The following is a 72,089-nucleotide window of genomic DNA, read 5'->3' on the forward strand; positions in this document are numbered from 1 at the left end:
ATTGGACAAAAATAGAAAAAGTATAATAAAAAGAAAAAAAGAAGAAACATATTCTATTCCCTCTGCTATCTGGTTATTTTAACTTATCAAACAATGGCGATGTGGATGTGTTTGTTTTACACACCAACATGATGTCCAGTGGTGCTTATCACCATGAATTAATCCAGTAAATTTGACAGTCCCATAGGTTTAGCAGCTTCACACTCACGGTAATCCCGTGTTATACCAGCAAAGAACTCGTTCTCTTAAACCTCCACAGGCACAACCCAAGCAAGGATTAAAGAACGAGGGGGAGTTAAACACTGTTAATACACGGCTTAGAGTTTGTAAAGTTGTGTATGCGTTGCTAGCCCCCCCACCGAGGTGCCGAGTGTAATACGGGGTAGCTAACGGCACAGTCCATTTCAAACCAGCTTTATGACATTGTAACGCCCCGCATCCCAGACGGCATTCGTCGTTTAGTTTGCCATTTTCTCACTCAGGACCGTCTCCCGAGGGTCCTCTTCATTCCCTTTCACAAAACACACTTCGACACTGAATTCCCTTTCCGGAGAATCGTTGAGCATATGGCCCTGTGGAGATTATGTCAGCCAGATCGGAATCTACTTTTAAATCTTTTTCTAATACACTCTTCTTTTGGACTTGCTTACATCCAACCCTTTTCTGCTTTTGCCTGCACACACACACACACACACACACAGACACACAAACATACACATTTTAGACGATGATACAGGAGCTGGAGGGCGGGGGGAGGGGCAACTGTGCAACTGTGAGTGGTTTTGGATGAACACTATAGTGAGAGCAGCACTTGTGGGACGATCTCTGGGAAAACCTTACACAACCCTTTGTCCACCACCTCAAGCCCCTTGGAGACCCCGTACAGACCTCCTGGCACTGGGCAGGTAGAGAGGGCAGCGTGGGGGACATGAGCAGTCGCCACATGTTCTCATCATGAGGACCGCAGTGCTTTGAGTTATTTACTGCCGTTCATTCACACTCACTTCTTACGGGTTGTTACTGAATTAAAACCTCGTTGCTCTTCTGTTTCCAGAGCTGGCTAGTCCAGCGTCAGTGGTGGATTGTTATTTATGAGGCCATTCTGGGAGAACGTCAGTCCTATCTTTTAAAAGCTCATTTGACAGAGTTAATTTTGCAGTCATTGCTTCAATGTCACAAGGCGTGTACTCGCTTGTCTGTCCCCAATGCTCAGACAGTCAGCGGGAATAACACCTTCATATTTTCTGCTCCAGCCACTTGGAATTCTTCACAGAAAGAGAGTTTATGAGGAAACCCGGTACCACTTGGGCCAAATTGGAGACTATTATACATTTTATGGTAAATGACTCCATCTGTAAATTGGGTCTGTTATTAGTTCTTGTCCTTTTTAGTACTGCTTTGGCCTGTTTACCTCATTTTGCTTTGGTTTAAACTTTTAATATTGCCGTAATGGACACCTACGTGGTTAAAGATGCAAGATCAGAGTTTTTTTTTACTGTCCCTCAACGACCCTTAATATGTTGGGCGGCCAAATGGAGCTAACAATGCTAACTACAGCGAAAGTGCTGACAGAGCTAACAGTGTTCCCCCTGGGGGAGGGGGGAGGGGGGGTGGGGGAGACACTGTCTGTTAGCCACAGCTGCTAACAGCAGCCTCAATAATACATTCTTTGCATTTATTTGATCCCATTTTCAGAAGTGTCAGGCTCAAAGTGCCATCCAGTAGACCGGCGAGTTCCTCAAAGGCAGCACACTCAAAGAAATGACTCATTGGATGAACTCAATGAAATTGTTGGCAGGTTTTCCATCCAATAATTATATGCCACTCCAACTTAAATTTAGCACATCAGTGCAATAAAATGTAATTAAGTTAGTCCAACTCATTTGTATCAAATACATCTAAAATAAAATGACGATATTCATTAAATTAAATTAATTTGTGTTTGTCCAACTCAAAATATAAACTAACTAACGAACAAAATATGCAAACTCCACACAGAAGGAACGCCCCGACTGGGAATTGAACCCACGGATCTCTGGCTGTGAGGCGACAGTGCTAGCCACTACACCACCGTACAGCCCTGAAAGTGTCTTCACCTTGTAAACAACTGATTTTCAGCTGGCGCATGCGCAAAGGGTAGTCCTCAATGAAACACATTTATTTTGAGTTGATATGCACACCATCTAACCTAAATAAATCTAATAAATGAAAGTATTCATACATTTTGTGTTACACCCATTAAATATAAATATCTATTTTTGTAATTGATTTATTTTAATGTATCAAACAATATTTAAATGTGTCACCTCGAAGAAGGGCTTGAATCGCTTTTGTGAGTGTAACCTAAATAAATCTAATAAATGAAAGTATTCCTACATTTTGTGTTACACCCATTCAATATAAATATCTTCGTTTTATAATTGATTTATTTAAATGTATCAAACAATATTTAAATGTGTCACCTCTAAGAAGGGCTTGAATCGTTTTTTTGAGTGCAGGAAAGGGATGTGTGTGGATAAAATAAAGCTCAAAACAATACTTACAAGAGAAACGGTTGTTATCACAATCCGCACCAGTGATGCAACCTTCAGAAATCTTCAGTGCAAACTAGAAGCCCCCCCCCCCCCCCCCCTCCACTGCAAAAAAAGATCTTTGTATGTGCTCGCACAGCTGCAATGGAGTTTAATCACAGAGTGTATAACGTCTCGAAGAAGTCGAGCCTTCATCGCTAATGGGGACACACACAGGTGTGATTCCTCTCCACCAAAAGTTTACTGTGGAAATATTCCGGAGGCCACAGCTGAGAAAACACATCCGACGTGAGACATTGGGTGACTTACGGCCGTTTGACAGCAATGGATTCACAAAGCATACAGAATATCCTTTGACCAAGTTTTCAAAAGTGTAGATTTTCTTTTTTTTGTTTGACGGCCCCTTTGATGGACATCCATCATTTAACAAAAAAAAGAAAAAAAAGTGACCTTATTATGACTCCACATTCATATCGGTCTCCTTCAGCCACAGAGACAAAGCAGCACATTGTTGAGATACCTGTGCAATCACGAGAGTCTTTGGTGCCTCTTGCCTTTTGACCCCGCATGTATTATCCACTCCACTCCCTCTCTTTCTCATCCACAGTGTGGCCTGAGGAGCACTGTCAGCCCGGGCTCATGGCAAAGACACTGCTGCAGAAGCATGACATAATGGCCGCGTAAAACTGACCTTGGCAGGGGACTCATTTCTCAACACGCGAGCGAGACACATCATTTAGCATTTGAGGTCATTTACAGCAGGACTACAAAAAGCATGATGCATGACAGACCATATGTGCTCATTCGATTTCTCGCTAATTGCCCATTTCTAATTCCTCCCCGCCGCCGCCGCCGTTCGGCCCCCCAACAAAACAAAGCGACGCCACAGATACGGCGCACGAACTCCGTCCGTGGACTTTCCGAGGCCGCGTCCTGTACAGCGCCGCGGCAGCTGTTTGGCAAAGGGAGTGGGAGTCGGAGTGTGATTAGTCTCATACTTCTTCCTGTAACGCCTCCAACTTTACAGCAGGAGTTGCGCAGAGTTAATAAAGGAGCTGGGAGCCTTCATGTCGAGCGGCTCTGTGGATGAACGACGTCTCGCCGCTGCATAATGGTGCCTTTGTGAGGCAGCGGCGGTAATATGCAACTCCATCGGTCTGACGTGTATGCTGGGGCCAAATTAACTTTGTCATCCAGTCCTTGCAAGGTGCCTGCTACATTTATCACTTAGCGGCACCGAGCGGGCGAGCCAGAAAAATACTGTTTGCACGTGGGCGTTTGGCTGTGAGTGTCTTAACATGGCTTTGATTGTGTTTTCCTTCCCCAGAAAGAGCGCTATACCAAAGTAATGAGCAGAATCACATTTGTTTATTCAGCTAATCTAAAAACCACACAGAGAATCCCCCTGATGCTTCCCCCTGTCTGCTGAGCTTTCCAATCAGACCTCGCTGCAAACAGTTTACGAATGTGTTTAGCAAGTGTCTCACTTTGCCAGAAGATGTTTAACAACGAGCCGGAGGACGACTTCATCGGAGCGGGAGACTGAATCCTGGCTACGACACAGCATCTGGCTTCCTCGCACATATATTTTAGTGAAAGGCTAAATAAGCCTTAGATTTTTCATTTCTTTTTTATGTTTGCGCTCACATCATAAATCATTCCGATCACGGCGCGCCACAGCGACCGCAGCCAGTTATTGATAAGTCATTAACACACATTTTCTACAGTAAAGTCGACAGGCCGTCGTAACCTGTTGTCTTTGTAATGAAAAACGACAATCCGGCACATCCCTTTGATTGATTAGCGTATGCAATTACTGTCTGGGCCATAGAGCTGCATGAAAAACAGCTCTGCAGCCGCTGCCGTCAGCTGCTGTGACATTTTAATCTACTGGCAGATTAATGGGTCTCCGGTAGAGTGGAGAATATTCCACTATTGACTTTTTTCTGATGAATCAAATGCCTTCGTTTTAGTGACAGGTTTCCCCGTTTATCTAGTCCGCTCTGCTGGGTTGTGTGTGTGTTTGTGTTTGTGTGTGAGAGAGAGCGATGTTTATAATAGGAAGAGGAAGAGAGACGGTAGCTACAGTGGGAATGAATGATTGTATGACTGAGTTTGTGAGTGTGTGTGTGTGTGTGTTTCCACACAAGCGTATGTGTGTGTTGGCATTCCTCACACTGATAGGACTCCCACAGCGGCGTCTCTGCTCTGTAAACAGGCTCATCCGATGCCTCCTGCCTTATTTCTATTAAATTGGACCTGTTCACAGAGTCTTTAATGTTGTCAGACGTGCCCATGGAGAAAAAGGTCAAAAATAGAAACAACAACAAAAGAATAAAGAAGTGTTCCTCGGGCTCGCTGATTTACTACTCGTCTTTAATTGGGTTGTGAAATCAAATCCAGGATTGTTTCAGGAATGCCAAAATACTATTTCTCGGCTTGTTTACAGGAGGAGCCGGCAGTCAAGGACACGGAGCGATAGTGAGTGAGAGAAAGTGAGATAGGGAGGGAGGGAGGGAGGAGGCAAAGTGATAGTAGGAAAGCAGGGGACGATAAAGGACTTGTTAAAAGAGAGTAAGAATGGAAACAGACGGAGAAGGAGGGAGAACAGGAAGTTGAACTAAGTTTGGCCCGTCGTTTATAGGCCCGGCCCGGGCTGCTTCGCTCTGATTAAATCCGCCTGTGATTTATTTCAAGCGATCTGCTTCACCATGAAACATCAGAGGAGGAGTGAGACAGAGAAAGGGATGGGGTTGGGAGGGGAGGTGGGAGGGCCCACACACACACACACACACACACACAAAACCCTGTACCAACTGGACAAACCCAGCTGCGGGAAAACGTACACATGTAGCAAAACAGTCCGCAAAAGCCGATGTTGAACTGGGAGTTAACCGGCTTAAACAGAAGAGGGTTGACAACCCCAAAAGCTCGCCGGCCCTTTAATACATCCACAAACACAAACAGTGCATATTTTCCTCTCGCGCAGCGAAAATAAACGCTGGCGGCGAGGCCGAGGCTTTCCAGGAGGCGCTCGCTCCGGCTCGCGGCTGGACGGCTGGCGATGGAAGCCGAAAGGGATTTGAGGAATTCGGCGGCGACGAGGGGCTAATTTGCACGTGATTAAGAAAACACACAGTGTCGAGTCTACGAGCGACACGAGATATTCAGAGGGGAGAGGGAAATTAATGGGAGGATGGGGGCGGGGAGGGGGGGGAGCAGACATGGAGGCAACAATCCTTCACCATAAAGGACTCGAAGCGAAGGACCTTCGAGCCGCCACTGCTCGCGTTCATTGTGGCTGATTAGCGCGCGACGGAGACACTCACGAGTCTCAGGAATTTATGTCTGGTTTCTGTTGCCATCAAGACATAGATTGAGGTAAATATTTGTCTCCATCTAATCCTCCGATCATAAAAATGTCATTAGAAAAGAACCCATTATTGAGAATCAATAGAGAAGCCGCTGCATTCATGTGGAACGTCGTATCGCTGCAGTGCGAGCACACAGACGCTTTTTATTTCTCTAATGCTGCGGCTGAACTCCTGAACCCTCATTATCCACGACCACTCCATCCAAAATATCACCCTTCTCTCTGATCATTTACATATGCATCAGACTGTTATTATTTCTCTCAAGATTATGAGACCCCTGCCTCACATCCGTCCCAAAGAGCACTTAGGAGGAATTAGGTATAAAGCGTTGCAGGAATAAAATGCCTTCTATGAAGTGATAGCCATTTGATTTTTGGGTATCACGGTTGCATATTACTATGTTTCTTCTCTCTTCTCCATTGCTTTTTTTGTGTCCGTCCCCATTTCTCTGTCGCGTCTTACCCGTTTCCCCTCGTTATCAATCAAGTCATTGCCTCCAGTGACTTGTCGGGTTTTAATGCCCCCTCTCCGACGTATGCAGGCCCTGAGAGATGAGAGGAGGAGGAGACAGGATGACTGATTGAGATGGAGACAAAGAAAGAGACAGAGGCAAATCGCAAGAAAAATGACCACAACAAGGGAGACAAAGAAAGCACATCTCTCTGTGGAGGAGAGACTCCGCTGAGTTGGATTCTACTGAAAGTCTAAGTTACGATATCTCCTCATCGCCCTTTGTTATCAGATGGACGGTAAAAGAAATACTGTTATCTACTGTACACCCCAAATCCTTCCACGATTCAACATGCGAGCAGAATAGCAGGACACACGCTAAATAAAGCAGGAAAGGAGAACAACATCCCTTTGCTTGAAAAGTAAAAGTAGGCCAGCCATGAGTTCTAATGTCTTCACACTTATAGTGTGTGTAGGAGGGGGGGGGGGCATCCACCAGAGGCAGCCTGAGCTGACACTGAGGCTCACTGATGTGCTACAAAATAGTTTACATCAGAAACATGGTGTTTCATTTAGCAAGATAAGCTCGGTTCAGAGGTCTTTGCGTGGGGCTCAGCCTCCCTTGGCTGTCAGTACAAAGCCAAGCTCAGAGGAGGAGGAGGGGAAGGGAAAAAAAGGGTAAGACAGCCCAGCCCCTAATTAGCATTGCAAATCCCGTATGCACTGGCGGATTGAGTTTTGAAATGAAATTGGTCCTTTAGATCTTCTTTTTTTAAATGTATTATCTCTACTCGTGTGACCGGTTAAGCAGGGGTGGCTTGAAATGGTGAACAGAGAGGATGGAGTGGTTTTATATTAGAATCCGTGTCCTTCCCAGTCCGACCATGAGACCCCGGAGTGAGCAGTTCACCCATGCACTTGCTGCGCAGACACATATGCGCACCCGCCCCCGAGCTTTAGCCAACATACGCCGAAACACTGGGCTGTCAGGAGATGGAGGTTTCATCAGTTTCCTGTCCATCACAGCTCGGCGTTCCCATGGGGCTCCGAACCAAAGGTCTGAAACTGTCGCCGCTTGAAGGACACAAAGACGAGGCGGTGTGTAGGGAACAGTCCGTTGAAACAATCAAAGCAAAATATAGAATAAATACATGTTTCCAAAAACATATTTTTAAATGCTCTACTGCTCATATCGCCAAAAAGGCCAAACCTCAAAAATGATTTTCAAGCTGACCGAAGCATAATCTCAATTACGCTACGACACAAATGATAATTCCATTATGCAGACTGTCAAACAATTTAATTTCACAGTCAAAACTGTTCTCTTTTTGCCAAGAAGACACTAACCTCAAACACCATGGCTGAAATCCTAGCAGTGGCTGTGGTGAGTTTTTAGGTTCCTCAAGGGCCGAGGGGTTAGGATGAAACCATGTAACAAGCCAGAATGTGGCTGTACATTAATAAAGAAACTGGCCAACTCAATGTTCTCCCCCTTACTTCTAATCCTTAATAGTGTAGGGTTCCGTCTGAGGAACAAGTCTCACTTTGTAATAAAATAAAAGCCTAAATCCCGGTGGTTTTGAAAGATCACGTTGTTGCCCTCTCATAAAAGCTTGAATGTAATTAGACTAGTGCGTGTCCTCACCTCGACAGATCAAAGGTTAGCAAAGCGGGTACTCATTTAGCATGACAGGGATTAGGTGACTCACTACACTGGTTTGGCACAGAATACGTGTTTGGATCAAAGTTATGTCCTAATATGTGACTTGTAATTAGGTTCTTGAGAGACGAGAGGAGAGAAAAATGAAAGTAAAAGAAGAAGAAAGGTGAGATTGAAGAAAAGGAAAATATATTAGGGTAGGAGAGGAGAAAAAAGGAAAGGAAAGGAGAGAAAAGAAGAGATGATAAGATAAGAGGGTTGGGGAGGAAAGGAGAGGAGAGGAGAGGAGAAGCGTTGGGGTTGACATTGATAAGTTCGAGCTGTGTGTGACACAAGGCAGCCTGAGTGGAAAGCCTTCAGGTTTGTTTAGGGAGAACTGACATCTCTAGAAGTTGCCATTTTGCAGCATTTGGAGATGTTCCATCTGTCTGCAACACGGCACACTCATGCAAGTAATAAAGATTGATTTAAGTGTAATATAAACTGTTATATCCTGAGGGCACAATGTAAACATAAGCTAAAAAGAAAATATATCCATAGTGTACATAGTAAAGCTCAACCATAACAAATGAATGTGCACTAAAACCCATGCATTGCCTTCCATCCCCCAACATGCTAGGTTTACCATGGAGTGCTGGTAGAGGTTATATATAACTAATAAACCAATTAAATGTTGGAAGTGTGTGTTTTATATACTTGTAATGGGTTTGTGTGATTTATTTAACCAAACACTGTGTATGAGAATGACGAGCATGTGAATTATATTATGTTTTACAATTCATCACAACCTTGCTCTTAGTTTCATTATTTATATTGGTAACAACATCACAAAGATCATTGCTGTGATCTGAGAACACGGCAACATGGCCGAAAAGAAGTCTGTCAAATATGTCTAAACTGTGTTTCTTGAGCAAGGAGATGTGTTGACTGGGTGGTGAAGTTATGACTAATAGAGAATAAGACCCAAGTTGAAATGAACTGGAAATATCTTTTAAATTGGAAAATGTATACGTTCCACAACATAATTAAGTGATTTGTACCACTCCTTAAAGGGACAGTGGGTCAGATTTAGTGACATCTAGAGTTGCGGATTTGCAGCCATCTAATTCCCCCGCCGCTCACTCTTCTCGTTCCAAGACTGTGGTAGAGCCGTGCGCCTCACTCGGAGGCCATCCATACCACAATAACACTACTTTGGGTGCAAGTCAGACAGCGGCTGGCGCTACCACGTTGTTGCACTCTGCGGCTCACATTTTACAACTATGTTGGCCTTCAAGTATTGTAAATATGCAAAGAAGGCTCTAGCTAGAACCAGTGTTTCGTTTGTCTGTCCTCGGTTACCGTAGCAACATGGCTGAACCACGATAGGCCAACACATATTTTAAAAAAACACTTCTGAATATCATTTGACCATTTCTGCTGATAGATTCACCAAAGTGCTCCCAACTAGCCCTTTAAACAAGACCACGTCTGGCAGCTCTGAGACGGTGGACCTGAATGTTAACATCAGAATGCTAACATCAGAATGCTAACATCAGAATGTTAACAGGCTCACTGTGAAAACTTTAGCAGGTTGATGGTTAGCAGGTGAAATGTTTCCATGTTCATCCTAGTTTAGCATGTTAGCATTTATACAGCACGAAACACAAGGTATTGGCTCAAAGTCAGGGAGTAACCAAAAAATATTCAAATTCAAACTCTGGCATTTGTTCGAGAAATCAAATGTGAACGCCAAAGAGGAGGTACTCATCGGTAACTTGACATCTATGAAGACACGCCGCTATAGCACAGCGAAAAAAAAGACTAATTCAACCAAAATAAATATCCCACTTTGGACCTCGAAGTCCATTAAACATCACAAAACGATCTCACACTTATTATACGTGAGGCAGCAGAGTGCGTGCGGCTGTCTCTGTCGCTACTTGAGTGGATGTTTTGTCAGGACAAGTTATAATCAAAGCTAAAAGCATCTCCTAAGTGGCACGATTTCAAACGGCAGAATTGAATCAGGGTGGCTTCACATGTCAAAATGATGTGCGCGACAAAACAACGTCTTCATCAGCAGCGCAGCTAACAATACAAACGGTCCCCTCTCGCTGGAGAATATAGCACGAAGCAGTGAGATGTTGGAGCGCTTCGCCTGCGCGGTTCAAAGTTATTTTTACAACCAGAGGTGATACACGACCGTCCTATAAAAAAAGCAGGGCTTATCCTTCCTCTGCCCTGCTCACTAAGTATATGTGAGCGCACATTTTCAAAGGCAAGATGGTAAATCAGCTTTGAAGACTGTGACAGCTGAGGATGTTGTGTGTGTGTGTGTGTGTGTGTGTGTGTCCCTGTACATGTGTGTGAACATCGTACGTTCATATTCGCTGGTGTGTGTTGGAGTGTGTGGAGCTGGGCGTGGTGTCTGAGGCCCGCAGACGAGACAGGGATTCGTCCTGTCTGACTGCGGCTTATCACCGTACTGGCTGCCCCCTAATGAGATATCGGCAAGCGTGCATTTTTTTAAACGTGGTGGAAAGAAAAAAACACGTGCATGAAAAAAAGAATGAAAAACCAATTATTTTGTGAGTCCAAAGTCTCTCTGAAACTATGTTTACGGAATGGTTATCTGTTTTCTTTGTTGATTTGTAGCCTTTAAAGACGAGTACAAAAACACCCCGACGGTCATATCCGCGTTGTTATTTTGCGCTTCGCCGCTTTAATTGCTTCATATTTAGCACTTTTATTGCCGCTGCTTGCATCGAGAAACAGCTGAGATGCATCACGTCGATGATGCTTGCGAGCTCATTCATGCAAAGCGAAGAAGCGGGACTACAGAGTCCGATGAGCCATGTCCTCGCACTGATCGCCCTAATGCCAACCACGCCTGAAGCACAGTGACAATGAGCGACAGTCCACGTTCAGAGGACCATTCTGCCAGGATCCATCTCCACATTCCTCCGTAGGCCGGGTGTCAAGGGGTGATAGGCGCTGCTAAATGTGATGCATTAGTTGCCGGCGGGTGAACAGGGGCTCGCAAATATGTTATTAGCGCCCTCCACTACAGGATCTAATGGGAGGATCCAAATAAAGACTAAAGGCCGCAACATGTGTGTTGCAGGTTTTGGATGACCGACGTTAAAGGCCATTCTTTCCAAAGCAGACGGGACTAAAAAAGAGGGGCACCGCCAACTGCGGTGAGATCCCAGTTGATAGAAAACGCCCTAAAGGGGGAAGAGCCCTAATCGCCGTTGCTTAAAGAGCGGAAAAGTGTGTGTGTGTGAGTGTGTGTGTGTTTGTTTGTGGAGCTGATGGGCTGTTTTTCCAGCCCATCTGGAGCCGCCGTAGTCCTGTCTGGTGACCTTCCGTCGTGAAACGGCTGGCTGTCTGCAACTGTGACGCAACGACAGCGGACATTACTTTTGAGTGACAACGGGGAGTGGAAGCCGTGGCATGAAATAACAAAGTCCTCTGACTTCGGATCCCTCCGTGTGGGTCTGTATGGGATGGATTCATAAATAGTTGGTTGGATATTTCAAAGGAGAAATTGCTTCTGCACAAGACGTGTTTCAGGGGTAGTTTGTGGATGGTTTTACCGTGACATAAGTCAGTTTATGGAAATGTAAAATACATATTAGCTCAACCTTTGGTGTTATTAATAAACACAGCTGTCAGCCTTGTCTCGCTGTGAAATCTACATGCACAGCCATTAATCACGGCTAACAAGCGCTGAGCTGTGCCGAATGCAGCCTGTGAAAAGGCCTCCTCCAAACAGACTCTGACACAAACTCCAGGGTTTCCCAGGTGTTTGGGAGGCATGACATCACGCGGGGACACAATGAGGACTTTGAGAGGCGGCGGTGAGAACAGTCCGCAAAACAAGCTCGGCTGACCGTACATCAACAAAAAGGCCCCTTCTAAATAATATGGAAAGTGGAGATGAGAGCCAAAGCAGTTCACAGGCAGCTGAATCCAGTTAACGCCTGGAAAAAATTATAGAAACATTTGAAGGGAGGGGGGGGTTACACACACCGATGTCTGACAATTTGAAGGTGTAGGTGTAGGTGTGTGTGATGACAGCTGAGGGGGGTATACATATTCAAAGAAACGACATTCTTTCTCACAGTGCGTGTACACATGGGTTCCTAGCTCGTCTATTTTTTAAATTTATTTTTCATTCTGGCCCTCGAGAAAACAACTGGGTGTTTGTGTGCGAGCCGTAAGCTGTCAGCTTTGCCTTATTAAAATGTCATTGACTCTTAAACTGCATATTTATGCGGCGTTAACCGGCGCCTGATGGCAGGGCTCGCGGAGAGTTTTTCTCTCTGCCTGGCAGGCTGAGTCAGACGGACTGTGTCACCCAGAGATAAGCTTTATTACACAATGTATGCACAGGGCCCGCTTGATTGATGCTTCTCCATTATTATTATGTTCTGGCGAAGGTAATATATTCCAGGCTGCCATAAAAAGACCAGTTCTAAATTAGTTGTGTCAAATTGTGGCGGCAGAAGTGTTGGCCCTATCTCTCTTATCTGCACATCGAAAATGAGGTTGCGCTGACATTGTGGTGGTGGGTGGGTTGGGGGAGGGGAGAGCAGAGGCGATGTTTTTACCGATTAAATGATAGCTTTTTCATTCTCCGTGCCACACAGTCAGACGGTATCAATCAAAAAAAGCCGGGGAAAAAAGGGCAAACGGTTTTGCATGAATGAATGATGAAACATAAATACCTAAAAAATCCGTCACTCCTTGTTTCTGTCTGCTACGTCTCTAAATCATCCTCATACTAAACATTCTCAAAGCAGTGGGACGGATTCCTGTAAAGCATCTCCGTTCCTCGTCCTCATTACGTACGATTGGGGAGTTGACGCAACCTTGGCCAGACTTCCATTTTATCACTTTGTCATCCTAGGAGTGGTAAAAGGGATACGAAAGGTCGACGCCATGTTTTATTCCTTTGGCAGCTCATCGAAGCGATAAGGGATCCCTTGTTTTTTTTTGTGTTTAAAAAAAAAAAATTCGGTCAAACTTTGTAGTAAGCTGTGTGTGTGTGTGGAACGAAATACTTTGAGTGAGAATCGGAGCACACGCAAACATACCGACACAGCAAAACATAGGCGCTCCATCTTTATCCTGTGTGGGTGGAGCGATACGTTTGGGGTGAAGAGGGGAGCACTCCTGGAAAACATATATATATACGTAACCGTTAGCCCAGATGTGGTTCCATTTCGACTGTCAGAACAGTCACATCTGTCTGGGCTCTGCGGTGTGTGTGTGTGTGTGTGTGTGGGTGTCTCCGTGCGTGCAACTGTGTATAAATATGTTTGACCCCAGTATATGTGGCTGTGTATATGTGTTCGCCCGTGTGTACACTATCTGTCTGCATCCTCGCTGGTGCTGATGGATCTCAGTTAATGTTCTGCGGCGCAGTGACTCTCATCCGTTAAAAGCTTGAGCAGTTCCACCCAGCGAAGGGCCCACCTGACTCCAGCGAGTTGAGCAACGTTTATGGCTTCGATCGCTCGACCGACTCTGCAGTGATTAACTTTAAGTGACTTTGTTGTAAAGATAGACATTTAAGACCCAGTTCCACAGATGAAGGCTGTGCTGGAAAAGAGGTTTAAACACACGCTGGATATTAAACTCTTTGAAGTTGGAATTAAGAGCAATAAGGACATACTGGCATCTTTTACCTGTTTCAGACCGGTTGCTGTCGGCATTCTTCCTTCCCTAAAATGGGACAAATTGTTAAACTCTTCCAAAACAAAGTCTGGAGGATTTGCTTTTTTCATTTCCTGCATTCTGGTGAGCTTTTTTTTTAAGCACCAGGTGGAAATGTCTTTATGTATGGGAATAAAGAAAACACTAAATTCAGGATGACATTTTAAAATTAAAATAAATGCACCAATGTCCACTTGTTGAACTGATTAAATATGGTGAGGTCAAAGGTCAAAGTTACTCTGGCCTCAGGCCAGTCCCTTTTTTCTGAATAAAATGGTGCAAGAACAGGAGCTCAAAATTCATATGCTCATTATGATAATCTCACGCAAATGCCCAACAGGATAAAGAGATGACATTTAAGGCCGACATAGATGTAAACTCCAATATGACAAGTAGTACGTCTCCTTAAAAGGGAGCAATTATAGGGTTTTCATATCCACCATAACTGAAGCTCTGATAAGTTGGGAGCTATTTTAAACTGCGATACTTAAATAATGATCCGACCGACAATTGCTCTGTTTTTCCAGGCCAAAACAATCATTTTGATGAAGAGGTTAGAAAAAGACACTCGGTGGCAGCCGCTTGCAAACACAACACTTGTCACTGCTTTTAGGATTACGTGCCGCAGCTAACAAGGGAACATCCACGCTTCATTTCTTATTCACGAGTCAGTGAAGACAGAACTTTAATTAGACTTCTGACGTGTCTCAGAAAGAAGTCGGTAAATGGCCGAGGGCTCAGACTATTTAAAGAGGCACCTCCGGGCCAGACGCTGACATAAACAAATAGTCTTCATTACATATTTTCCACGCAGGTGAGATCCTCTCCGATGTAAATATCACCGCGGGGGGGGACGGGGACGGAGAGGTTAGTGCGTCACCTACGCACGGAGGATGAAGAAAGTCGCCTTATCGGCAGCGAGAGACGATGGTTTATTGTCCACATGACAAAGAGGAATCACCTCAGAGCGTTGCTTCCTCTTCCTCGCCGCTGTTCAGGGGGATGTCATTTAAAATGAGTTATATGAAGTCTTTACTTACCTCCCTCAAGGTGTGTAATCACATGTACTGTGGCATAACGGTCAAACAGTTGCCTTGGAGTTATTGTTTTAATCATTCAGAAAACCCCCTGTTGCTCGCGGTTATCAGCGCCGCTAACGAGTCGCTCAGGTGTGTGAGTCGTCCTCGTGCCTCTCAGGACGTCGGGCGACGAAATCAGACTTTAAGCATCGCCCCTAAAACGTATCCTCACAGGCACCCTCTTGTTTACAGTCATCCCGGTTCTCACGACCTTCTTTGACGGGGAGGATCAATCTCAGGTGTTTCCAGCCGGTTTGTACCTGAACTAAACAAACAACACGTCTTAAATCGGACAACCATACGAGGATCGACTTCATATCGCGGCCCACCAGGAAAAGAGGGAACGTCTGTGGGGTGAAACATCCCTTCAACCATCCATTTGTCATCAGCTATATGGAGGTACGGCAATATCCGCGCATCCGGCACCGCGATCTTGTCTGTCGCTGCATCTCCGCTCGTATACCCTTTAGACTCCAGAGAGATCATGCATGGGGAAAGAAGGGTGGGCTACGATCTCCCCAAAAGAACAGCCTTCCTCCAAACATCGTGCTGCAGAACGTCACGTTACCCGACTCCGACAGCAGCCCCCCACCCCCACCCCGCCGCACACCTCCTCCCTCCTCCCCGTCACCCTCCGCTTCGCTTTCACCGAGAATCATTCTAACTGTGCACAACAATCACACAACGCGAGGGTCTTGTTTGTCTTGGACGACGCTCCGACTCTCGCATGACCGTCGATGCGTGAAAGCCGGGGGCTGACTCCGCGCCCCGGCGTGGCCTGAAGACCACACAGAGCTCATTGACGGACGGAGGTTTTTGAGGTGTCATTGCCTGGCCTTGATATCACTTCCAAAGAAAACAGGAGAGGGGCACAACACGATATTGCTGGTCTCTCTGAAAAGATGCTTTAAACGGGTCCGATTGCTAAGATATCGTCAAAGATGTTATTGGAGTCCCAGTTGTGGTTGCGCAACTGGCCTTAAAACCACAATATTCAGAGCTGATATAATTTCCATATGGCCTGTGATACTGAATGTTGTCAGTTTTGTGACATGAAACATGGTCATTCGCCAAAATAAAGAGTGCTGCTGCTCCGCATGCCCTGCACTGCATCAGACTCCCAAGCGCCACGGAGACGTCATACGGTTGTTGCAGTCAGGCAGAAAAACATCTGATTCAACAAATGAGTGCTTTAATCGATTCTGCTCGGGCTCCATCATTGCATTACATCAGCAAACAGCGTGAAGATGTCCCGGCCAGATTGCAGGCCCCTAACCCCTTAATCCCACACAATTTCAGGCTCTGTTTGCAACATGGTTAATTTGAACTCACAGTTGGAGGATCTGCGTTTTGCGATTACGCTGCTCCGCGGCGGCTAAAGCAACCCGCCGCCTCGCTCGTCTTCCTTGGATGTACGAGCAGATACGCATCTGCAGGAAATGGCAGGTCAGACTTCCACATATTGTTTTTTTAATGAACACGCGCACCAGCGGGGGCTCTAATGGGCTCACATGTGACGCGTCATCTGCACTGGACATTTCAGATGCCAATATCAATCCCCCCCAAAACCATCCACGGGTCAAGAGGTCAACATGGTGTGCATGTGACCCTGGACTTTGTGTCTCCTTGCGTATCGATGCGATTATCTCATCCTGCAGCCTGGTTACAGTTGGATGTACTGGGGGTCGGGTCTCTGAGAAAAGGACAGTGTGATCGTGTTGAATTCAAAAGCATGTGTGCCGAAGCGACACGGAGGCTCCGTAGTCCGAAACGAGTCGGCTTACTTTATTAACCCCATAGCGTTCCCAGATCTTATTCTCAGTCTCCAGCCCAATCCCAATTTATCCCTCCTGTTACCTTAGGGTCAATTTGACCCCATTCAATGTTTAATGTCGGTGTTCTTTCGGGTCAATTTGACCCCAGGCTGTTTTTCACTGTGTCAAACATATAAGAAATATCAACTTTTTTATATATTTAAAGGGCTATTTAGGTAGTCAACAAACAAACATAAAGTACCTCACACTTAAACTTGGAAAACAATATTAATTCTAATAATTTTCTGGAGGTTTTAATTGCTGGGGTCAAATTGACCCCAAGGGTAAAATATGTCAGTAAATATAAAGGTAACAGGAGGGTTAAACATTGAATGGGGTCAAATTGACCCTAAGGTAACAGGAGGATTAAAACCAGTCCAATTCAAGAAAAACAGCCAAAATCATAACCTTGCCACAAACCATAACATGCCCAATATTAAACACATCATCAGCACACAAAGCTTCATATATGCGTCAAATAACCAAACGATAAGTAGGGTATTGCAACCAAATGGCCGTGTCAATGTCAATGAGCATGACGTCAAAGTCAATGGTCGCCCCGTATCCCGAACGATGATGAAACACAGCTCATGTCTATCAAATATCCGTAAAATGAAATGAAGAAAAAACGACGCCAAATGTTGACGAAAGCAGACCATATTTTTTCTGCCAGCCCAGCGTTATTCTTTACCCACAAAAACAGCATTAAAAGTGGCCCAACTGGGCGGAAACCAGCCCAACTTGGCGACACTGACTCCTCTCAACCTTGACGAAGGCAGCACGTACCACTCCTTCCATTCTTCCATTCCCCCAAAAAGGCCCACAAGTCATATTCTCTAAGCACCCTGAGTGAGAGGGTCCTTCATGAACACCATTTTCTGCCAAAGTTAGACCATTTTGGTTATTTTTTAAAAGAGATATTTACATATTCTGTCTACTTCTGTGCACCAATCAGGATTTTTGCAATATTTGAATCAGAATCTGCTGACAGCTGTTGGGATTGTTTGCTTTGTTGCGAGGCCACACCCACACAGTGGACTACGATGGCATTGAGAAATGAAAACAACTTTTCAGGGGGATTAACTCCACCATGACATTATTTTCCTTGTGCCAAGTGCGTTTAGAGATTAAATTGGACAATTGCCCTGTGGTTTTTGCGATGCAACGCAGCCAGCCGTGGGAGCCATTAACCTTCTTTTTTTTCTACCCACACCAGCTCTCGTCTTTAAACCTGATCCCCCGGCCCACGGAGGAGATGGACACACATGCACACAACCTTCCAACTGGAACAGCGCCTCCCTCTCTCGCAATCAGCTGCATCCTGCTGCCTCTTGGAGGAAGGAATGTGACACGAACGTGAACTCGCCTCACACAAGCTGCACGCTTTGGCATCACACATGAAGAAGGTGGTTTAGTCTGGCGTTTATTCACCTCGATGTAGGTATGAATTAGTCATCCCGTTGCTTTGAAGCGTAGCCTACTGAATCAGGTTTTTAAACATATTGAGAAAAAAATGATCTTTCAAGGCAATTACGTCGCTTTGAAAATATTATAACATGTATCAGCTTTATAAATCATAACGCCCTACCAATTAAAAAAAGACACAAAGCTTATTATTTCGTGCCAGCTCCTCCTCCCCTAATTCCGGCAAAGATCAGCAAACACAAATCTTAAGACAAAGCGTTGATGAATGGAGTGTAATTGCATGTGTGCTTAATACAAATTGGTTGTATGTTGACATTTTTGAGACTATTTAGAGAAAGAGCCCACTTCAGATGAGCATTAATCTGAGCACCATTTATTTGGGTTTCCGTGCTCAATAGAGACCCTTCCTGTTCGGCGTACGGCCTGCCAGTGAAGCAGAAGAACCCAACGAATGGTCAACAGCTGTGTATATAGCACAAGTACATTTCCCCCTTGCAGTGAAAAAAAGAACAACACCCCGTTTCAGTAAAACATTGAGTCATTGCTCAGGCACCACAAGTACAGTGTTTCACATTTGCATGTATTCTCTAATGTCATTAACAGGTTGTGTGCCAAGAGCTTTTTTGTGTTTCTTTTCTATTTAATAGCATCCAAATGTATTTTTTAAGATCTTATGTTGCCATCTGGGTGGTGTTGTACCGTATATGTTTTAGTTTTCTTAAGTTCTTACGAACATACCTAATTGAGCTCTGAAGTGGGCAACGCCATTTAAATTTGACTCAAAATGAGATGGTTTTAGGGGCCGAACGTCTGGAGCCAAGGAGCTGCCCGGCTTGTGTGGAAATGTGTGACGCTGATCTTCGTTCAGGCACGGAACATGTCGTAAATTACATCCAAACAATTTCCATGTGTAAATCTTGTTTTTACTAGCTGCATCTGTTTCTAACCATGTTTGCCACATGGAGCATTGTGCCTTTTTTTGTGTTTTTTTGTGTGGACAATATTTCAATATCCACCATAAATTTTAACGCGGCCGGTCGTCCAGAGCTGAAGATGAATATTGCGCCGAAAATAAAAAAATATTTTTTATCGCCACACATTTCGGGTCGATAAACGTAAAGCCATTATATTGGCAGTAAAGATGTCTCCTCCAAACTGACAGCTCCCAAACCTCAGTTCATAAACCTGTCTAGAAATGTCGTGCATGGCGGAGACACGCAGCCTCACTGCTTGGCCGGCTCAGCAATGGAAACCGTTCCTGCACGACTTTATTCTCACTGGTGATGTTGCATTTGAGAAAATGAACGTTACAAGTCTAGGTATGGTTTTTACATTTCCACGAAAACAACAATCAGCCTCGGACAATTCGGCCGCGCCCTATTTGGTTTTTGCCTTGGCAACATGTTTGCTTTCCCATGGCATGCCCTGAGAATATATTCAAAATGCAAAGCAAACTCAAGATTATATTCAAAAGGATAATAAACAGTTTGTGTTTGTGCTCCCTTTAAACTTAAAAAACCCCAACTCCGCATCCAAGATTCCCAAAAGGCTGCGTCAGTGGAACCATAGTGCTGCAATTTGGATAAATGGCGAAGATGAAAGCAGAATTACGTTTTTACATGCCTTCGAGACTGCTTGCACATTTTTCGAAAGGCACAAATGTCTGGGTGTGTAATTACACACTAAATGCAGTTTTTTCGCTGGGGAAGTACGTGTCGCTGCTCAAACACTAAACCCGGCTGAAAACGGGTAAGTTGCTCAACGATTTGTTGTTGACAATGATCAATGATCTTTATCGGCCGGCCCCTCGTCACGAAGGTAACATGTCTGCAGTCAGGCTGCTTCATCAGAATCATGTTGAGAGGCCTCAAGGGGAGCAATCAGTGGTCCAAATAATCAAATACATTTACAACACTTTCGAGGTTCTCAAATATACTTTTTATTTCGCGATATTTCATTTATAACTATACTTACTTAGTGAACAATCAGGTGCTAATTTAATGAGATATAACACATTGCTTGAAGTTTCTTTATACTACCAAACAATATTTAAATTAGTTTAAAAAACAGCCCCGCCTCAACCATATGCAACATTACATTTCTGCTCACACATTAATTCAATTCAATTCAGTTTATTTGTATAGCCCAATTTCACAAATTACAAATTTGTCTCGGAGTGCTTTACAATCTGTACACATAGACATCCCTGCCCCAAAACCTCACATCGGACCAGGAAAAACTCCCAAATAACCCTTCAGGGGGAAAAAAAGGGAATTAATGCATCAGTAATAATAATATACTGGTCACACGGGTGCCATTTAGTTTAGAAAGTACATTTCTTTAATAATGCATGTGTGACATTTTTAATGCAGGAATAGTTTTATATTGCAGTGTTTTTACTTTTACTTTAGAAAAGGATCTGAATACTTTATGTACCATAAGGCATGAAGCAAACAATCAAATAATATAAATATAATAAAACAACACTCGGAAAGTGTCCATTCATCATTATAAGAACTTTGAAGGATTTTGAATGCAGTACTTTTACTTGTAAATTTATATTTATATAATGCAGTTTTACAATTTTTACTTATTAAGGATGCAAGTATGTCTTCCACCATTTAGTAAAACTATCCACTGTGAAATTTTTTTTTTTTAAGTACCAGAGAAGTCTAAAAAAAAAACACTATTATGTGTGGAAGACATTCATTTTGGATTCCGCCCTTTCACATTAATCATGTCTGAGCCATCAGATACATCTTGTGACCTTTAGGGGGTCCGGACCTGGAGGTCAGGACACTCTATTATCGTAGCTTTCATAACTGTTTAAATACATAAATAAATGTATAAAGTGTGCGAGCGTTCCGTGGAACTTTCCGCATTTAATTTGTCACAGAAATGAAAAGAGAACGCGACATCTTTAAACGTCAGTATTTTACCGGCATTTGTCTCCGACAAGAAGGCGCGTGAGGCCATTTTGACCTCTGCGAGGGAATGCTGGTTGTGTGTCCCCACAGTTGGTTTGAGAGGGTCGAGCATCTCTCCAGTGTCAGCGAGACAGAGAAAAGACACGGGGTGTGATTTGTTAAATGCGGGACACCCCCTTGTATTGTTTCGACAACATGGGGGGACATCTGGCACCGGCTATGCAGCCCAGTGTTGAGGTCTCCATCCTCTTTCTCGAGCAGTGAGCTGTGCAGCATTGAAGCACTGCCTGCACATTCTCATGCTAATACCCAAAAGGCAGGAGCAGATGTGTATCATTTGGTTCTGTTCTTGTTCACTTGTAAAGAAATAATGTGCCCCGTTATCATTATTTCACTTTTTTTGTTCCGCTGCGTGTCGTAAAAACAAGAGTTCGTGGTGGAGGGCATCTCCCTTGGTGGCCTGACTTCAGCTGCATTTTGGAGAAGTTACCCCCCCCCCCCCCCCACACACACACACTCAAAATAATTTTGGTATCTTAAAACAAGCTGTTGCATCTGAGAAGTATGTATGTTCGTATTGTGCTGTGTGTAAGTTCAGTGCATGTAAATACTTATCCTGTATATGGTAAATTCTGTGAAAATGTCTCGATTAAAAAAAGAGACGTTTATGTAAATAAATGATATAAACGTATTGAACATGTATACTTGTCTGCATTTTGAATGTCTGCAAACGTGTCTCTGACATGTATTTTTGTTAATTATTGTAGTGTGTGTTTTAGTTTGTGTCTATGTAGCACCCCCCCCCCCCCACAACTTTATTTATTGTGTGCATGAAGAGTCCCTCTTAATTTGCCTGAGGTGTTCTGTGCTTCAGTGAGCCCGCCCAACTGGAATATCATTGGCTCCTGTCCGCTTCTGTCTTCATCCCATTGGCCAGAGAGTTGCATCCTGACGCGCGAGACAAGTTTACAACTCTATCCACGTGCGGGTGGCACATCAGGGCTGGTGGTGGGATCCTGCACACAGCGAGGGAGGAAGAGAAGAGAGTGTAATACCTGAGTGCATACAGCGGTGTACGCGCGGCCGTTATTTTCTTTCCGGACGATTTTGGGGCGTTTTCTTTCTCACCTGTGTGCAGCAGGTATTTTTTCTTTCTTTTTTGGAGGGGGGGGGGGGGGAGGGAGTGTGGAGGAATCCGTGGTTATCCGCAGCACACTGGATGAAGAATCACTCCCCGGTTTCCTCATGGCAAAAAGACTCAATAATGTGTGCCTAGCATGGCTGTGGCTCCTGCACCGACCACCCAGGGACGGGTATGTCTTTTAGCCGCATCAGTAACCCGGACCCCCCGTCCCGAGGCATCTTCAGGAAAGCGGCGGTCATGCTGTGCTCCCTCCTCACCTCTCTCTTCCTCCTGCACTGCCTCGCCGACCGCTGCAGCACCTCGCCGGTTCAGGCGTCCTCCCGCCGGGCCGCGGGGCTCTTCCAGGACTCGAGGTCGCCGAGGACTAAAAGACCGGCGGCGTACGAATGGACCGCCGGGTCGGAGCTGACGGGCCACGGGGCCGCCCGGCGCCCCTCGCGGGTCCTCGCGGATGAGCGCGCGCGGCAGGTTTCCGAGCCGCTGGAGGAGTCTTTCATCTTGCCGCCTCCGGATTTAGTTTCCTCCAGGAGAGCGTCGCCCAGGTTCGCAGGTAAACTCAGTCCGCTCGGGGAGGGGAGCAAGAAGCTGCCCCAGGCTCTCATCATCGGGGTGAAGAAAGGAGGGACCCGGGCTCTGCTGGAGTTCCTCCGGGTGCACCCGGACATCAGAGCCGTGGGAGCGGAGCCGCACTTCTTCGACCGCAACTACGAGAACGGGCTGGAGTGGTACAGGTGAATATGGAATTAATTTAATTATTAAGGGGGGGAGGGCAAAAACTGACTTTTTTAAAGTTATCCACATTTAGCGTTAATTAATAATACGCATACAACTAAACTGATGTAACTGTAGAGATTACATAAATTAATGTCCCTCTCAACCTCGTTATATGTGTATTCGTCATTAAATTGCCATCATGATAAATGATGTTTATCCAACTTTTTTATTTATTTTTCCTACTTCATCACTGAAATAGATTAGTATCCACTCCCCAGGAATCTTTATCTCAACTTGTGTAGAATTATTGCTGCCTGTTGATTTATTACACTGCTGCTTTCATTAGATTTTATCAGGCTGCTCATTTTGTTGCACATTTTCGGGTCGACTGCCTTCAAGTAGCTGTGGTCAGGACCGTAGAGTCGCCGTTTACAGCTCGATTAGGCTGGGAAATAAGACGAGGGCAAATATTAACTATTTCCAATTAAATTAAAGTGGCAATTACATTTTTTGTAATCTGTTGAAACATAAATGTCTTACATAACTGCATCTGCTTGTGGAACTTGAAACAAGCTTCTGCATAATTTGTTGAAACCCATTTTTTAAATGTAACTAAATTAAATATTGACACTGTAATGTCTGTGATCAATATTTGTTCTATAGAAAGACACCGTTACCTTTGTTTTCGTCAGACCGCAATCATACTTGTTGTTGCAATTTAATATTAAAATGTTTTAATATTGCTTTTGTACATTTGCAAGTAAGTTAAACTCTTCCTGGAGCTTCCAATCTATATGGTAACAATATATATTTTTCTTAAAATCCATACTTAATGCTGTGATGTGCCAACCATTAAAAAAAAGAGCAAAATAAATTGAGTTGGAATGAGAATATTTGACTGGAGATAAATTACAACAGGACAACATGTTGACTGCTTTATTGTATCATGAGTAGATCTATCAAACTTTCTTAAATTGTGTGCTTTATAAAACAAACTTTGAAGGTCAAAAGCAAAGTGCAGTCTCTCCGATGCTATTAATCCAATGAACCAATTTGAGTCTTAATTTGCAAAAGTGCACATTTTAGTGTAACTGCCCCTACATAAACACACATTTACTCCCCTCCGACATAGAGGAAGGAGTATGCCGCGTTTACCTCGCTCAAGTCACATTTGTGATTGATTTCATCTGCCACTGCGAGTGTGTGTGAGTGAGCGTTGTGTGTTCACATTTCCACAGGCCTGTGGGGAATAATGGCTCTCCCCCTCAGCGGTTTCCCGTCTAATGGGGCATTGCCGACATTGCAGCTCTGTTATTAAGAGGGATTAGGGCCATAATGAAAGGTTACCTGAGTGTCTCAGGAGGTATAATTCACCTTTTGATTGAGTTAACACCAAACAGAGCACCCTCTAAAAGCCTGGAAACAAAACTTTTACTCTCCCTCACTGACAACTCTCCCCCTCCACCAAGAGCCTCCTCGCTCGCCCCCTCTTCTCCCCCAAACGCTCTGGCTCTCTCCCATCTCCCACTCACACACCTCCCTCTTTGTGCCTCTCTGAGAGTGAACATTCTCTTTTCGCCATCACTCTTTCACACCCTTCTGTTTACCTATTCATCCATTGTGGGGGTTTATATCCATGAGGGTCCCATCTATCCCGAGGAGTTGCCAAGGTTCTCTGGAATTTGGTACCGTGCCTCCAAGGGAAGACCTTAGTGCCGGTTCCCCTTAAAGCTGTCCCATTTCAAACAGGAGGACCCTTGAGTTGAAAAGAGGAATACATGGCCGTTACAACAGCGTGGCCCTCTGCAGGAGTCCGTCTTGTCGTCTCTCCTCCACAACGTCTGAGAGTCTTCCTGTCGATGGACGCTTTTGATTGAGTCTCTTTCATTTGAAGTCAAGGTGGTTTTGTGCGCCCCCCAAAAAGTCCTTGACGAACCCGGGATATCAGTCCGATGGCAGACGCGGCACAATCTCGGTGGGGGGGGGGGGGGGGGCCTTGTAGCCACAGATACTGTACCGATGCTTTTAAGATTGGCGAGGGCCGCACACATTTTGTTATTTTTAACTCATCTGACAGGTGGCTATTTGTAAGCCAATGAGAAAAGTTGAAGAAAAAACCATCTCAAACTCAGCTCAATGATTCCAGTACATGCTGAATACTTAATAACACTGTCTTTAAAGAACTAAATAAAAACCTGTTGATAGTTGTGCGAAACAAGCCAGATTTTCCGCGACTAACCACCGTGTCCAATTTGCTTTAATTATGCGATTCCTTTCATTAGCGTCAGTGAATACTTTAGACGGAGCAGCTTCCGTCTCAGGAGCCTCTTTGTTTTATTGTCAAGGCCGATATGTGTCCTCGGCACCGAATCCCTCGTCTCCGTGTCCGGATGGGAATGTGCATTGCACTGTAACAACCTCTAAGCTCTCAAGGTGACGCGGAAACATCTACAACCTCCTTTTCCCCCCCTTTTCTCCAGCTTTTCCTCAGAATTATACTCGTCTGACTCGAGACGGGACTTTCCATCAAACTGCCCCAAGAAGTTCGTCGCGCACCCAAAAAGCATGATGCGAAAATCTGTGATTTATTGAGGAGGATAACATTTCCCGTTTTGACAGCACGGTTGTCAGAGCATGAAACATTGATAGCTTTAAACTTTTATTTCCACTTTTATGTGTCCTAAGACTCCGAATAGTTGGGTGAATTTCATTTATTCAAATCTCGATCACAACTTTATATCATAATTCAATTCCTCTTTTTCTTTTTGAACTATAAACAGAACATTAGCTCCCTGAATAAAATTCCGCTCTTCCGCCGGAGACTTTCAGTGAATTCGGGCCTTTTGTCGAGCAGGAAACCAACACCCGGCCGTCAGTGTTACATTTCACTGCACATTTCTCAGCGGTGTATCCGTATAATCACATACAACCTGTTAGGCTTTTGTTGTGGAAATGGACACTCGGAGCGAACAAGGAGGTCAAGCACAAACACTGTGAACTAAAGCAGAGGTCCCTGCAACAGAGTCGTCAGTATTGTGTTTTTGGTCCACTCGGGTTACCGAACGCCCGGCTTTCACCTGTCTAGACCCGGCCGCAGCTTGTGTTTGATGTCTGAAGACCGGTTGGATTAGCCTTCACCAGATCCCTTAATGGGTTCATTATCCTTCATAAAAACACGAGTGACCCGTTAAACGCGAGGGCAATGTGCCACCGACTCCGCCACACACGTATTTATCTGGATGCAAACAAACACGGCGGTCTTCAGCGCGGGAAGATGCACTCGACACAACCGGGCGGTTGGTGTTGCTCCGCTTTGGAAATGAAAAACGGAGCACGGTGACTTGTGTGTCAGAAGGTTGTATTGTGTAAAGTTGATCGGAGTTTGTGGATCTATTTCCGCTCCTCTTAAATTGTTAAAGCCGCCATAAAGCAAACAAAAAGAATATTCTTAGCTTTAAAAAAAAGGGGGGGGGGGGGGAGCACATTAAATGAGGGATTTCCCCACTTTGAATAGCTGGCTTTATCTGAAAAGACGTTCTGTAATGGAAATAAAAAAACGACTCTCGGTCATAAAAGCAGTGACTCAGCGGGGATTTGTGTTAGAAAGCGGCGGTGACGACTTGATTTGTGTTTCTGTGCCGTCCGTCCGTCTGTGTGGCAGGACGGCTCCACAGAACAAAATCAAAGACGGTTTTACACAACTCTTACACAAATATAAACCCAGATGTAAATATTTGGAATAATACGTGCCCCAATCTGTGTTTGAATTCCATGAATGCCTTTTTTTTCCTTTTCCGTCATTAGTGTTTTGCATTTTCCCCTAGATTAAGCTAACTAGTCGGGTATGAAGAAGAAAAACTAACAAACAATAAAATTAAAATAATGACGCATTTGTCCAGCACTGACGGTAAAAAGCTGCCGAATTTCCCAGCGTTTGAAATGAGACCGGCATCCAAGTTTCTCATACATTTGGGCTGTGTTTAGAGTGTGTGTCAATTAATTGGGTGTCACAGTTTAAACTCTGGCCTTGTTCGCTGCTGCCTGACATTTCGCTTGTCATTCTGAGCGTGGAGCGGTTTGGCGGACCGGTGGAAAGCATGACACAACTCAAAAAAAATGGGAGCGGCTCGATGTCAATAGTGAAGAAATGACTTCACTTTTCTGGGACGCTATAGTTGTCGACGCAGTCGCCCGAAAGCGACTGAACCCTCGGCTCCTACTGTATAATTGTGACCGTTAGGCTTCAGCACACAAACAAGTAGGAACACGCGTCTGCACATTGTTTATTGCACCGGGTTGTCATGACAAAACCGCACACCAGCTGGAAGGAGAGGCCGGATTTAACCGTGCGTGTACTACGTGTCCGCATTTATGCGAGCATGCAAACTCCAGCGGGGCTTCTGGCGCTCGCCGCCGCCGCTGCCTTTGGATGTAACCCGGCCTGGAGTCCAGGAATGACATGTTCCACGGAGTTTCAAATGCAGCGATATAGAGTTCAAAATAGTTTCCACCACCCGCTCCCCTCGCACCACACTGTATGCCGACTCAAAAGAATAAGTCACCCGCCTGTCTGTATTTATAAAACCATATCAGCCAAAAATATGAATGTGATTAATTTTTTTCTTGCTGGTGTTATGTGTCTGAGTGTGCAAGCCTTTAAATATGTGTCTCCGAGGACTTTGCAGGGAGCCATTTGTTTGAGTTTTTCTCCAACACAGTTGAGATTTTAAAAACAGATTCAACCCGTTTTTCCCCCCGATTGGTTCAGCCTGTTTTGATATTATATTTGAAAAATACCAAGCAGCCTATGACACACTCCTAATGGTCCTGAGAAATGACTTTTGGAAGGTAATTTTCTAATGCAGTGATACCGGCTTCGTCGTGAAACGGGATGTGGGAACGGGGCTTATTTCGGAAGGGAGAGGTTTCATGTACTACCCAGTACATCAAAATCTACCTTCAAGTTTTAAATATATTCACTTCCAAAATAAACTATATTTGGCTGTGTAGCAAAAAAAAATCCTGCATGTTCTCATTAAACGTTTTATATGGCTTTAAAAAAAAAACGGCAATGCTTCAATGTAAAAGTGAACAAAAATGCACTTTTTTTGCAGAGTGAGATAATAAACCTTGTGATATGAAGGAAAAAAGTGTATTTTAAAAAGAGCGTTAGGTGGCTCGGTTTTCCCCTACATCTGCTAACATGGGGTCAGGTTTGCGGACGGCAGGTGGAGCAGAGAGGACCGGCAGCGGCGGGTGGAGGGGTCACGCTCGGGGGTTGTGCAGGGAACTCACGCAGCGGACGTAACGTGATCGCCAGAGACCTCCTGAGCGTGATCCCCGAGCTGCCTTTGGATTGTGAAAGTGATTATCGGGGAGTATAATTGTAAAACCGGGACGCTCACCTCCTGCTGAAGGCATGCAACCCACCCTGCCAACTCCTTGACCTCCGCCACCCCCACCGACGTCTTTGCATGCCCTTAGCAGCTGACCCTTGGAGGCCCCCGTGCAGGGGAGGCTGATAGCAGCGAAGGGGACTGTCCAAAGTAGTGCCTGTCAGCAGCTGCCCTCTGGCATCCTGGGAATCTGCCCCCCGATGGGTGAGTGAGGACAGGCAGCAGGTGCAGGGTGCTCTGCAGACACCACCTGGATCCCCACCAGACGCTCACACCTGATGTCTTCACCTGACACACCTCGAATAAGAGCCGCTTGCCCCCGACGTCTGGTCACAGCGAGGTGATGGAAGCTCGCCGGTTTGTTTGTTTGTGTATTTCATTCAGTCAATCAAATCAAATACAATACAATATTATCCTATATCATATACAAAAGAGAAAGACTGAAAAGGTATAGGTAGAAGCAAAAAATGCTTATAAATTCCTATCCTAAATTGAAATCAAAATAAATCAGAAAATTAATATAAAATAAAGAAAAAAACAACAAACAAAATAAAAAACAAAATGTATTTATATATACTACCACATACATCTTCCATATAAATACGTTTTTAATCACATTTATAACTCAAGAATAGTTTTATAAATAATTCCCTTGAAAACCAAAAAGGAGTTCACCATTCTTACATCCATTTCAACATTATTCCAGAATTGGACTCCGACAACAGAAATACATCTTCTTTTAATCCCTTTTTTAGCCTTTTGTACCGTGAATTTACAAACATCTCTCAAATCATCGTTTACTTTCACGCACATATTTGTTGCCTCAGGGATCAGGAACTCCGGCTCAGCTTTGATGAACATGTGCAGAAAGGGGAGTGTGATTGATCACAGGAGGGTCACTCAGAGGGCTGCCACAGAATGTGCCACCCTCAGAGTTCACAATGCCAGCAGATGGTACGGTAACATAGGGATCGGGTTACATTGTTTCTAGGATTCTGTTGTTTACTCACTTTTGGGTTTCTGTGTACACAATCAGCAACCCGTTTGACCCCGTCGTATCTCAGGCCCGTTCGGCTTAGCAGCTGTTGGTCTTTTTTATGAGGCATTAGCCCATACATTATGTAGCATTTATTCTGGGATTCGTATTTCAAAAGGAGTATTTGAGGTCACCTTTTTATTGTCCCTGGTCGCACCAAAAATACATCGCTCTGTGAGTTTCGCCACAATCGTTTCTAGCGTCTTGTCGTCTCTGAAGTTGAGATGTTTGACCTTTTCAAGACATTCGCTTTGGGGCTGCGGTTCGCTATTTGCTCCCCGTGTACCTGAAGCCCTTTACTAGTTTAGTGGTTTTCAAGCAATGCCCATGAATGTCAGTGGTGTTTATTTTCCTTGAACTTCGTGGAAACTCTCCAGGTAATGTTTTCCAACTTCACAGCAGCTCTGCCTTCGGGCCCTTTACGAGCAGTACGACTTAAACAAAAAGAAAGAATCGATTGTTTGCGATTTTTATTCCCGTACTGTATTTATGTTCCTCCGTGTTTCGAGTTTTACTCCTTCTTGGCAGTCCAAGGATGATGGAAGTTAAGTGTTATCCCTCCACCAGCAAAGAGAGAACCTATCGTTTGGCACTGGAGAGTCGAGGGGCTCCGGACCAGACGGTTTCTGCTCCCTCTTCGTCGAAGCGAACGCAACAAACTGCAAAACAACCCCCAGAATTATTTGTGCACATCAAGACTTTCAAACATTTGTGCTCGGGGATTTCAGAAACGTGCCGTCAAACCCATGTTGTTGGGGCACAGGGGCTCGGTAAATGATGCGTGGATGGAGCATGTACGCGTTACAGCCCTCCGTGGTGCGGATTGGCAGGCGAAACCAACGCCGCGACGTGATGGATCTCTCTTCCCCATCTCTCAGGCAACAGCTTTATCACAGGACAGGGAGCCCTCCATATTTTCCACCAGAGAGAAAAAAGACCGACCGAAGGAGAGGGAGGACCAGAGCTATGGAAAAGCCTGGGAACCAATAAAAAGAAGGAAGCCCTCTCCTCCTGGGTCCTCCATTTTTCCGTTCCAACTGTAATGTTTTCTTTAAAATACTTTTGCCTCATATTCCCCCCAAAAATGTCTGGCGCACATCTCCGTCCTGTATTTCAATTCCCTGTAAAATTAGAGAAGAAAAAAAACATTCAAGTGTTTACTACTCAAGGAAGTTGGAGGTTCATCTTTCCAGCCCTTAACTTCCGCTCACTCGGCAGGAAAGTCTCTCTCTCTCTCTCTCTTTCAAGGGGCTTTTGTGAGGCTTACTGGACAAACACTGGATTGTTTCCCTCTCTGCCGCTGTGCTTAAAGGCACGGACTCTGACACACTCTGCCATGTGTGCTATCTGCAGCTGCCTGCGTGGCGATAGGATGGCACCGAACGTCCCTTTTGCCCTCGTTCCATTGGGCCACACCATGCGCCAGTCGCCTTGGCAGAGTCCGCTCCGCAGACATGGGCCGGGGCTCCGCCAGACGGCACCTCCGGCACAACCTCTGTTTGACTGCCCAACCTCTGTCTCCATGCAAAACCCAGAGTTACACTGCAGCTCAGCTTGAGGCGCACAAGGCTCTTGGAGTCCATCTGAAACGGGAGGTTTGGCATTCGCTCGGCCCGCCCGACAAAGAAGCCAACACATTATTTCCGTCAGATCTCATTTTCCAGCTTTCAGCACTTGCACATCCAGTGTATTCGCTGTATTCCTTGCGAGATGACGAACAAAGAGTCGCACGGTGGCGATGAGGGAAATAAAGCACGCTGAAGATTCGGCGGTTTGGCAGCGCTATAGAGCACGACTTGAAATCCCGTACCATTTTTAAAATAGCTAATAATGTAGGTGGTGAATGGAGGGAGAATGGCGGAGTGGCATTTAATCTGCCTTGAGGGCAGTTTTTTTTTTTATTCAAACAGAAGCGCCGCAGCTCCATTGCATGTGCGGTTTTTGAAAAGCTACCTGGTTCCTCAAGTACAGATCCAGCTGTTCAAACAAAATGCTCTACATGCAGTCCGTTGTACTTTAAGTTTGAAAGGTTGCACGGCACAAAAGAGCCATTCAGAGGATGCTATGGCAGGATTAGCCTAAACAAATGATCGGCAAAAAATGTATCACAAATCCACTGAACTCAAACAGTGCAGGGCGAGTTCTCAAGTCAAATGAGGTTCGTCACAATCGCAGCTGCTCAATATCTTTCTTTTTTTTTCTTCATTTTTCTCTAACATTTAAATTCATCCGGAGGAAAGATGTCGGAGGGCTTTTACTAACTGCCTCCGAATGCCTGGCTGCTTGATTAAAGAGAGGGAATGTGTTAGAAAATGAGTTTGCCACCCCGGACCAGATTATTGATAGATGGAGTGCAACAGCACAGCCTGCGTCTCTTTGCATAAAGATGGAAGAGGGTGATAAGGGGTCCGTGTAGCGCACAGGCCGTGATTGATATGCTCACAGGAGTGCGGCGAAGCCACCCAGTAATTCAATTAATCTTAACCTGAACGCTGGTAATTGCTACTGTAACTAGGTCTGACTGTACATTAGAAAGCAGGGAGATTGCTGTCAGAGAAACATGTCCAGCTAATGGAAGCAGGAAGGAGCATCCTCAGTGCTCTGGGGTTGCACAAAAGGGCTTCTCTCTCTCTCTCTCTCTCTCTCTCTTGCTCTCCTTCTTTCTTTTTTATCCTTTCTCCTAAAGATGAGGATTTGCATGTTAATGAGACGAGCGGGGAACAGATTTCCTCAGTTATGGACCAGAAACAGAGAAGTGAGAGTTGAATCATGGAGTGGAAATTACGGATGCAAAATCCTGGAGAAGCTTTTGCCTGGCCTAATAAGAAGACACATTCTTGCAATAAAATTCTGCAATCATCTGTGAAGATAATGTCAAGACGTAGAAATATTCCCATTTTCTTGCCAAGAATGAGATGAGAAGATACACACCACCCTCGTATTTGAAGCTACAGCCAGCAGCTTAGTTTTTTCTGAAAGATTGAGGACCCAGAATAAGAAATCAGGAACGGGTTCGTTGCCAGTGTAGGTTTGCACATACAAAGAATTTGGCTTGGTGTTTTGGTGCATAACGATAAATACTGGGCAAAATCCAAGATACGCAATATTACAATGGAAAAAGGGAAAGATACAAGATTCATAAATAGATCTGTTTTTAATGTAGAAGAGCTACTGTACAGTTAGTGTGCAGGAATGAGACAAATCTTGACCGGGAGATGTGCAAAGGATACATCGGATATGGACTCATGCTCTAATTTACTGTAATGTGTTGTGTTCACACAAATATAAAAGTGTAGGTTTTTCCAGAAGATGATGTGCTTGACTTCTTACTCATTTAGCTGTTGGATGGATCAACGAGCCGTAGACAGAGCTGCCTATTTCCAGTCTCAACGCTAAGCAAACTGTCTCCTGTTGGTAGCTTCATGCTCAAAGCTGCAATCAGAAACATTAATGAAAAAAAACCTCCTGCCACATTTGGTCAAACCATATTGCGACGGTAGTGCATAAAACAGATAATCCGGAAGAATGTCAGGCTTTTCGGGCTTCTAGCGGCATTTGTAAGATTCCACCGCACCCAAATAAAAGAGTGGAGGTCTCACAGCTGTCAACAGCTGCGTAAAAAGACTCCTCGCATCTTATTGGTTGTTTTTCTTCGGGGTTGGTGGAAACGCCACCATGGCGCACTCAATGGAGGAAGAGGAATTGGATTGTGTTCACAGATTATCCGTCTAATTCCCACCCCCCAATGTGAGGATACGGAGACCGTTTGAGCAAATTATGACCAGTGTTGGGCAAGTTACTGAAAATTAGTAATTAGTTATAGTTACTAGTTACTTCTTTTAAAAGTAATTGAATTACTTTACTAGTTACTGTATATCAAAAGTAATTAGTTACTCGGGAAAGTAACTTTTAAGTTACTTTTATGTCTGCTTTTTTAATGTCATGAACAGTACTGAACAGTCAAACACAATAAACATATGTTGTAGACCTATTTATTGCAATCAACAGGGCAACAGGCCTTCAAATCAAGCAGGAGTACAAAAGTCCCTTTTTTAGTTAACTTAATACAAAATAACTGTCTCAGTGATTTAACAGTGTTTTTTTTTACCACATTAGGCCCAATGAAATAAAAGTGATTGGCCTACACAGTATTAACACTAATTAAAAGAGAAAACAAAGGTGCCTTGAGGTGCTGCATATAATTGAGGGGGGGGGTGCTAGTGAGGCGTGTACGTGCTGATCTGGAGTCAGTTTGATAGGATTTGGGTATAAATAAATTATTTCATTTAAAATATGGATTTTTATTTAAAGATATTCATGTAATTTGCATGCAAAATAGGTCTACCCGAACCAGCGGACACAAAATTCAACCAGCGGCAAAAACCGCGGACCTGGCAACACTGGAAGTGGCTGTCAATCACAGTGTGGCACCGTGTATGCTGGTCGAGGGGCGTGCCTGTGATTGGCGGAGGAGAGGAGGCGTGCCTGTGATTGGCGGAGTAGAGGGGGCGGGTTAACCTGTCGGAAAACGGAAGTTACGGGTGGTTGACGGGAACCGTTGTTGTTGATGTTCGAGCTGCTGAGCTGAGAGGAGCAGCTGTCTGTGTTGGTGAATGCCCAATAAAGGGAGGAATAATAACGTCGCCCCGTCTCCGTGTCATCAGTCCATAACGTCCGAGACGTTACAATATCATTGCGCCACCAAGGTCCTGCGATGTCAGATCAGAAGCAGCTAAAGTAGCCTAGCTTGTCTTCTTGTCTGCAAGTGTTCATTTTTCACAAGAGAGAGTAACGCGAGTAACGAACTTATTTAAATTTCAGTAACTGTAACTGCGTTAGTTGATTTAAAAAATACTTCGTTACACGCTCGTTACCGCTAAAAGTAGTGGAATTACAGTAACGCGTTAACGCGTTACTCCCAACACTGATTATGACACAAAGTTACTCATATTAAAGTAGCTTTAATGCACGGCGTTGAAAGCTGTATCGATCTTATCATCTAACTCCCGAGAATGAAAGTAAACCGGTCTAGAACTATCCTGTTCAGGCTGGAACTCGAAGGTACATGTTTTGCGCTCAGAGGCTCCACGTTGCTCCTCGTCAAACAAGCACAGGTGTAGTCTTCCCCGTCTGTTGTTTTTGTTTTCGTTGTTTTTTCAGTTCTTTTGTGTCCTGCACTCATTGAACTCTCTAACCAATGATTTTTTTTGAGTGGATTGTCAGAAAACCTTTGAACACACTCTGGGATATTGATCCCATTGTTTCCTGCCAGAGCACAACAGTTGGTTTGAAGGTGTTAACCCGAAGAGACGGGACTTCTTTAAGGAGGTTTTATGCTTCCTCAGGAAACGTGACACCTCGAGAACTAAATCACTTTTACAGTTAAATCTATTTTTCTCGCCCTCCTACACCCATTCTTCTTCTTCCTCCCACTCTGTCTTCCCATCAGCTCGTGTGATCATCAGTTCCTGTCACTGAGTTCGAGCTGGAGTTTGTGGGGTTTCTTTTCCGCGTTATTGGAGTCGATTTTCGTCTCACGCAGCTGGCGAGTTCTGGGTCCGTTTGGACTCGGGGTGTAACAACACTGGGGAGCCTGTGGGACTTGACATGAACCCGAGTCATTTTAACCGTCAAACATGTGGTGGGGCCGGGGCTCATTATATCATTATGTTGTCAGGGCGATTGTTTATTCTGACATTTACGTCTCACACGCTCGCCTCCCCCTGCAGTCCGATCATCACCAGGAGGAGGAAGCGGGTCATTTGGAGCCACCGGCACGGACGGATGTACGACATATAACGCTCAAAGTCCTCTCCAGCGGGACGGCTGCACGTTCTCGATCCACTGCCGCCTCCTCAAACGCATCAATTATTAATCTAGCCAATTAGCAGGGCTGCATTATTCACCAGGAAGCTGTGATCACGTCCATTAGCAGCGCTGCCTCGCCTCATTGACCCTCCCACGCGGCTCGCTCAGAGCCCACGGCCAAGATTTGACCACCAATGGATGCCTGACGTGGTAATACTTGTAATATCTGCCTCGACCTTCTTCCCACTACAAAATGAGACGAAAGCTAAATAAAACGTAAGCTGAGAAAAGAAAAAGAAATAACCGTTCAAGCTGAAAGCTTAAGAACTCTAGTTGGAGTACTTCAGGGACCGCTGGTTGAATTCGCTGTAATCGTTCTGCTCTCTGTAACAGAGAAGCAATATCTGGTCAACGGCAAGAGACAAACGTTTTTTTAATCCCGGTTCAATTGTTCCATGAATTACACATATAATGTCAATTAAAAAGATCATTTTGCGCGTCAAGAGAGCTGCATTCCTCCGTTCAGCGGTTTCAGTAACAGACTGAAAACACGTCATTAGGAGGACGGCCCACCCAAAGGTCGCGTGAGTGACGTCCCTCGCGCTGAAGCCACGATGCCCGAGGGTTTCGTACCAAAATGTTCTGGCACCAAACGACGGGTCTCGCTCGTTCTCCCGCCTCCTGCATCGGGTAAGATAGCGTTACATTTGTGCATGAAACTTAGCCAAATTAATTGAATGTCGCATGCTGGCTGGAGACAGCCATGTTGGTGTTAGTTGAGGGACAATGTGCACGAGCGGAGACGATGATACAAATGCAAAGACATGTATATTATGACGCCCGTTTGTCGCTCTGAAGAGGAAGTCATGTCTCACAGAGCTCTGTGAGACATGACTTCCTCTTCTGACCCGGATTACTCTTCACTGCGATTTATGGAGCAAAATCTCTCCGTGTTTTTGTTTCTTTTTTTGTGTTTAACCCGCCCGCACATTTGATAAAAAGGGATTTATTTTCATCTGCTTATCTGCTTAAATGGATGTCCCCCCCAGGTCTCCCCGGCGACCGTAATTTCATTATACAAACAATTTAGAGAAGTTTGATGAACACAAATGAGAGCCCGCCCCCCCCCCCACAAGTTTAGATGTTGTTCCTCGAGCTTTCCTTCACATCGACTCTCTGGCTCGGCCCGTGCACCGCAGCCATCAATAACCCCTCCCTACCACAGAAGACAGTAGCACGTATAAATTACGACTCCCTCCATCGACGGTGAAATATTGCTCCGTTTCCCTTTTGATTACAAGAACATCTGCAAACATCCGTCGTGTCGGAGCGCCCGTTGTGCTTTCACCGTCACGTTGTAATTGAACGCGCGTTTCACACCTCGCCAGAGTGAGACAATATGTGGATGATTTAAAGTCGTTGCCCTCAACCAGATTTTCATTACGGCTATTGAGACGCAACCGTATTGATTTTGCTCTCGTTTGGGATTCGCCGCCCGGCATTGATTTATCGCCCCTTATGAGTGAGCTGTGTGTAATTAGGCTCATATTGTCGAGGGTTCACCCCGGCACCGCGTCAGCTGGAGTGCTCCTCATTGATGATTCTTTGTCTGCTCTCCCAACTGTTATGTGAGCGCTAATGGAGAGGCCTTAACACACACACACACACACGCTCAGACTCAGTGGCTGGTCGGTTTCTGACACACCATTTATTACATCATATTATTTTCCACTCACACCAGCAGCAGCAGTGAATATTCTCTTTCACAGGCCAGTTTTTACTCTTATGTTCCGTCTCTCGTTCTCGTATCCAACTGGCTTTTAAACCGGGTCGGCCGTGGCAAGGGCGTAAATTCAGCAGAAGGGACCCCCACCCGTCCTCCCCACCCCAAAGCACCGCCGACCCCCTTACCCACAAAGCTTTTACTTCTTGCAGTCGAGTGCCAGTGAACGCTTCTCGCTCTCCCCGATGGACTCTTGGATGCACATTAGAGCAACAAAAGGTCCCTTCGAGGAGCTCTTTCGAGTCTCTAGGTGAATGTACAATCACACACACACACACACACACACTTGTGTTTGCACTCAACTTAAAGCACACTTTGGCAGACAAACATGCACTCACTGTAAATGTATTCGATAAATTTTTTTCTCTCTACGTGAACTCACTCGAGCGGGAGCACGTTTAACTGTTGTTCCGGAGCCATTTTTTCTCTCCATAGGTTCACAGTTGCATTCCGGGCGCGTAATGTAATGCAAATGTGATTGAAAGTGGTTCATAACGGCCTCCGTTCAACTGTCATGAATATGAATGGCACTAATATGCATTTCGTTTTGGTTTGCTTCTCCTGCTGCGTCTTCTTGGACGATCGCACACACACACACACACACTCCTCGTCATTGTCTTTACACACACGGTATTTATTTTTTTAATTGCGATTTGGGCCGTACTTATTCACGCCGCAGCCTCTATCTGCGTGTACGGCACATTCGTCATTCAAGCCTGGCAGAGTTCGACTCGATAACGGCGCACATATCCAGCCATTATCTCTCGGCGGAGTACTCCCTCAATGTTAATGTGTTTTTAGGACGATTAAATCATTCTGAATTATTGAAAAATAACCCCTCATGATAACATGAATCATCAAGCCTGTGTCCCCTCCCCTCCCTTGATCACCTCATTTACCATCTCCGTGGCAACGTGCTGGGGATCTGCCGACGTGCCATCAAAATGCTCGCATTGGATCGGGTTCTGGGGCCGGCTTAGTAATCATAGAGCAAGAATTAGAACATCCGTTATTGGGCAAATGCGAGCGAACGGCTGCACGGGCCGTCCCTCTGAGACCAAACATAAATACTGTGCAGACCTGCTCGTAAGAGACTGAAGTGCAACATCCCTCGTGGAGATAGCTGTTAGTTTATATATTTAGATAAGAGCCTTCTTTGGCTCCAAGGCTTTACCAGTTCAACGATTCCTCTGGATAGCGTGATAGTTTCGGTCAATATATCTGGTGTTACTGGTTTCATGAAAAATGAAAATACCAAACTCCTTTTTCAGCTTCTCAATTGTGAGAAAGAACAGATTTTCTTCAACCTGAGTTCATGAGAATAAAATGCGTATTCCTTCTATTTTTTGAGGCAGTTGACGCACAATAATATTGAATTATTGCACAGTTAAACAGCACAATATATTTATATATACAGTATATTACAAGAAAGAAGAAGACTGGTGCAGGAGTTTATTGGGTGTGAGGCCAGATTCCCCGTGTTGCTGCATCAGCACTTCTTACAGGTTACACGGAGCACAAACCCTCCTATAAATCTGAATATGAAGCATCTGATGTTTCATATTATGTTAAACAGACACATCATTTGCGTTTGCGGTTTGTGTCAGATTGTGTCTCTCACTTTCCAGCTACAGCAGAATGGCTTTTTCTTTTCTGTTTGGCAGGGGGAAGGAGGAGAAGAAGAAAAAAGGAAAAAAGAGAATCTCCACTACAGTATTCTCATTGTCCGAACCCCGACAATGAGGCTCTGCCCTGTAATTACCTTCTATTTCTAAAACCATCCGTCTTTGCCGGCGGAGAGCTGACATTAGCACGTTGTCAGCGGCTTCTCATAATGCCGCGGTTCTCCGTTACACTTCATATTATCTCGCTCCCTCACTCCGGCTTCCCAGATGGGGTTACCTCTCGGCGGAGGGAGGAAGAGGAGGTGTTTTCCCTGTCGCGCCAGGGCCAGTTTAGCTCAGACGTCACAGGGCCTCCTGGGTTTTTTCTCACTGGGGGTCTGTTGGATTCTGGGTCACAGACCGGCCCCGGGCAGCCGCTGGCTCCGCTTTAGCCTTTCGATGTCGTCTTTCGCCCTCCGTGACATCGCGGGTGATTTTTTTCACCTTTTCTTTTCAGCGACAACCTGCTCTCCGTCTCGCCCCACCTCACTGGCGCTGCTTTCAATCACTCTGTGAGCGACTGGTGCTGATAGCGTGGCGATTTCACCCCCCCCCCCCCCCATCACACCCCAGCATCACCTTTTCCTTACGCACGGCACCAGAAACGAGCAGCACAAAGTTCCATTGCCCTCGAGAAAATGCAAGCGCCATGTCTTTAACCCCAGGCTCCTTTCCTGCCCGCCTTCTCATCCCGGTTGAGCGTTAATCCGTTCGGTAACTTGTTATTACCGAGCTTGTATTAATTCTCCAGGATGTTTTAACCCTTGTGTTGCCTTTGGGTCATTTTGACCCGATTCAATATTTAACCCTCCTGTCGCCTTCGGGTCAATTTGACCCGATTCAATGTTTAATGTCGGTGTTCTTTCGGGAGTCAACAAACAAACATAAAGTACCTCACACTTAAACTTGGAAAACAATATTAATTCTAATAATTTTCTGGAGATTTTAATAGCTGGGGTCATATTGACCTCAAGGGTAAAATATGTTAGTAAATATAAAGGTAACAGGAGGGTGAAACATTGAATCGGGTCATATTGACCCGAAGGCGACAGGAGGGTGAAACATTGAATCGGGTCAAATTGACCCGAAGGCAACACAAGGGTTAAGAAGAAGCAAAACCAAAAAAAAGGCTAAATGAAAAATACAATGAAAGATGTAAAGCTTCCTACATGCGCGTAAAGGAGCATCATCTTCATCTGCCCTCGATCGGTGTCTCTCTGGCACCGCGATCTGGGGTGAGAAAAGAAAAAAGAGAGATTGAGCGAGCCCGTTTGCAAGGAGTTCACGTCAAAAGGAGCGATAACAGGGAGCATTCATACGCGCTACTCTCCGCCACCTCTCCTGTGGGGGCGGAGGGCGAGAGCTCGCTGGTGCGGCGGCCCTGCTGGGGCTTGGCACGGGGACGGGCAGAGCGATGCCGACGGTGCCAGGCTCTTTGTCCACTGAGCCTGGGAGCAAAAGGATGGAGGGAGGGAGGGAGAAAATTAAATGGAGGAGAAATGCCCGGTAGACGGAGAGGAAGAGGGCATGGAGACAGTGTAATCACTTTTACACTCCCCGACACTGCTGTCCGCCAGACACTCGGCTCTTATCCCCCCCCCCTCTCACTATCTGCCTCTCCCTGCTTTCTCTTTTGCAGAAACTTGAGCTCCCGAGATTTTGTGCGTATTGAATACGCGCTGCAGCGTTTTTTTCTATCTCGTTAACTTTGACTGCAGCTTGAGGCTTCTCGTGCTCCTAAAGCCGGCCGACTGTCAAATACGCGGCTTTCGTTACGTGGCAGCGATCGCATTTCATATGGAAACTGTGTTTTACGGCTTCTCGCCCGCCGCTGCTTGTAGGTCCCGAGACAAAAGTACCGGAAAAGAAAAAGAAGAAGAAGAAGAACAAATATGACCGTAATGCAATTCAGCATGATGGCAGCTGAAACGGACACCGGCTCTCTGTGTCCACGGCGCCCGAGAGAAATACACAACGATGTTCTGAGTTCACAGCGGGGAGATGTGCCAAGCCCGTCTGCTGGCTGAGATGCTACCTGACTAATGTTGGCTTGGGATAGACGCTTATGTTTGAACAGGACAATGACTCTCTTTCAGGAGTCGTTCTATTTTAGAAAAATCCCAGGCGTTTTACAGTCGGAGCTCTCAGAAGTACGCCAGCAAGAGGCTTTCAACCTGTCAGGTTCTTACGTTTATGATGCGCGCGGTAAAGTACGGTACGATTTTGAGTCCGCTGTATGATTAAGAGGCGTTTATATGCCTCCCTGTGTGGTGGTTCTGAGATGGAGGTATTGTTGTGAGATTAAAGCAGACATTCAGATTTGGGTTATGAGGATGAGATCTCCTCCACAAAGATGTCAGTCTAGTGGAAATGTGCACAGGCTAATATTTAATGTAGACACACACACACACACACAGTACAGTCATGCCACCACATTCAGCTCTTCCTCAGCCTTCTTTGAAATCCTCCCTTTGCAAAGTCCCGTGGATTAAATCGCCAAATATGTATATTTTTTGAGAGATTAACAAGTCTTCACCACTGGTTAAGAAATATGGCTGGCAATATTAGATATGTGACTTATGTTGTATCAGAAATAGTCCTCCCCCCCCCCGAAAAAAAATCCTACAATCGTGCCACCCCGACTGAAAATAGTCCAACAAAATGTCCACTTTTCTTCAGTTTCATGTCTTTGAAAGAAACCAATGGGCTTGGAACCGAGTGCCACAGACGGCACGGGGAAGTCGGAAAGTATCGAGGGACAAACTTACATGTTGGCCGTTTCGTGGGATTTGCTGTCAAAAGAAGAACATGTGCAGCGGCGTGTTCACTGTGACTTCTGAAAAGCTCCTCCCTCTCGGTAACCCCGACACCGACATTTTTACAGGAGCTCCCCACTGGATGCTCGTCGACCGTTGTGGTGAAACACAAGCCTGAGCGACTCCTGCCGCCATGCCTCTCACAGGGTAATGGAAAACAGATGCAGCGTAAAACCACCGAGGGTTAAAAGCTACTCCGAATTGTAAATAAACTGAGATTCATCCTTGCAACCTCCCGTCTCAGTGTTTATAGCAGGATAGGTTAATGGAGCGACGTTTGATAAGGACACACGCGTCACTGACAGAAATAATTATACAGGTTTTAAGCGGCATGAATAATAACGCGTTGCATCCACACGCTTTCGAGGCGTGGCCACACTTTCAAACTGCATTTTCTAGGGCGTTTCCAAGAGTTTAATGACCAAGTAGATTGTTCCGTGTCTATGAGACGAGCTCCTGAATCTGCTCGCGTTTCGTTGCACCTGATAACTATAATGAAACCTTCATCCCTGCTTTAACAAGACGCTTTAATAAGCCGCCCATCGGACTGCACATTAGATCACAGATGAAGAGCTGACGGGTGCGGCAGAGCGGATTAAATAAACACCACCACCACGTCCTTGTGGGGCTGTTGATTGAAAACCCCCCCATAATAAAAAATATATAAGGAGGAAGATGAAGGTGCGGCACACCAACGTACACAATACGCAGACAATTTGGGAGTTTTGCCCCCAGTAAAATGAGTAAATGTTAAATAGTTTAATGTCTGAGAATGCTCAAGAGCGGGGAAAGGATTGTCTTTTTGCCAGAAGGATCTGAAACTGGGCTTCAGTGATCAGACTTTAGCCTTCACATTTTAAAATCGCAAGCTTTTATGTCCCCCCCCTGAGCACTAATATGCGAGCCGCTCCTCCTCTTCCCAACAGTGTGAGGAAGAACACATGCAGGCGGGATCTGTGCCAGCAGAAATGTGGCTCATACATATCTGTTTAGCGACAGTCTATGCGGCATATTCAGCAGACTGAAATGTTTATATTGAATGTTTCAGCAGCTTGAAAATCACCACGGTAATGGTCCCAACGACAAAAGCCCTAGCCTTTTGTCACGGGTAATTATCGCAGAGCAGTCCCCTCAAAGCCTTCCATTTTGGCTCTGAAAAATTTCACATTTCATTTTGCTCGCATGCATTTGACAGTGCGCTTTTTTTGGAATGTAAAAAAAGAAACGTATTCAAATCAGGCTTGAATGTAAAATTTAAATACCCATTGAAATGATTTCTGTTTGAGGCAAGTGGCTCATTTTTCTCTTCAGATTATGTCTACGCTCGAAACTAGAGAAAGGATAAGGAGGGCTATAGAAAGACCACTTGGGATTTCCTAATGAAGCCACCTTCAGCATGTGAGCGAGCATTCGACAATCACAATACCTTGAAAGTTAGCTCCAGTATTAAACCCAAGTTAAGGTGTCTTATCTCTCACGAGCTGTTGAGACCCTGAACACTGACTTGGCGGAAAGAAAAACGTCATTGAGCTTCTGCCAAAGCCGATCCCGCCCAAATGTCCTCTGCACATGCTCTGCCTCAAACTCCATGTAACTCTGAACAAGTGGGTCAGAGAAATATGAAAAAGTAATGTCTGAGAATCCACTAAAAGACACATACACCCCATGCAATGACATCGGTTGCAACGCAGAGCTGCCGTTATGGGATATATTTTGTATATACAGGACTGTCTCAGAAAATTAGAATATTGTGATGAAGTTCTTTATTACAAATCAACTGAAATATATTGCTGATTATGGCTTACAGTTTAAGAAAACTCAAATATCCTTAATTATTAGAATACCTGGAAACACATTTTCAAATGTTTGATTTTGTTTTGCTGTTATAAATCATGATTTGTACCAATGAGCCACATCTGATATATAGTTATTTGTCATGTATCACCAAATACAGAATACAGCGTCCTCTCAGCTGGCCGGCTTTCAGTTTGCGTGTTTTAACAGACTCTCCGAATCTGTTCTCAACTAACTCGGACACAGGCACTCCTCATTACACCTGCCACTGAAATGCATCTCGAGTGATCACATGTCGATGTAATCGCACCTTTCCGTGTGAAAAATCCAGATTCAAGTTATATTTCTCAAACCACCTGGGGGGCCACATGTGCATTTTTTATTTTACACTTGACTCTAATCACTGTATCCCCTACGATGTTCACAGATAATTAGTGTTGTGACGAGATCTGAGCAGAACATCGAGAGGAAAATAAACATCCTCAGGCTACAGGAGACCTATATAGACTCAACAGCAGAGAATAAATGCTTTTCGATGACGCTCCCGTACGACTCGGCGAGATCTGCTGAGGAGCATTTTGTATGTAGCGCAACCTAGTGGCTCTGTCATCCACTTCAGGCTCTGGATGGCTCTACACATTCATGTTCATGCTCCCCAGAGGATAAACCCCACGATGTTGCTGATCCCCAGACTCCCGCCGGCGGCAGCATGTGGTTGACGTCTGTGGTTTCGAGTGAAATGTCCCAAAAAATGTTGGATGGATTGCTTTGAATTCTGGTTCAGACTTTCATATTCCCCTCCGGATTAGGGGTGGGGAATATATACTTGTTGCAAATAAGATATTTCTGTCTGCACCTGTTTTCTTTCTTCTATTTTCGGTTCTCTCTTTTCTCCCTGCCCCTCATCACTCTCACCCATCTCACCCGCTCCACTCCACACCTCACCCCCGTCTTCCTCTCTGCTGATATGCAGTCTGGATCTGCTCGTTGAAGTCTCAAAGGCCTCAGACGGCTTGGATGCTTCCTGCAGTCTCGCCACCCCCCTCTTTCCTTCCTTCCCTTCCTCCCTCATTCTCCCACCAGGGTTAGAGAGGGTGAATAATTCACAAGCGCGTTGCCGTAAAGATAAAGCTTTTCTTTTTTTCACCCTTATGCAATAAACCGGGGACTTCCACTGAAAAGCAAAGAAGAAAAAGTATTCTGTTAAAAATACTGCTGATACATTTATAGGAACACACTGCAAGGCGAACTCCATAAATGTTTAACATTGTATAGAAAGGGGGGAACCAAAGGAGGGAAAACTCGATGCTCAGTGGTAAGACGAGTGTCCATCAAGGAGATTTATTTGTATAAGATTTATGTATACAAGACTCGATGAAAAGGAAAAGAAAAAACCTTTTACTACACTGCATGATACAATATTATTCTTGCACTCCATTTATAATCAAGTGCACTCCGAAACAAATTGCATGTAGTTCTGATTATTTATTTTTCTTTCCAGACATTATTTATGAGGGCTCTAATATTTGAGTGTTTGGGGGGGGGGGGTAGCAGAACTGTTCCAAGCGTAGCCAGACCGTGATGAAGGACAGTGGCAGCAGGCCAGCACTATTTTATAAACATTAGAATGCCTTTATCAGCTAAAAGCCAACGCAACTAAATCTTAAGATAAGTGAGAATCCGTGACGACTTATCCCCCAAAACCACTCCGTTATTTTATTTCCCTCCGTCTCGGTTGGAGGGAGGACAGCGGGGCTTTCCCCGTCATTCCCCCTTGTCTCTGTCTTTTACTGTCACCGGGAACTTTTTAACAGAGTTGTTTTAACGGCACTGAACAAGTTTTCCGTTTCCAGTCTAATTTCCGGCTCCGCTGCCAGACGGAACCACGGCTAGCTTTTCGAGAGACCATTCACATCCCTTTTTCGTCTCATTTGAAACACACCCAATCATCAATCTGACAACGAATTTCCTGTTATTAAAAAAGCGGACAATTTCAACGTTCTCCATCCGCAGTGACATTGTTATCTTACGTGTCCCCAGTGTTGTCCGGGTTTCTTTCCTTTCCTACTTAGCCTTTATCAAAACCATGTCGTTTCCCAGGGGAAAGCGGTCCCTGTCCTCCCATGTTGTTTTCCAAGAATAGATGACTCTTATCTAGTAATTGTATGACTCTCAAAATTGCTTCCTCCCCCCTACAGTTCCCATGTACCACTCTGATTTCACTCTTTATTCCAGGAGACCACTGTGGTTACATTTTTAATTAACTTAAAGTGCAAATTGCTGATAAAAAAAGTGTCTTTTTCAAGAAGCCACCCTTTAAGAAATGTGTCCATGAAGTCCATTGTATTTTCGGTAGTATATATCAGTCTGTAGCTTCCTTATGTATTCAAATTTTAACATAGTTCAAAGGTCACACAAAAAACAACTGACTAAGCGATGGAGCAGAACTCCAGTGTTCTTCAAGGTCAGATTATGTTTTTGTCAAAGGGTTCTTGTAGCTTTGAAGCGAGCTTCAGTTCCCCGTCAAAGCGGGATGTCTGATACCCAGATAAAGCTATGAAAATATGCTAAATATAGCGTAAACTTATACTGATATAGATTTGCTTGTTTTTTGATGGCTAACATACTTTTATCTTGCCATCAGACAGGCCTTCTCGATGAGTAACTGAAGACGCTATGTCGTTCTCTTGAAAGACCCCAGACTACTAAAACAAGACCTTTCAGCATGGGAGGATACATGCATGGAAAAAATCTAAACTTCGACAGCTGACGTCGGACTCGGCTGCTGCTCGTGGTTTACGTTCTAATCTGAAGTCTTATCGAAGACAGATCCAGTCAAGCTGGGACTCCTGCTATGTTCACTATCATTTAAAATCATGTCCTTTACTTCACTACAAAGCGACATGCACGTTGGGAGTAAATTATGTAGAAAGACACAAGATGATTTGTAGATATTGCCTTGACAATGCTTTTATGTTTCTATTTCAGTTTGCTTCTCATTTGGATTGGACCAATGAGCCACATCTGAATCTAACCATGCGAAAAGCTCCCTCCTATGTCGTAATATGTAGTTTCATTTGAAGAAAAGTCAGAATATGGTCAGAATTGATGAGCATGATGAAAACTCAAACAGGGCCCTCTGCTATGCACGCTTTCATTGCAAAAGAAGGCAACAACAAGTGATTTAAATGATTTAAACAAGGGAGGGAAATCCCAACATGTTTCTCCTTTAGCAGCAATGAAGCCCAAACGAAAACTCAAGATGCTCTCTTCTCTTATTGCAGCAGTGTGATTCAGACAGCAGTCATCTTGTATAGCTGTGTGGTAGGAGTACTTGACTCTCCAGGAGGTGTGGGGGGGGGGATTTTGAGCTGTAAAGTGCAGGTGTGTGCAGGCAAAAGTGACACAGAAATGGTCAGGTTGGCTGATCCTGGGTGTCTGAGACCGCCGGGCTCATAAAACAGACGATTATCCAGGCCGGACCCGACTGCTGCCGGGGAGCTCACACCCAGATGCGGATGGAGGCCACGTTGTGCTGGCCAAAACTTTGTCTTTAAAAATGTAAATATTACAAAGCGAGGTGAATTGGAAAACGTGCCATGTTGTCCTTCATTCGTGTTTTCCGTGGAAATCCCGGAGTAATTTGCCATCTCTGGTGTTGCCGTGCCCACTGTGTGTGTGTGTGTGTGTGTGTGTGTGTGTGTGTGTGCAACAGCGCCATCTGTGATTGCGGGCTGCAGGGCAGGTGTTGCTGCACAACGCTGGCTGAGCAGCAGTGCCCCGGGCTCAGAGGAGTGGGCTTTCACCTCACCACGCTGCAGCCATCACTCTAAATCACCCCCCACCCCTCTTTGACCTCCGCTAGCGTCCACTGACCCGGAATATATCGTGTGAGTCCAAGCCGCCGAGAGCGGCGCTGGCCTTTTCGCTTCGCCTGCAAACAGAAGGAATATTGAGCCAATTACAAGATTATTATCTGGTGGTGGTGGCAGGGGAACACGGTGGGAGTGGAGTGCTGCCAGCCAGGGCTCCCTGCTGGAAGAGGGGGGGACATGAATCAAAGGCCTGTGGGGGGAGAAGTGGACAGCACTCATGCCCACTTGCCTCCATGTCTTTACAATTTCCCCGTCAATTGACAGACATTGGCCCGGGTCCAAGGCGGTTTCCAAAAGAACCCGGCATAACACCAGGAAGTGGGCCGTTCAGGCACGATCACTTGTTGGCTTTTTACTTCCCACCAATTCAAATGTCATGTTGTCATATAATGCGTGCACCCAATTTACAGTAAATAAGCGCTTATGGCGCATTCGGACTTCTTTTTTCTTCTTCTTGGCGTTTATAAAAGCAGGCATGAGTCACAGCCCGTGTGTGAGGGCAGAGTTGAGTTAGTTCGAGGGGTAAAATAATGTTCAGTAGTGAAACGAAAGCAGTGATGCGTCAGGCCCTTTATTCCAAAGTGTTTTGCTTTATAGACGAGTCTACAAAGGACACGTTGAGTGATCCACTGCGCATTACTCTGTACATTGGACTTTTTTATTAGAGCTGCCTGAATGAGTCCTGGCATCCTCCTCCAGCGAGTTGGTTCCATATGAGAGGAATGACGTAACAATTACAGCGTTGTGTTCTGTCATGGACACAAACTGTTTGTTACCTTTCTTCGTCACCCTAAATATAAACATTTGTTTATATTACCTCAGTATATTTTCTTCTCTCTGGTACTTTAAATGTGTGCCAAGGCAGTGAATTTAATTTAGAGGCCGGCCGGGGTTCATGCGCCGTGTTTCTTATTTGGGTTTTGGGTCTGTCTTGTTTCACGAGTGGATCCCGCTGCCTGTGTTTCATGCCTCGGTGTGCTCAGGGAGTCGTATTTTAGCAGCACGATGAAGTCATCAAAGCAGGATCGGCAGTAAATATCGAGCACTTGGACAGTTTGTCATCTGTTACATCACCTTCCCTGGCAATAAAGTTTCATTAGAGCGCGCCTGCAGAATGGAAAGAGCCCGGCGGGGTTCAATGTCGGTCTGTTAAAAAGAGTTTCTTGCTCTTTTGTCCAACAAAAAAAAAGGTCTTTATTTCTAAGACTTTGGTGTGGTCGTGGTCGCGGAAAAATGAATCAACAATATGATTTGTTTGTGAATGCCCAAAATTGTCCAGGCTCCAACTCATATTCCACAATTAGCTTTCTTAAAACGTTGGAACCGATACAAAACAAGCCGTAAATAAAAGATCCGCCGGAATGCGACATGCATGAAATGATTTATGAACAATAAGACCTGATCCACGGAGACCCGGGTACAGCCGGACCAGATCCACATAGATCCAAAGATAATTGCACAGTAAACAAAATGTGGTGGAGCCGAACACAGCACACACTACGAGAATGACTCGAGTCATAGAAACTGGGAACCACGGGGACTTTACTTTCCCTCTTCTGTCAGTTTTAACCAGTATTTCTGGAAATATAATTTCTTTGAGTTTTCAACTTTTGGTTGGAAAAAATTAATAATTTAAAGACCTCAACTTGGGCCCAGAGAATTCATTATTTACACAAATTTTTCGCACTCTTTATTAAAGGGGAAGGTACCCCATTCACACCTCAAAGTCTGTTTACAGTTTTTTTGTCATTGAAAATACCGACAGTACGCTGAGAAGGCTTGAAAATGAAGAAATCTGCGGGCGTGGAGGGCACTCTGCATCTCTTCCTTGAGGCTAAAGGCTGGAGGCTACTTTAGCTGCTGCGAACACAACCCACATCTCTGGAGGAGGAGGAGGAAGAATGAGTGGAATAGAAATACAATAGCTTTTTTATTGCAAGTTATAGAAGTGCAAGACTAAATACTTACTCTTAATTATGAGTTTCGTAATGTGCCTCCAGAAACAGAACAAAATGACGTTTAATCAGTGTTTGTCTCCTAAGGCAGATGGGCCTGAAATCATTCTCCTAATAACTATAAAATGTACATCAACCTGGATACGGGAGACACTTTATGACTTATGGCCGTGCTTGGACTTCCAAACATGCCCCTCCCCCCCGGAGTCGCCCTCGCACCGACACACCGCTGCCGCGGCTGCATCGACCACAGAACAAGCTGGACGCACGTCATCAAATATGGATGCTTCCTGTCGTACGGGCTCATTTCTTTTTCACAAAACAATAACGTTCTCTTTTGCATCATAAAACGAGGGCTTCTCTCCGAAGTCGAGCGCATCCCAATATCATCACTTTGCTGATCTTGTCAGCGAGACGCTCGGGATGACCCCCCGACCCCGTGTCAATGATCGGTCTTCTTTATTATCGACGTGTCAGCTGAGCAGGCGTCACAGTCTCTGGTGAGTCGTCGGGTTTGTTTTCCAGCACCAATACGCCGGCTCGCTCTGGGCTCTCGGGGGCGGAGCTAATGCGAGAGGAAATGAGCCTCGTCCATGTCGCTCTTTACACGGCTGCAGGAGAGGTCGCAGATACCGAGAGGACTCTGGAGGTCAGGCGACGGTCAATGTTGCAGGCGGATGTCGAGACATCGGTGCACCTGTGTCTCTTGCACTTATCGACCGCTTCCTGCCCCCCCCCCCCCCGCTTGTGCTGACCCTGTGATCCGTCTCTCCACTCAGCCACTCTTAGCATGGATGTGTTTTGACATTGCCCTGAAGGTATTGACTTATGGCTTTTAGATCCGTTTCACTTCATACGTTGAGCTCAGCCGCCGGCTGTTTTGAGAGCACAGAAAACTGGCACGCTTGGTGCTGTCACCCCGGCAACCGTGACCCTTCATCAGTTTGGGATTGCTCCTCTCCGACATGGGTTCATTGTCAGAACTGGAGTGGTTTTGTTCCATGGCGTCTCCTAAAAAGGGTGGAAAAAGTGACATGTTGGAGTGTTGACCATAAACTGAGTCCTGGACATTGAGATGCCGCATACAGCTTTGGTAGCGGCAACAAACTGTCAATCACAGTGGTCCATAATTTACTAAATGAACCTCATGAAAATACTTGAAACTAGTGATTCAGACAATAAACTCAAGTTTACAATGTTTACTGAGGGAATCAAGAGAGAAGTAGAGTAATTTTCTCGCAGACTTTACAACCAGACTTCTTTTTGATCCCGGAGGAGTCGCCCCCTGCTGGTCAGCAGAGAGAATGCACATTTTAAGACTCTTCCGCATCGCGGTCACCCGGCAGAGTGAGGGAAAGACGACGTCTTGAAAGCGTAACTTCTATTCAAGTGACGAAGATCTTTAGCGAGTCTGAAAGGAATAAATATCGCTGTTTAGAGCAACACGTTTGGCAGAAGGTGGCGGTCCAGGTGATCGGATAGCTCAACCAAACGCTGGATTATGATTTTTGGGCATGATCGGACGCTTCAATGTTGGTTTGTTTTAAGACAACAGTCATTTGTTTACCAAACTAAACCTAGCTGCACTAGACCAAAACAAATGCTTTAGTCTCATTCTCGACGGCAATTTAAAACTTTGTGTTCTGTTGTTTACTTGGCGGACTTGTTGGGGGGGTGTTGTGAAACCAGCCATCACGTTCATCATGACGGCTGTTGTCTTTTATGTTTGTGTAAAGCTTTCCCTCTGCAAAAATCTCCGCGCCCTGCGTCTCATCCCGGTCTGTGTCTGTTAAACGGAGCGTGATTGTTTACCAGCCTCGCTCTGCAAAGGCAGGAAAATAAAAACGGTGCCATCACATCAGAGAGAGACACCCGGCGGGAAGAAAGCAGGGGCTGTGCTTTGACAAGGCGTCCTCGTGCTTGCCTGTGAACAACAGACTGAAGTGGGGTTTCCAAGAGGACCTCCCCCTCCTTTCTGGTCTCGAGTTCTGTCACGGAGGGGGGGGGGCAAACGGCGTCCACCCTGGGAGCCGGCCGGGCCACTTTGTCAGCGCCCGACCCGGCTTGAAGCGGCACCGGCCAAGCAGATGAATATTTAACGCCTGCATTCTGTACTTTGGTGAATTTTAAAGCTCTATTCTGCAGAGGCTCTAAATGACGGAGGGAGGGCGCGTTAATCATTCATGGGCTGCTTTTACCCGCTTTGCTTCAGGTCACAGTCCTGAAGGCAGCTGGGTCAGAAGGAGAGAGAGGAGGAGGAGAAGAAGAAGGGCGGCGTGGCCGAATGGATCGGCTGGTTTACCCAAATTTTAATTTTTTTGTGTGAGTTTGTGGCTGGACTCGAGTTCACGTGACGGGACTTTTCCAAAGGAATGTTGTACAACTGCACTTGAAACACTGGAGTCTCTGCACCAATCAGATGCCCCGTTTTCATCATTTGTTTTAGCTCCTGCGTGATCTGTACCGCGCGTGTGCAGACTAGAACTAAACACCTTCAGGTAAAAACTCGTGAGCCTTAATTTTTTCCCTTGATGATGCTAGAAAAAAACCATTAATGGAGGTTCCATTGAGTTGCATTATGATGCTTTCAAGCTCCATATAATATGATACATATTAGTGATTGCTCCGATTGATCGGCCGATATTGGTAAAAATGGCTTGATCGGCCAAAAGCGCCGATCAAAAAAGCCGATCGCGTGACGGAAATTAATTGCGCGACTTTTCCCACCTGCGTGCGCGGCAAACGGTCCTCAACAGCAGAGCGGAGCTTGGCAGTGGCAAGTGGGGGCCCCAGGTTGGTTATCGGGGGAGATCAGGGTGGGATTCGGCCGGGACCGGGTACCCGACGAACCAGATGCCGTGAGCCTCTGCTCCCTTTGCGGGAGCCAGAGCCACACTGCCGTCCTCCGGGGCGGCGCCTCATTCGACCACGACCTCAGATCAGACGAGACAACCCGCTGAATTTAAGCATATTACTAAGCGGAGGAAAAGAAACTAACAAGGATTCCCTCAGTAGCGGCGAGCGAAGAGGGAACAGCCCAGCGCCGAATCCCCGTCCGACGGGCGGATTGGGGACATGTGGCGTACGGAAGATCGCTTGCCCGGTGTCGCTCGGGGGCTTGAGTCCTTCTGATCGAGGCTCATCCCATGGACGGTGTGAGGCCGGTAACGGCCCCCGTCGCGCCGGGGTCCGGTCTTCTCGGAGTCGGGTTGCTTGGGAATGCGGCCCAAAGTGGGTGGTAAGCTCCATCTAAGGCTAAATACCGGCACGAGACCGATAGTCGACAAGTACCTTAAGGGAAAGTTGAAAAGAACTTTGAAGAGAGAGTTCAACAGGGCGTGAAACCGTAAAAGGCGTCAGGGGTCTGCGGCGATGTCGGATAAAAGATAGAAGATTACCATTCCCCTGCCATTCTGTGATCGGCAGTGATCGGCAATCAGCCGATCATGATTTTGGTGATCGGTAATCGATGATTGGCCCCAAAAATGCTGATCGGAGCATCTCTAATACATATAATCAACTAGAATGGGCACTCGGTCGCATATCACAAGATTGGGCATTGAATTATGAACATTTTGGCATTAGTTGCATGCCAATTGGACAAAAATGTATCGTGCTATAGTAAAAAAAAGATGTTGACCTTTCCATGACCTTGACCTTTGACCCGATTGATCCCAAAATCTAATCAAATGGTCCCGGGATAATAACCAATCATCCCACCAAATTTCATGCGATTCAAGAAGATTTTGACCTGTTCATGACCTTGAACTTTGACTCGATCGATCCCAAAATCTAATCAACTGGTCCCCGGATAATAACCAATCATCCCACCAAATTTCATGCGATTCGGTTCAATACTTTTTGAGTTTTGCACGCATACAAATTGAGTTTAACACGCATACAAATAAATAAATACACGGCGATCAAAACATAACCTTCTGCATTTTCAATGCGAAGGTAATAATACAGTTGTTTGAGGGAGACGTCTTGACTGCACCTCATTAGGATGTGACCTCATTTAAAATACCAAACTATGACCTGTGTGTGTGCAGCTGTTCATAACAACACCTGTAAACATGTCGAAGCATGTTTGAAATCAACTCAATGTTAATCCACAAGAAGATTTCTCACTATCCGCCGGTGGGGAGATCGAAATGCTGAAATACCTTTCTGAGACTCCCGCACCTTTTGTTGAAACAAGTGAAGGAGATTAATTATGCTGGCACGGCCTTTTGGCCCCAATATCAATATTTCACAAGCCATAGTACAGGTGTAGAGATCGACATTCTTCTGTATGAGGGTGAAGAATACTCCCTTTCAAAGTGGACCCCGGGGAGTTTCCTTGATTCCATAAGCCCTCGGGCTACATGAAGGAACACTTGATGTAGCATCTGCATACCATCACCACAAGAATGTCATCCGGAGCACGGTGCGGTGCCAACAACTGCAAATCAACACTTGGTCACACCTCTTGAGAGCCAATTGAGCTCAAAGACACTTGATAGAGATCAAATAAATGCCCCACTGCAAACAAACCGTTTCCAGTGTGATTCTGGATTGATTGGATTCAACGACATTTTCTGATGACATAGCGGTCCGGTTGTTAATGTAATAGGAGCGGCTGTATAACTGCAACAGGTGGTCCGTGCGGTTCAGTGCAGGTCAAACAAACGTCTCACTTCCTTTTTCCTGTCTTTTTCTCCTCTCAGGGAGCTGATGCCCAAGACTCTGGAGGGCCAGATCACCATGGAGAAAACCCCCAGCTACTTTGTGACCAGAGAGGCTCCGGCCAGGATCGCCGCCATGTCCCGGGACACCAAGCTGATCGTGGTCGTGAGGGACCCCGTCACCAGGGCCATCTCGGACTACACGCAGACGCTGTCCAAGAAGCCCGACATTCCCTCTTTCGAGAGCCTCACCTTCAAAAACAGGACTACGGGGCTCATCGACACCTCGTGGAGCGCCATCCAGATCGGCATCTACGCCAAGCACCTGGACAACTGGCTGCAGTACTTCCCCATGGAGAAGATCCTGTTCGTGAGCGGCGAGCGGCTGATCAGCGACCCGGCCGGAGAGCTGGGCCGCGTGCAGGACTTCCTGGGGCTCAAGAGGATCATCACAGACAAACACTTTTACTTCAACCAGACCAAGGGTTTCCCGTGCCTCAAGAAGGCCGAGGGCAGCAGCAAGCCCCACTGCCTGGGCAAAACCAAAGGGCGGACCCACCCCAACATTGACCCCGAGGTGGTGCAGAGGCTACGGGACTTCTACCGGCCCTTCAACATGAAGTTCTACCAGATGACGGGGCGCTTCTTTGGCTGGGAGGACTGAATGTGTTTTACACTGAGGACTCTTAGAATTACTGTCGCGGAGTATTAGGACCACTCTACAGGGGGGAAATTATATTTTCCAAAAAAGTCATTATCTTACAAGAGACCTGGCTCGTATTACAATTTTAATGGAATTAAATTGTAAACTGTAAGAAAAACAAGTTTAATATTATGTGAAATCGGGTTTTGGCAAGCAAAGAAAGATATTTATAGTATTTATGGAGGGACTGGCAATGCTAAACTAATTGTATCAAGCATATGTATTTTATTTGGGTTCTTGAAATCATAACATTTTTGCATAAAAGTTCTAACTTATTCTATTCTATTATTATTCTTACCTCATACTTATTATATGACTTTGCGAGACATTATTCTAGTCAAATATAAGATTAAAATGTAAGTATTTAATAGGGTTTGTTTTAAATCCACAACATAGTTCACATAATATATAAATATATATTCGAGAACATAACAACCAACATGTCACAGTAAGTATTCGTAAAAGATTTTCGCCAAAATATCTGAGATTTTCTCAAAATATTGGATTTTATTCATGAAATATTACAACTATTTTCCTCCAAATAATATGACTTCAACCCCCAAACAGTGTTTCTAGTACTCCGTCCTCAGCACTAACCCTAAGCAATATGTTACAGGAGAGAGGGAGGCTCCCAGATATGCAATATGTCAAATGTTTTCATTGTCAGAGCTGCCTCCACAATCATGGAGATGTTTTCTTCTAAAAACATGTCGAGTTGTTGAAGGATCTGCGTCCCTGCACTATCTGAAGTATTCTCCCAGTTTGTAGTCCTCGGCCGCGACACAGAAATGTTGTATGCAGTGCTTCTTTACGAAGATGGGTGACATTGTTTCCAGGGGCTTTTGATAAGTGTTTTAATGCCATATTTTAAACATACATAGCTGCTTTCAAATTTGAAAATGTTTCTAGCAAAAAAAAGATGAAAATGAAAATATATGTATTTTTGAAATCTATTTATTCGAGAAGTACACAAGCTACATGTATGTTGAATAACTTTTTCTTTTCTTTTTTAAACTAAAAAACATGTTATCCTCATTTTAATTTCAGGTTTTTTTCCGTTCCGAACGTTGCGTTGCTCTCCGGTGTTGGGGACGCTCGTCTCCGCCTGGCTTCCGGGGCCGGAGCCGCGGGTTTGTTTTCTCTGAGGGTCGCTCGCCCACCTTCAGCTCACGAAGACAAGGCAAAGACAGCACTTGTTGTTATTCAAGCAACGGCGACTCCTTCCCAAACTGTGACTCAAATTTCCTCAACATGCCTCCTCGAGAATCGAATCCACTTGATGTCACTGGCCTTCCTTGCCTCGGGGCGGTGTGTGTGGGGAAGTGTTTTTAAACCCGGGGAGCCTGAGAACAATGGCCGAGTTGTGTTCCTAATTTCTGTCTACTTTGTATTGTGAGCCACTTTCTGAAAGCAGATGTGCCTCAAAAGACTCCAAACCATGTTGTGTTTCGGTGTGAGCGTCAGAGAAGAACCTAATATAGATTGTTTTGGTTGGGCGTGAGGGGGGGGGGGGGCTATATTACCAATCTAATAGTGCTGTTCTGACTGTTGTTTTCATAAGATGTTGGGATTTATAAGGCACTTCTTGAATAAAAAAAAAATGCTCTATGTAAATATTGTATTCATGCTGGCCTCGAAATATATATATTTTCAACTTCCTCATGGAAATGATTCCATCTGGAGTGTGATAACAAGACACCGTAGGGGATTCATCACAGTGCTCACGGCTCAGCGTCTCGCGGTCATATCTCCACCGTCGTCTCGGCTTATCGCTGTCCGGCCTCCGGGGCGCCGCCGAGTCCAAGAGGCACGGAGGACTTGAACTGAGGCTCGCGATCTGGAAGCCTCCGTGCAGCCTGAAGACTGCGAGCTGTTGGAGAGGCTCTCTCTCTCTCTCTCCAGGGTTCGTACGGTCATGGAAAACCTGGAAAAGTCATGGAATTTTTAAATGGTCATTTCCAGGCCTGGAAAAGTCATGGAAAAAACTTAAATCATAAAAGTTTTGGAAAAGTCATGGAAATTTGTGATAATCACATGTTCATTTACGCCGAGTTTGTCATAATTTATATGTTTTTTTAAAGAAAGTCGCTCAAAATATAAGCCGGCATAAGCTCTCAATACGCTAAATGTTCAACATTTTCTACATTTTTCATGATTATAACGAGATTTCAGTTTGGCCATGGAAATTTGGTGAAAAGTCCTGGAAATCCATTTGTCAAAATGTGTAAGAACCCTGTCTCTCTCTACTCTAAGAAAGGTGGCTCTTCCTTCCAGCTAATGTGCATCATTTTACATTAAAAAAAAGACAATTTATACAGAGTACAAGAAAAATTTGAGCAAAGTAGATGTTGTACTACTTAAGCTGGGGAGACGCTGTTCTTAATTGCATGACTTAATTCAGGGTTAGCCTACAATGTCTTTGATTGGGGGCTGTAGATGGAGAAATATCAAAGTCACGGGTCAAACAAAAGTTTGTTGTCCACGACAAGAAAATCAAATCTCTTTCCTATGAAAATAACAGTTTAATGTTGGTTATTACCGTATTCATTGGTGCTGTAAACAAGTAAAGTTAAAACGTCCAAGGGCCATCTTAAAGGATTACAAAGACGATTTGAATGCGAGATGTAACAAACGGAAACAGGCAGGAATGTAAACATTTGGGTTTCTGTGCCCGGAGGTTAAGACCAGGATAATTCCATAATTCAGTCGACAGCTGGTGTAAACGAGGAAGTGTAATGCACATCCAGTGATATTTATTGGGAGTATGCTCAAGTCATATCCCAGTCCCCACAGGCCACTTAAAAACCAGCTGCAGTTTGGGGACCGAGGGCTCGATCGGCGGGTCACAACATCCCGGTCAGTTGTCTGCAGTGACGATCCAAATAAAGTTGTATTGAAACAATATGGAGGTTTGCTCAAAAATGGCGACGAAAAAGACAAAAGACAGGCTTTCAATTGACGAGGGAGGTAACAAAAGAATATGGACGGGATGACTGGGACAACATGGCCTGATTTCCGGTGAAGTTCCATTCAATTGAAACCGTCTGAAACATCTGGCTGTGCAGGCTGTGGATATTTAGTTTGTTGATTAATCTTGCAAACAAGCCCAGTTTGGGCCTGACTGGCGATGGTAAAAGTGACGTCTTGAAACGGCAGACTCCTCTGACTGAGCCGAATAACTGTCTTAATGTAACGGTGCGTATATACACAGTGTATCAATCACAGCTCGGGGCCCCGAGGGACCGCCTGTCGTTTTTTTTCTTCTCCCCGGTTTCCATCTTTTTCTTCCCTCCTCCTGCTGCACCTGTTTGTTTTTACTTCTCCCTCAGACTTCGGCTGACGGGTTCGAAGGAAATGCACTGACAGGCGCCGGCGGGGGGGGGGGGGGGGGGGGGGGACCTGTTGAAAGAAGTCAACAGATTTCTGAAGCGGTTTCACGCCGGTCGTCGTCGGAGGCGGCGAGACGTTTCAGCGGAGTCGTGGGAGCAGAAAGGAACGGGAAGCCCACGTCCGTTTGTTGACTCGTTCAATTTGCTTGTGTATTCTTCCTGAGTGGGTCAGCAGGGGGGGGGGGCGTAATAAACACAGACACTTTTCATCCTCCCGCTCAATCCCCCGAAGGGCCGCTAAGTATGAAAGAGAGGATGGAAGGGCCACATCTGCTGCTGCTACACAGACCGAGCCTGTCGGAGAGCATCGGGCTCAATATCACCGCTGGGGAACTTAAAATATGTCTATAAAAAAAAAACAGCTGACCGCATGTCGACGGTCTTTGAGGGAGGGGGGGGGGGAGGAGCTGCTGCAGAAAGAGGGATTTCTGTTCGCTTCAAAAACCTCTTTGATCCTCTTTTCTTTTTCCTTCTTATATTTCCCCTTTAATGCTCCTCTTGCTCATTCCCTCAACGTGCCATCACTCTCCCTCGCCAGCACACACACGTATATGTAGCACCTGTGTGGAGTCACCTGTGCACAATTAGCTTCCCCCCCCCCCGCTTCCTCGCCTCCTAAACTCTCAGTAAGCCACCAAAACCTCCACTCATCCAGACCCCCTTTCTCCATACACACAACTCTGAGCCTGTGTTTGCACACACGGACGTGAAAGGAGCGTGGCAAGAGATGTGTGTGTGTGTGTGCTGTAGAATAACAAACCCGCCAGCACTTTATAAAAACAAGGTTTGGAGCGTGTGTGTGTGTGTGTGTGTGTGTGTGTGTGCGTACAGAGTCGTCGGTGCACCTTTTCCCTTAAGTGCACACGCTTATGTCGATACATGCAGACGTGGCCTCACGCGGTTGTCCTGCTACGAAACACCGCTCGCACACGCAAACGCGGTGGCCACCCACTCGTGCCCCGCGGAGGGACACGGGGGGGGGGGGGGGGGATCAGACCTCTGTTTCCTCTGGATCGCAGAGAGAAGCCTTTAATCCGCGGCCAAGTCTCAGCGAGTAACCTCCGGCAGGCACACGACCTTGATCAGAGCGGCCGAGGGTGCGACCGAGCAGTCGCACTTTCAATCTTTGAGTTAGCTGTTTCCGCCGTATCGTATAGAGACATCAAAGCAGAAAGTGATGGGTTATTGCTCCCGAGGCCGGTAAACATACGTGCTTTTACACTCGACATCAAGTATCGCACGCATCGACCGGGCACAGCAAGACTTTCTTGTGTTTTCGTTCCGACGTTTGGTTTTTGAACCACACTCGGGATTTCCCCCCGCCGTGACGGAACAGACGGATTGCGGCCGGTAAACAAAATGTACATTTGTTAAGTTCTAAGTCGTCCTCGTGAAAATGAGCCATTGGTTATTCGAAACGAAAAGGCTTTCCACCCCCGGTTTGCATGCTTGTAGTCATAAGGCGGGGCACTGCTCTTTGAACTGTCACTTCTGTGCGCGGCAAACAGCAGACAATGTACACAAATGAGCAATTAAGATTGTCTGGGACTCTTTCCAGACGTGTGTGTGTTTTGAGAACCTTCTTCAAAAGAGCTGCCTGCTTCTCAAAAGGCCGATAATTGATCCTGACACATGGCTAAATATGTGTTCATGTTAAGCTCACATTTTCCTGCTCCTGGATGGAAAGCAGGGCGACAGAACCCAAAACCAGGCGGCCAGATCGTCTGAGGGGGCAGAGCCCCCGAACGTCCTCAGGGGAGGGGAAGTTTGTCCCGTTAGCGGAGGGCTCGGCACTGGAACCTTTTAGTCACAAGACCATGCATGGACGCTCGTGTCTCGGTTACACCGGGTCCATGGGGACTCGTCCTGATGTAATGCACACAGAAACCCAAATATGCCACGGACAACATAAACTGGGATACCGTGAAAGAGTTAGCTCATACGCTCATGACACTCATAGATGTGTCCGTCAAAGTTACTACGAGGGACTTTGAACAGGTTATGAGAATGGTCTCAGATTAATACTGATTCTTCTGCATGACGATAGCTCACGGCTGCCCCTCTGCTCTGCTACAGAGGCGTGGAGCATCCAGCCTCCGGTTGCCCGCCCAGATAAAAAACGTTAGCTCGGTTAGCATTTTTTTCCGTTGTTTGAGGTGTTAGCACTGTTCTCTTTAAGCTGCCGGCTCTGCTACACCATGTTGAGAGCTATTGAGGGCCAATTCAAATGCTCCCAATCTCATATATTGCACTTTTAAGTCTGAGACCAGAGCTGGGAGGCAATTAGCTTAGCGTAGCATAAAGCGTGGAAATTGGCGGGGGTGGTGACAGTTAGAAAGAAAAAAATCCACCCACCAAAACCTCTAAAAGGCACGAATAAACAAGATGTACACTACCGTTCAAAAGTTTGGGGTCACTTAGAAATGTCTTTATTTTTCAAAGAAAAGCACTGTTTTTTCAATAAAGATAACATTAAATTAATCAAAAATACACTCTATACATTGTTAATGTGGTAAATGACTATTCTAGGTGGAAACGTCTGGTTTCTAATGAAATATCTCCAGAGGTGTATAGAGGCCCATTTCCATCAACTATCACTCCAGTGTTCTAATGGTACATTGTGTTTGCTAATCGCCTGAGAAGACTAATGGATGATTAGAAAACCCTTGTGCAATTATGTTAGCACAGCTGAAAACAGTTATGCTGGTGATATAAGCCATACAACTGGCCTTCCTTTGAGCTTGAAGAACAAAATTAATACTTCAAATATTAATCATTATTTCTAACCTTGTCAATGTCTTGACTATATGTTCTATGAAATGTTCAATTCATTTGATAAATAAAAGTGTGAGTTTTCATGGAAGACACGAAATTGTCTGGGTGACCCCAAACTTTTGAACGGTAGTGTATGTTGTTAATTTAGTTCGAGCGCACAAAAAAACACACAAAAAGAAATGCTCAATTCAAAATTGGTGTCGATTTGGAGAATTACGTGCTTCAACTATTTCTTAGCAAACGATAGCCAGGCGACTTCCCCGAGTCTGGTTGTCACAGTGAGTTTGAACAGCGCCCAGCGGAGACTCCGCACAGAAACACAGACGTCAAAAAGTTCCACACAAAATGCAAACTGACGGAGAGCTGATTAATGTTCATGAGTCACGTACTGTATTCAGGGAGATGAACAATCTGGTAATGCTTGTGTTTGTTTTGTGTGCTAGGATGATTATTTATGTGTATATGTGTTAAACATTGAGTTCATTCAATTAAGTTATCTGAAAAGGGTACCGTATAACAGTTTACTTCTCCCCACTCCTTGACAAACATGTATATATTTGTGTTCATTTGATTGATTAGTTAAAAAAATATACTGTTATTATTATTTGCTACATGTTTGAAATTAAATCCATCTTATCTCTTTAAAAAAACTAATAACGCTGTTGCATTATCTGCTTTTCCGGGTCATTTTGTAACAATTATTCCTTCGCACTGTCTACATTAACATTAAAATACGGGCGTTATTTTGAGACAATACAAAAGGAGGATTAAAGGGACAGAGTTGGGGAAAGAGATCTTTTTGTTTTCGGGGGGAACAAAGAGCCTGTGTGGCATGAAACAAATAGCTTTAAATAAATCATCACACAATTATTCCCATTCAATGCACACAGCCTCTGTTTACCTTATGAATAAATGAGAACCCGCCTCCCACTCATTATATAGACGTTTGCCCATAATGCTCAGAGGTCTTCTCTCCCTCACACACACACACACACTGACACACACAAACACACACACCGGCTGCATTATTCCTGAAAAACCTGTGTACACTTTGGATCCCTTGAAGCACCTTTCCTCTCCATCAGAAGCGGCGGCTGACACTCTCAAAGCGATGAACTCAAACACAAGTGACGTGAGTGCAAACATCTGTCAACCCACATTCACGCGGGCGTCCTAAAGTTGATTCTGTATCCCGTGTGGTATTATCCGCACAGAAACAACACAACAATCCAAACACACACACACACACACAGAGAGAGAGAGAGAACGAGAGAGAGAGAGAGAACACACTGAGGCAGAAAAGCAGCTTGTTAATAATTGACGCTGTCAGAGTGCCACGGCGCTGAGCGAGGGGACAGCATGCAAACACCACGGAGGGAAAAGTCAAGACTCTGACAAGTAATTATTTATCACCCGAGGCTGTGGATGCAAAGTGTTACTGGAGGGAGCCAACGTGACACAGTCGCCCGGAGCAGAGCCTTTATGAGGTGCTCCAGACAGATGCAATATTTCCTCTCAGACTGTATATTTTGGCGGAGAAGGTGTTTGGGAAGTCGGAGCTGCAATCGGGGTGTCTTCACTGCAGAGAATGTAGGCGGATGGGCCCCCGAGTTTGATTTAGTCCGTTGCTTTTCAACCTGCTTTGGGAGTGCGTGGGGTTGTTAATGCTAAGCACCCTATGACATGCAACACTGTGTGTGTTTACCCAGCGTCACTCCCCATCCTGTCACTCCCGCCGACTTGGGGGGTTTCTCCACTCCCACGGTTTCGGTTAATGTTTGTCTCTCGCTCTGACAAACGAGAGCGCCGTCGGGGTCATTGTGTTAAGCATGCCCCGAGCCCGGGCCGCTACAAACAGAGGGCCTATAGCACTCATGAATATGACAGGTATGGCAGTTTGTTTCTTTTTTTCCCCAAAGGAGTGTGTTGCCACGGAGGCTTGGGTGTAATCGGGTGATGGATTTGTTTCTGGGGGATGTCGCAGTAATCAACGAGGTTGTCTGGAGGATCATTTACACGCGCTGTCAAGCGTTTCACTTCTCGCCGACGGCTGCAAGGTATGTTGGAGTGTGATGTATTGCGGCCCACAATGCCGCCTGGCCTTTAAAAAACAGTCGTAAACTTTTGGGATATTGCTTAACGTGGCGCTCTTTTCTCAGCGTGCTTCGGGGTCATGCTGGTAGGTGTTTAACCTTTATTTGACAAAGAAAGTGAGATTTTAAGGGGTATCCTGGCTGCACAACAACATTGAGTTACAGAAAAACCGTGACATAAAAAAAATATATACAAGTGCAGTGTTAGTTTATCTATAAATCGTATGAAATTGTCCGCGATAAAAGAAAACTCGGCGTTATGGTACCGACGCGCCGAGGCTCTACACTCCCTCAAAAGTCAACTCATCCGCGTCAATATTTACACACAATGTGGTCTGAAGACAAAGAAAGTTTCACACGTGCCCCGTGTGAAACTATGTTATCATACTTTTGTTACGTAACCTACGTATTAAATTAAGGCCACGTACGTAACTTAATTAACAAACATAGCCATCTTTGTTTTAATATATGTACATATTTAGAGCTCAGAGCTTTTTATGTTTCCGTAATATGATTTAATGTTTTATACGAATAATTTATTTATTTGGTATTTTTTAATTTTTTATTGAAGTGGTTAGAATGCTTTGTGTGTGGACTCCCCTGCTGATACGGTCATGTTAAATGAATGATTTCATTTTCTAAACCGACTCCTCCATGATGCTGTTTTCTTTCGTCCTGTTGTCAGAATGCTGACGTGGACATTAAAGGGTCATTTCGCCAACACAGAACCGTTTAAGTACCTCTAGTCGCGTTGAGCCGTGACCTTTGACTTCTATGTGCGGAGCTGGAGAGAACATCTTAAAGTGTTACTGCTAATAGTTCCTTAAAAAGTTATGGACTTAAAGCGACTCAAAATGTCTTTAAAGCGCTGCAAATTAATGAGGCAGATGTTTGCAACGAGTAAAGCAAAGCCATAAAATTAAGAATTAAACCAGCTGAGAACACAGAGAAGTCAAACAGTTCAGTTCACTTGAATTTAATAAGGACTTGAAACATGTGACGTTTTAGCCTCCTCGCCCTGGACTGTGTGAGGTGGTGTTCTAACCGCTCATAGTCTGGACTCTCCCCGAGACCTGTTGCCATGGGAGACCCTACCAGGGGAGGATGCCCCGGACAACAGAGCTCCCGGGATCACTCAGCCACTCATTCAGTAATTGAGTCCACTAAGCTAACTACTCGAGTCAAGATGGCACTCCTCCGATGGGAAGCACCCCCTCCTCGGCCACCGGTGCCGTGCTAACAGTCACTTAGAGCTGCATCCAGAACACACAACTCTCTCTCTCTGCTGGCATCATGCCGGCAGAACGCCCTTCACAGATGCGCTAGCAGTGAAGAGGAGGCCCAGTCCTCTTCCCCACATGGGCAGCTGTGTAGTGCTGAACGAGCTACTTCACAGTTAAGAGGGGCTTGGCTCCTCTTCTGTGGCAGCGTCGTACTCGCAGGCTTTTGCTGTCTGGTCCTCTTCACTCCTCGATGACTAAGCCAAACTGTGTTCCACCGAGACGTCAAGGTCAACCCAGGAATCGAGAGCAGCCTGCAGCCCGCCGCTCGTGGCCTGCTGGGCTGTGGCCCTGCACGGCGTCATGTGACTCAAAAGAGTCAATAACTTGACCAGAGACTCGATAAGAGAAGATTCGACTTTTAATTGCAGAATTAAACAATATGGCATTCGTGGGGGACAGTTATATGAGGACGCGAGGGCCTGTGGTTATTTCTCTTCTGCTGTTCACGACCTGATTTTTGATGACTTATGAGGACACAAACTGGTTACAGAAATCCTCATGACGGTTTTTCTGATTGCACGTTAAAGACGGAAAGTAGTTTTTAAAGGCTGCATTTTTATTTTAGTAGTCAGATAGTGGAAGTATTGATCTGCCCCTGTTTCTGACTTTTAAGTGCTGATAAATTATTTTATTTTACCTCCACATTAAAAGTAATGTCTCATTTAATATCTAATAAGTTGGAGTTCAGAGGCAACTCACATAAAAGCTATCTTTCTTCAACAGTTAAATCAAATTAATCGACATTATTTTTCTCTTTTTATCTCTTTCAATAAGAGCTGATCTTGTTGATGTTTTTTAAAATCTTTTTTTCAGTGCAAACGGAGTGAGTGGAAGACAGCGATCAGGACAACGACTGTTCGATACCCGGTTAAAACAGCTTGATAATGACTGCCTTAACCAACCAAGTAAAACTGCATTGGAAGTTTATTTTGAAAATACACTATGCCTTGAAAGAAGAAACAAGACACGCCCGAACTGAGACTTTCTACTGCGTCATAGCTTGAAGTGTAGATCCACTGACCACTCGTCTGTATTTATCAGAGTAAGAATGTGTGGCGTGTAAGACATTGGGCCCAAGTCCCAGCGGTGGTACATCTGGCTTGGTTTTGCATTCCAGTACCCATTCGGCCTTACTGGTTTGAAACCATTGAGGGCTTTGATGCTGCAAAAATACTTGTATTCAGCGGCCAGTTGGCACCACAGCTTCCTCCATTGTTTCCAATGTAAATAAAAAATTTAAATGGTGGTTGTTTTCTTTTTTTCTGTATTTGGCAACCACAGAAACCACACTGGGTGTAATTTGTGTCTTGAGAGTCCTGAATTCATCATCTGCTGGACAGCAGAAAGGAAACAGTGAAATATAGAGAAACGCTATCCACCGTGGGCCAGCAAACAAAGATTATGACATAAGATAGATGTCAACTTGCTGTATTAATCGGCTCATGTTGCGAAGCTTTTTTGAGTTGCCACCTGCTCCACTGGGCTCCATGATGAGACCAGTGAAGGTGCTGTACCGTTAAAAGACAGAACAGCCTCCACGTCTCATGACATCCTGGTGAGGCAGATCAAAACCATGTGTCATGGATCACATGGAAATGGACAACCAGAGTGGTCCAAGAAGGTCTCCCTGTGGGACCCCAAACGAAAGCACCGCCTAAGCCTCCAGTCTGAAGCTCCATGACATTCCCCCCAGACTCAACGAGAGCGGCGCTTGCATGACTGTTCTGGACAGTACGAGTGAGAATGGGATACTGTTGGCATCTGTGTGTGTGTGCAGCCCAGTCTACTGTACGTGCGCGTCAGGTAAGTGATCCAGGTGGATGGCAGCAGAGGGGTTCGGGTGTCCCGTTTCAGGCAGCAGCTGGTGAGCGAGGCCCCGGGCCCGAGGTCACCCTCGGGGGGCCGTGCCCTCTCCACACTCGGCCTGTCATCGTCATCCGATCCCGGCTCCGCCATGCATCGCAACAGCAGCTCTGCCGCACAACAATGGGGCCCTTTTAATTATCGGGGACAGCGTCCTCGCTCGAGCGATGACGATTATTCGCCCCGGTCGCGGTACGAGCGGTGCGGAGCGCTCGGGCGTGCGGCCTCCGAAGGCACGCTGATAATTGATCGCATTGTGGAGGCGTGTACGCGACACAAAAGGCCACGGCGAGAGTCGCGTTACTCTTAGCCCGGATCACCGCAGCGCCGAACGCAGCGGGCATATTTAGAATAACAACGGGTGAAACACATCCTCAGACGTCAACAGAGACCGTGGAAAAATCCAACCGTACGATGTAAACAAAAGAGAGAGAAAAAGTGCGGCACGGAGAATCACAAAGCGAGTGATACAACGATCAAGTAATACACACACTACACAACCAACACCAATATGGAACCGGCACGGAAACACAAATGATGACCAACGTGAAGACGTTTCTTTGGCCGGAGGAACATTTTGATTGACTTGATCCTCCATGTCTTTCGCTGGAGTCCCATACACGTCTATAACTTGATGGTTCCATACCAGAATCCCCCAGAACCCTTTAGCTAACGGCTTGTTCAAGAGCTGTATCCGTACCATCGGCTCACCCCATGGCACCTCATACCCTGACGGAGCAGGTTTATAGTTGGAGTCCCAAACCTGATGTGATGGCTTTCTGTATTCTGAACTGTCAATCAGTCCGTTCAGCATTGTTCACGACTGGTTGCCGTTGGTCCTCAGTGCGAATCATCGTGTATAACTTTACTGAAGTTCAACTTTATGTGAAGTAAATGGGACAGGATCCACTGATCGCGATGATTTTGCTCATATACGTCCCTGCAATAAACTGTATCGTCAGTAATCTGATTGTAAAACATGACTAAACAGCTTCTGCTTTTGTTCTTTTCTTGGTTCCCTCTCAGCCTTAGATGACAGTTTAGGGCAAGTATCATGGAGCGCTCCCTGTATGGGAACAGCTAAGTGCCTTCGTGTAACATAACAGATTGGGCCTGCTAATAATGAGAAACAGGGTTAATTTGTTTGCCCTCATTTCCTCTGCTGACAAATTGTCCACATTATGATAACAACAAGAAGACACAGACGGATGGGAGAATACAAAGGGTGTTATTACAGTTACAAAGGGGCAAGACTTTTATAGCTGGATGGACATTCTTCTGCCGCCGGTTCCTCGGCTCACGCAATCAGGACCAGAGTGAGAGGTTCAGGAGGATACTGTATGTGGGACAAATTAAACAGGCGTTATGCTCTGGGTTTTAAAGCATGGCCTCTTCAGCTCACCAAGGAAATTGAGTTTGTGACCGAAAAAATGCACTTTCCTCTTAACCCCCTGACCGGCCGTCACAGACACACAAACTTTCTCTTTGAAGGCTAAACGGGCAGAAACGAGGGAGGATCGGCTGTTCTGGGGAGTTATGGAAGCCCTGATCCTATTACCCCCCTCCCCTCCCCTGAAAAATGTGTCTGCAGGCCCCAGGAGCTTTTAACCTTTCGCTGCTCTGCGCTTTGATTCATGAGAGCGCCGGTGCTGTGTGAGTGTTTTCCATTTTTCTTTTCTTTTTTCCTTTTTTTTCCGGTACCAATACCGCGACGGCCACCAGAAAAAAAACGTTGAACCGGTGCATTTTAGCCAAGAGGTTAGTCTGACACTGTCTTTCTGTAAGGGGTTCCCTCCATTTGGAGGAAAGGAGGGGGCAAGGAATCAAAGAATTAAGTGAATGAAAAAGCAAAGCCTGGTCTATGTCAACAACAGAAATAGGAAGCGAAGTCCTCCTGTGGTTTAAAAAAAAAAAGTGGTCAACTGGAGACAAAAGAGACAGAGCTTACTTCATGGACAGCGTGCACCCTGTAAACTACGACACATATTCATGAGCCTGCATGTAAATGGAGGACAAAGAGAAACAACAAGAGGTCTTAGTCGAGACATCGGAGAGGGGATTCTGTCGTGTCTCCCACGTATGAGACAAAGAGACTAACACACACTAAATGAAGACAAACTCACGCTCATGGTTATTTGATGAGATTTCTAAATGGTTCGTTTCACTGGAGCGGGCGTCTCGGGGCTCTGGGGAGAGTACGGCGCCGCGTTTCCAAAACCAAGATGAGTCGTCGGTCAGAAAGACGACACGGAAACGAGACACGGTCGCTGCGAAAGGAGAGTGTTTGTCAGAGGACGTGGGATTTCTGTCGGTATTTAATTCTTCAACAAAAACAAAGGCTCCTTGGCCAGAAGCATGGTTAATTTTTACTTTATTTTTATTTATTTTTAAGTTGTATTATTATTATTATTATTATTATAGCATTCTTACTTTTGAAGGTTGTAGCCTATTTCTGTAAAAAGACCTAAATAAAATATCAAGTATTTAAAAAAGAAAAGAAAAACAAATGCAGATCAACTGTATTTCTCAGCTTAAACTATGTTTCTGCTTTTTTTCCCCCTCAATAAAATCAATAAAATGTGAACCTGCAAGCTGCGTAGTTTCAGATAGGATTGTGCTATTCAGGAAGTCGAGTATCTGACAGATGCTTAGCGATAGCGCTCAGCGCTCCACGCGATTGAATGCAGAGCCGGAACATTCAAGAAGAGCTGACCGGAGGCACGCTGCTTTTGTTGTCGAGCTACTTGTGTGGCAGTTCATAACTCGCCGTGCACCTCGGCTAACGTGTCGGCTCGAATACCACCGAGAAGATCTGAAAACAGGCATTAAAGGAGGCTAAATCCCCCGAGTAGCTGTGTGCTTAGCATGCTCTCTGAAAGGTATCCAAGCGTTTATCTGAAACCTAAGCACTTCTTGATCAAAGGCTTTCACAAGACTGCGAGGTGAATGAGAAGCCTTGTAGAATTCTCAGTTGATTACTTTTTTTCTTTTCTTCTTTCAGTCAGCGCATGAGAGAGAGAGAGTGTGTGTGTGTGTGTGTGTGTGTTCAGTGCCTCCATAGACAGGAATCTTTCACCGGGGAGAGCGGATTAACACATCAAATCCAGCCCTTCAATCAATAGCGAGCTAATGGAGCGGTAGAATGTATCTGCACACTGCCTGATGGATTTAAGCAGCTTTCTCTCTCTTGCGCAACCCAATGCACACACTGTACTACAATCTCACAGAATAAGACGAGCAAAGACTTACAACACTTTTTTATTCAGGAACAGGAGAGCGGAGCCAGAAGATGCCATTCAAGGGATATGGATATGATGATAGAATAATCATTTTAAAAAGTAGAGAGTAAATATAGGGAATAATTGTGAGAAGAAAAAAAAATTATGTCTAATAAGCATGCCAACATTTGGAAATTGCAATGGGAATGTCATCATTCAGTTTTAAGTCACACAAATGTAAATGTGGATGCTGGCATGGCTAAAAACAAGTCTTGACACATGTTGATAAAGTAGCCCACAGCATGCATGAGGCTGCAGTTCTTGCTTCTGCCACCTCTTCATTCTCCACCGTGTCGGACGACTGCAGCCGGCAACAGCTCCTGACAGTAGCCGCCGCAACCCAGTGAGTTCATGTTTGTACAAACTTGGCCCCTGACCTCCTCTCCGCGGGCTCACGACCCCTCGCGCTGACCCGTCAACAGACTAATTTGTCAACAGTGACCTCACAGGTCCGAAGCAGTCGCCGTGACCCCCTCCGCCGCGGCCTCTGCAGATAGCACTCTCCTCACGATCGATAGCAGAACTTAGTAAATACTTCGAGATAAAGAGCAGAGCCGTGAGTGACGACTCATAAATATTAATGCCCGCGATTGCCTCCGCGTTATCGTGCATGTTTGGTCCCCAGAGCTCATGCGGTGTTTAACATTACGCTTGTGCTACGCTCAGCGCTTTTAAAAGCACACTCTCTTATCGCCATTGCAATTGCACTGAATGGTGCACTTTCTTCTTCCTTTTCTTTTTCTTATTATCATCACTGCAAGGTATTCATATGAATCAACACGAGACAGCGGAGATCTGCCCTCCACTCAGTGGACCTTTGTACTATTGGACACGATGTTGCTGCTATCGCCTCATGGAACATTCTCTACGATGGCAGAAGTTATACCGTTCTCATGAAGCGGATTAGGGAGATGATTATAAGCCACATGCTGGTGAGCAGTTTGTGCCCATAGGGATTTTCTTACATTAGGCTCAGTATAGTGATGCATAGGAAGTATTTTCTAGTCACCATATATGTCATCACAGGTTGTCTCCGAATTTTAAAGCAACATGAAGTATTTGGTTCCTCTATAAATTATATATTTTTATTATCTTTATAAATCACGTATTTATCTCTTCATAAATACTGATCTCTCTTCAGTTTCAAGACCTTCAGGCTTCATTCTTCTTCATATATGAGCATATTTTAACCCGAGATCACATTTTCTTTATGCTTATAAATATGTGTACAAACCGTGAATACAAGTTTAAGTATTTGAGTAATATTGCAGTTGTTATACAGTTTTATTCATTCATTCACTATTTGTTTTTTCACAAGAGAAGATTTGATTGTTGACAAATAGATGAATAAACACTTTTTCCTTCATTAATAAAAAGTACATTACAGTGTGTTTTTAAAGAATACATTTAGTGTATACATACTGGTTCTAGATGCTAAATAGGAGGTAGTGGTAATATTAAAGTGGTAACATGAAAACCTTTAGATCTCTTTTGCAAGCTGTTGCTTTGGTTTTAAAGAACTGTGTTAAAAAAATCTTGCCAAGTAGACGTACGTGAGGCTGCTTGTAGCTTTACCCGGAAGAGAGGAGGATACTGCAGGAACGAGAGCAGGAGATCCGATCCGGGATCGGCACGTGTAGTTAATGACTGATTGGTGGCCACAATCCATTTTTTGGAGCCCCAGCAGAAGGCCAGCTGTGGAAACACTTTTTCCATGTCTTCCATGACATAACATATCAGCGCCCTCTTCGTGAATCTGCGTCATGCTCGAAGAAAAATGAATCCAAGAAGCCCCGTTAAGGTTGCGTGAGAACGCCGTCGACGATGCAATGTTCCTTTTCCTCGCCGTCTCTTCATCATCTGCATTTGCGTACCCGTTCTCTCTTCCTGATATCCCGCCTTTTCTCTCACCGTCCTCCTCCCTGTAGTCTCTCGCTATCAGACGCAGGCAATGACAATCACGTGTGAATCCAGGCTCCTTTTTAATCTCGACACCGGAGGAGCAAAGCTGGCGTCAGTCCAGCGCTAATGGCGTAAAGCTCGATGACGGGTCCAACGTGTGGACGAGAGGAGATTGACCTTTATGCAGACCAGCACCAGGGAGGTGCTGGTCTGCTTGTTCAAGCTGACGACCTCCCACCTCTGATTCATTATTTTTTATTTGTTTTACCTAATTCCACTCAGGGAAGCAGTGGCGTGAGCTTTTAGCGATAATACCATACATGCATGTGCACACACACACACACACACACACACACACACAGTTGGCGCCAAGTGTCTCCTTGGCATGCGCCGCAGCAGATGGAGAGCGCCTGCATTAACGCTGATGGTACCGCGATTCTCTGAGGCCTCGTTCCTCTCATTCTGTCTTTTCCCGTACTACAAACAAAAGCAGCGTTTCAAAAATTGTCAAAGCTGCAGAAGGGCGACTGTGTGGAAATGCGAGAAGACAAAACGACTGCACTCGGCGCCGGGAGGCACAAAGCAGATTCTGGAAGGTAAAAAGACAAACCTCCCTTGGTCTCACTCTTGACAGTTTGGGTTTGTGAGATGTGTCGGGGACTAGATTTGACAACAATACAAAGTGGAGCATGTAATTAAATGTATTTCTTTAACAAATCCCAACAGTTTTGAGAAAGGGTTGTGGTGAGAGTTTCTAAAAAATTGTCTTTTTATCAAAACTGACATATTGGTCCGACTAGATACCAGAAAATGAACTCCTGGTTCAGAGACACGATTGTTGTCCTTGGCCTTTATGATGTCCTACCACACAAGGCATGGTTTTTTTTATGTGTCCATTCAGTAAATTCTGCACACACACAAACAAATTCAAAAACTCACAACTGACAAGCTAGGAACAGCACTCAGCACTAGCCTATTTATCTATTTATTAACCTCTGCCCTCTCCTTTTTTATGTTGATAACCTGTTTTTTTTAAACTGTACTTAATACTGTATATTCTACCACCTTTTAAAAAATGTTATTATTATAATTATAATGTGTTTGTACTTCTGTGGACTCGGAGAGCTCTGCAAAACAATTCCAATGTGTCTGGACTGTTGGTCAAGGCACAAATGGCAAATACAA

General features: G+C 45.2%; 1 protein-coding gene across 1 annotated transcript; it reads left to right on the forward strand.

The window, feature by feature from the left end:
- The first annotated feature begins 22,038 nt into the window (after positions 1-22,038).
- si:ch211-216b21.2 (heparan sulfate glucosamine 3-O-sulfotransferase 3A1) lies at positions 22,039-55,840 on the forward strand. Its single transcript, XM_056429589.1, has 2 exons — positions 22,039-22,841; positions 53,661-55,840. Exons 1-2 carry the CDS (start codon positions 22,282-22,284, stop codon positions 54,280-54,282), a joined length of 1,182 nt encoding a protein of 393 aa, XP_056285564.1. The 5' UTR covers positions 22,039-22,281; the 3' UTR covers positions 54,283-55,840.
- The last annotated feature ends 16,249 nt before the right edge of the window (positions 55,841-72,089 follow it).

Source organism: Pseudoliparis swirei, chromosome 13, assembly GCF_029220125.1.
Source record: "Pseudoliparis swirei isolate HS2019 ecotype Mariana Trench chromosome 13, NWPU_hadal_v1, whole genome shotgun sequence".
Classification (NCBI taxonomy): domain Eukaryota; kingdom Metazoa; phylum Chordata; class Actinopteri; order Perciformes; family Liparidae; genus Pseudoliparis; species Pseudoliparis swirei.

What these genes read in the sequence shown, in the direction of transcription:
- si:ch211-216b21.2 (XM_056429589.1), top strand. Translation starts at nt 22,282, where the DNA reads ATGTCTTTTAGCCGCATCAGTAACCCGGACCCCCCGTCCCGAGGCATC. An exon ending in AACGGGCTGGAGTGGTACAG is followed by an intron (nt 22,842 to 53,660) that starts GTGAATATGGAA and finishes TTCTCCTCTCAG; the next exon opens with GGAGCTGATGCCCAAGACTC.